This window comes from Channa argus, chromosome 23 (genome assembly GCF_033026475.1).
Source record: "Channa argus isolate prfri chromosome 23, Channa argus male v1.0, whole genome shotgun sequence".
Classification (NCBI taxonomy): domain Eukaryota; kingdom Metazoa; phylum Chordata; class Actinopteri; order Anabantiformes; family Channidae; genus Channa; species Channa argus.
In genome coordinates, this window is record NC_090219.1 from 6,569,650 (window position 1) to 6,641,738 (window position 72,089).

A 72,089-nucleotide genomic window follows, 5' to 3' on the forward strand; every position below is an offset into this window, starting at 1 on the left:
TGCCCTCCTCCACAACTCGGAATAGTAAATGGAAGTTTGTTGGGCATGTCAAACAGTTTAGGAGAGTCTTTTCCTATTGTCCATGCACAATTTCCTTATTGCGATCTCCCCGTCCACAAACTCTGCCTTTCTATCTCTCTCTCTCTTATGCTTTGTGAGCATGTATGGTTCCTTCTGTCTGAAATGGCCCTCTGAAGGGCTTTAGCTGGGTGTCTCAGCAACAGATGTGATTTATGCCCCAGTGGAAGTCATCTCTCTATGGACTGTATCGGACTATGAATGTCAGTTACTAGGTGTGCCAGTTTCCATCCATCACTGGAAAAACAGTCTGACAGTAGGCCTGAGTTCATTCACAGATTCTCACTTGCCCATTGAAAATGTCAAGCATAACCTAATCTGTAGACTTACTTTAAATCTAAAATAAAACTTAGAAATGTGAAGAAGTAATCACTTTAACGCAAATATTTCTATTGTATTTCACAATTTTAATTCTGCCATAAAAATGAAATAATGATGTTGGGGACAAGGAATGATCCAACCCAGACTATGCACAAACCTCATACTCTATATTTACCACACCTTGTGATCCCCTGTGTTGCTTCTTTCTTCTTTAAGATCTTAACAGCAGGGCTCCAGTATCCAGAGATAGAACGAGTGCCGCCTTCAATGCCTCCCCAACCCCACCCCCTTTTTTGTTTGGAAATAAAGGAAGCCACCACTTGTGTCTCTAAACTTAGACTGAAATATATATTTCATTTACATGTATTTTTACACACATCTGCAGTACAGAACCGTGACAGGGTAGGGTTATTCTAGCCCTTTTCATTGGTTTAGAGATTTCCCCCTACAGAGAGCTTTGACCCTGAGCCCTGGGCTATTTCTAAGTCTTAGTGTTATTATAAATCAGATTTTATTTCTCTTGCATCAAGCAGCTTCCTTACACCTAGATCAGTGAATATGGCACCACTCCCCAGTGCCACTGCCTGTCCTGAGGCAACTCCTAAGGGCTACGATTCTCCAAACCGACGTCCAAGTACTAGCGTCTAAAAGGACCAACTGCTGCGTCAGGTCACGTTGGATTTATTTGGGCCAACAAGTGCCACTAGAACAAACTGCAGAGAAGAGAGGCAACAAGCATGTAGCCCTCACATTCTGCGGTTGCAGAAGGGAGAGTGCCAGGCTTGGGAAACAAGTATGTAAAAACTGTAAAAAAAAACGCAGCATAAGCATTTCTACAAACCCTCTCACTCACCACTACTACTAATTGAGTCTGACGTCTGATCAGAAGTTACAACACTACAAGTTGTACTGGCATTGTTAATATCATGGTTTCTTCTTGTGTACTAATTGGGTCAGCTGAAAAGCCAGTCAGTGATCTTACCAACAGTGATTTAACATGCTGCACAGGCTGAAAACCTGCCATTGGGGGTCCAGGCCAATGGACACTTCCTAGCAGCTCAGTGCTGGCTAAAGGCCGGTGGTCGGCTTGCTGTGTCCCAGCTCTAACACATGTATAAACAAGACTGACATTATAACATTCCAATTATTCTACACAACACACCCACTTGCCCTAAATTAACCCTATGTGCCGCACCTAATAATTCCTCTTGTGCAGGCATTTTGGTAAAACTACAATAAAAATAAAAAACCCTTTACAATAAAATAAAAATTTAACTGCTAACTAATAGTTAACTAATACATTCAATAATCATTTACTAATGGTGTTCACGTAAACTAAAGTTTAACACATTAGTTAATAGTTTATAATAACATTATTAGCATTATTCAATACAGTAATATATACAAAGCCACTCCAACGTCTTTATCTTCATGTACAGTTGACATTGTCTAACTTACAGAGACATTATTCTGCATGTTATACTGTATAATTATTACCCAATCATAACTATTCATTTAATAAAATAATTTCCTTAAGTACAATTATATAAATGCATCAGAGTGATCAATGAGCATTACATAACAATGATTAACAATTTATTGATTCTCTTTGAGCATTATTGTGAAGTTGCAGAACAAAAAACTTTCTCCATAAAGTGTGTATGCATTTGGTGTTTCATCTGTTACCAGAAAGACATAAGATTGAAAAGTACAAGGACAATCATCACCCTTACATATTAAAAATTAAACAATTTCTCTTAATGAATTGTCTTAACTGTAATCCCATTACATGCCTGTTAATTAACATCATCCATATAGTAATGGTACTATATGTAATGATAGAAAGTATGTTAACACAATAAGTTTTATTAAGTTACTTAATGCTTATTACCTAGATTTTACCTAATGCTTATTGCTCAGTAATGTTAATAAGCTTGTTAAGCTTGTAACAAGCTCTGAATAATAAAGGCATATGGCATCATCTTAAATCCACTGTAAACATGTTTGCTCTGTATTTACTTCACAGTAATTATTGAAAACATTACCATGTGCGGACTGAAGATTTTCACTCTAATAGGCTACTCTGTCTGGCTGGACTGACCTCTGGCCTCATCCGTCAGGGGTCTGGTTGATGGAATAAACAGACAGAACATAAATGGTTTCCTCTATGATTATTTTGATTTGGAGACACTTGAAATCCATCTAAAATGATGTGCACACAGGATAGAAAATCTGACCTTTTGCAAGTGCCTCAACAGCTGTCATATGAACATATTGCACATAGTATCTCAGCTGAACCAAAGAACATAAAACATAATGTACTGCCTGTACCTGTCATTTGGTGTAACAAACACCTTAAATTTAAGCTGCTTTTATTTTTTTCACTGTATAAGTTTCATCCAGGCTCAGTTTTAGACAGCACAATATCCCTTACACCACTACTTGCACCATATATTACAGTGCTTTAAAAAAACAACTGAGGCCCTACTGATATTTTCTCTTCTCGTTTGCATCTCATACCTGATTATTTAAAACATGCATTTGGTGTTTATTTAGATTGCCTACATTATGTTAGTTTAAGACGATCATAAACTATTTATGAGATAAACAGACAGAGACGATATCAGGAGGTAGTAAAACAATTCGTTTTACAGCACTGTACAGGTACTATATAGTTCCAGTTTTAAGATCAGATCGGCTTCTTGCACAGGTGTGTAAGCATAAACAGATAACGAGTATGTATGAAGCCCACTGGCACATTCTCCATTTAGGTCCACCTCTGTCTATTGTGTATCTATTCATACTGTTCACTTCTCAATCACTGTTTGTCCTTTATCGTTTAGTGCGTGAAAGTTCTCCCTGAGGCTGCAGTGTAAAAATATAGTCTGTCAAGGGAGCCAGTCCAGTGTTGGTCACATCCAATTTCTCTGTCTGTGCCTCTATTTGTCTGTGTTGCCCTCTCTCTATCACTCGGGCATATACTCAGGCAACTAACACCCTTTGCATCTTAACACATAATTAGTCAGACAGACGTCAGTAAAAATGTTTTCTAAAAACTCACCCACTAGAAGACAATTATGTGAATTAGTGAAAAAGTGCTGGAAATGGAACTGTATCAACTGGCTGAGTTGTAATGCGAATAAAAATATTGACCGTCCATTAATTTTGGACAACAAAAGTAAATAAGGCATTTAGAGGATTCTGTATACTTATGGGTCATTATTTAAGATAATTTTTTGGGTTTCATTTATTGACTCATTCAATTGATGTGATTTTCTGTGTGATTATGTTGGCGTCTAAAGAGTAAAGAGCCCAGTCATGACTGCAACAGAGGGGAGCTTACAAGTATTGGCAGGAATTCAACAGATACATCATTGACTTTCTTCTTATGTATGACATCTCTTCCCTACAGCAGTATGATAATAGATATGTATGTCAAAGTGGTTTAAACTACAATTAAATAACAACTGGAGCAATACACAAGATGGTGAATTGGATCTTTCCTTGTTGTACCAATACAAAAATTCTGCATATGTTGCAATGGGCACTAAAAGATGTTGGTCTCACCCTGTGATTAGTGGACGACTGGCTCGACCTCCCCAACTGCAGCGGCCCCTAAAATCAATTTAATTTGGGTGCAAAATATAGTCATTTAAATTAAAACAGCACAATCATACAATCACAGGAATGATGCAAGCCCACACACACATATTATAATTGTACTTTAACATGTAATTTTATACCATTTCCCAGGGGGCTAAGAATCCAAACTAGAAGGCATTGATTATTGTAACTTATTATTTTACCAAATGCATTCTTTGACTTGCTCTGCTGAAGTTTAACTGTGTGTGTGTGTGTGTGTTTCCAATGACAGTCAGCTAATTTGCTATGTCTTACACCATTTTTCCCCCTTTAGTAACACTTTATTGAAAAAAGTAAATGGATGAAGAGGGGGGAATTTAACATAATAGATGGCAGAAGCTACAGAGGAAAATGGTTATTTCCAAATGGCATATACATGATGTATTTGAAGTCTTAGTCTGGCAGACAATAATGCATTCATCAGCATAGAACCGTTTAGTGTTTGGAATTCAAGGAACTCTGATTGAAGAATATCAGAACCGTGACTTGCTTAAAGTACAAGCCATAGAGGCAAAACCACTAAAAGAACTGTATTTTTATTTTACTATTTAGTTTGAACACAACCAACATATTGTAGGGAAGGCAAAGGATCACACACTGGGACCACATGGACCACACACTGAAAACAGAAGGCCCCGACTGAGAGCAGTGCAGCTCTTGCTCTCAAGCCAAACTTCCACTGCCAGTGTGTCTGAAATATCAACAACCCAAACCAGCGAGAAGTAATCAAGCCTCACTAGCTTGAGAGGTACAAATTGTTCCAAATAGCATCCTAACTGTTTAGCTATATACAAGCCAGCTCTGTGATACTTTTTCAGCCCTTTTGTTGCCCTCAGTGCATCTGTGTAAACAGCTTAAATCCTGTATTTTCTAAATCCTGCATTAGTGTTGGGAAGCATAAATAGACTTTCCAAGGGAAGGATTTGCTGATGGGTAAATATAATCTCAGTATAAATCTGAACTCTGCATCCCACTGCAATAGTGTAACTACGTGGGGAAAAACAGTGTTATCACATTGTTGAAGTTGATAAAAATTTGACACTGTTTATTTATTGCTGACATGTACAATCCAAAACACCTTCGAAGAATTTGCTAATTCAACAGAGATGTTGACTGTAGTTAAAATGTACATATGTTAGTACTGTAATACTATCACAATGTACAAACAGGCACTAGTGAAAGGATAAATAATAGATCACCCTGTTTCTTACCATATTTATTTTGACATTGTCTACTTTTTTAATAAAAAAAATTTGTTTCTAAAGGTTTCTGAACAATGTTCAACCTAATCAAACAGATTAGAATTACTATTTTTATTTTTACATTTTTAAGTTTTGCAGCATTCTCATTTGTCATTTAATATCAACAAACAAGTAAAGGGATGTGGAGACTTTGGTGGATTGTAGCAGACAGTAGAAGACTTTAGCAGAGCGGGGATGTGAATTGCACTCGTTCAAGATTTGGTCAAAAAAAAAAAAACAAAGCATTAGATACATTTATTTTTTACCTGATTGTCACCAAAGTTGATGTCTGCAGGCTTGCACCGTTTAATGGCAATCTATTTTAGAGATGTTTCATAGAGGTGGGCAGAGGCTGACAAAGCCAGCAAACGTATGCAGTGACAGAACAAGAACAGTCTGTCACTTTTGTACAATATGTAAGTGTATATGTCTACAATGTGTTTATTCCAAGAATAACCAAGAAACACTAAAGAGAAGGCTTTGTGACTAATGCCTTACTAGCCACTTAAAATGTTCAGCTTTCATAAAGGTGTCGATAATCTATCATCTTTGCTTAGTTTGATTTCATGAAAATGAAGTAAATTCACGAAGAACATACAATAAAAACCGCCTTAAAATTACAGCTGTGTCTCTCAGAGTGTAAAATAGGCAGAGATTCATGTTGATGTGTCTTAATTTTGCTAGTATGTGTGTGTAGATACTGTCAACAGCTGGGTAAAAAAACTAAGATCAAACAGGGAGATTAACAGTGGCTGTGAGTGTACGTCAAAGACCAGCATTCACATTTAGAAAATGTGTTTGCATATACATAGAAGTGTGTCTGAGTGTGTTTGCAGACTAGAGAAGGAATTTCACAGTAGTCAAGGACACTTAAAGGCAAACATGCAGGCAAGCATGAATACGCCCTAAATGAAGCTGTGCACATTTTTACTCAAAAACACGGGCAAATGTGTGCACACCACTGAAAAAGTGACATGTTCTCTTAAAAACACCTCACTCCAAAGTAACCTTCCACCAGTTTCTGACCAGAAATCAGTCACCTGGATTGAACAACCAGAGTTAAACTGGTAACCTGTAGGATTAAACATTTTAGTGACTACATAAAAAGTCATAAAAAACACATTACAAACACTGAAGGTACATACTGTAGTGTTTTTATTTTTCCCAGTTCTTCAGGTGACTTCTTGAATATAGTCTGTAATAATCACAGGAACAGATTCTACAGCAGCTTTTAACATTTCTCAGAAAAAGGAAGAATACTGGAAGGTTTCTGATGCCTATTAACTCTGTCCATTGAAAGCTGTGTACATTGGATACTGTTCAAAAGATTAAATTGGAGGACAAGAGTCCATTAGTGTGCACACAGTCAGAGAAAAACACAGTTGTCTCTGCACTCTTCCTGGACTAAACTGTTGGTGTTATTAAAACCTCTGCACAGCCGCTTGCATGAGGGTAGCTTTGTTTCATGTACAAGTAAATTTGAGCCACTTCTATTGATTGAATCAAAGACTTTAATGGTAACAAAAACAAATTCATTAATTCCTCAGGCATTTTGAGTTATGGTGTGACTGTAGCCAATTCTGCCAAATAAATGTGAAGACTGGACAGTGCTGCAAATTTCATATGGCTTGTGAAACTGTGTAATACATCTGAGAATTACCTAAATGAATATATTCTACACGGTGAGCAAATGCTTTGTCAAGACTTCGGTCTGCGTGAAATATCCCAGTTGCATGACTAGCTTCTAACAATTCTTAAAAAAAAAAAACAGGTTGGTTTGGATTTATAAAATAACCCAGTCTCCTAAAAAGGAGAACCTGTCACTAGAAACACATAGGGATACAGTTTACTATCAGGAGACACCCCCACCAGATTTAAAGACTATGGAAATTTTAGCTTCTTTTTAGGAGGGCCTTGATGGGCTTCTTTGCTGAGGGCCCTATAGAGTCCAGGACTACCACTGTAAAGAGAGTTGGGAGTCAGGAGGTGGTTTTGATCATATAAAGACCGTCTAATCACAGACACAACTGAAACTGTGTGTTTGTTTGTTTTTTTGTATTAAGTCACACAAACATATTTTCCTAATCTCAACCAACTAGTCTTAAGTCTGTAAAAGTGATCACACAGACTTAGAAGAAACTGGACGTGTTCCTGCAAGACCAGATATTTAAAAGTTAAATAACATACCAAAATGTAATTCATTTCCATTCAACTTTATTTATATAGTGCCAATTCACAACAGTCATCTCATGGCACTTGACATAATAAAGTCAAGACTATACAAATATGCAGAGGAAACCCAACAATTCCCCCTTGAGCAAGCCATAGGCAACAGTGAAGAGAGGAAAAACTCCTTTTAAGGGAAGAAACCTCCAGCAGAACCAGGCTCAGGGTGGGCGCCCATGTACCTTGACTGGTTGCGGTGAGTGGAAAGTGAGAAAGAAAAGTCATGCAGTTGCATTTATGTTTACATGTATTTATATAAGGAAGTGGCTCATTAGCTAGTTATTATCCAGAGCCACAAATGTAGCAAAGTGACCCTTGTGTCACTTTAAGTTTTCATTGTCTTCCAATTACAGTGGACAGCATAGTCTCACATAGTGATATATTGTATAATCACTTTATTTCCTAATAAAACAATGTAACTGAGCCAATACTGTACAGAACATTCTGGTGAAATCTGTGAGAGAAGTGATTTTTTTTTTATATATATTTTTTGCTCACATCATTAAGGAAAAACTCACCATTCCACACCACATCACAAAATTGGACCCATCCTCCTCCTGTCCTCTTGTACAGAGCACATTTTTATGCAGAGACACATTTTAGATGTCTGCCCCCAGGAGCAGCCAGCAAAGAAGCACGTACAGAAGAATCAAAAGAGAAGACATGTGGACTATGAATCAGAAAGAGCAGTCACCTTCATGCTGATACTTTTAGCTTTACAATTTGCCATCTCTCTACAGATACAAAATGGGAAAGGATACACACAGGGACAGTTAAAATGTTTAACCAGATGTTTAAGCTGCTGTAGGTACAGTATATGACCTGTTGTACTCCTCACAGCTACTGTACAGCGATGCTCTGAATCTGGAACTTTTTCACCTTCCACAGAGGTGAAAAGATTTATCTGCAGGGTTCAACACATTTTCCACTATTAATCCATGCTCTGTGTCAGTCAAAAGCATATTAATAAAGCATGTAATGCTGCCTTCATATGCTTTTCTTCAATGAAAAAGTCCAACTTGTAAACAGTGGCCTAGTCTGATGCTAAAGTAGTTTGTTTTAGCTATTAAAGACCCACAAATCTGCTTTGTGCCTATGCTGCAAAAAATTGCAGAAATTGCACTCTGGGCATGAAATTAATGTTTAAATTAGAAAAATCAATAATTGAAAACACCAATCTGTGACTGACAACTACAAGATTGAAGAGTAGGTGTAAACATAGAATACGAAATCTCATAAGAAAACCACTCCACATACGCATCACTTTTGCTCCCCGCTTTCAAACATCACATCTTTTTTTTCTCCCTTAACCTGACTGCTGGCGATTAAAGTTTATCAAGTAGCACATGATGAAGTGAAAAGGTGAAATGACAAAAGCTTCTCTTGTGGTATGATGTCAGATTAATGCATTAGAGGGTGAACTTTGGGCTTTGTGCTTTTGCAAAATTGCACTTTTTTTAGTTTAATGGGGTGAGCACGTTACACTTGTGCAAGATAAAAGTGTATGAAATGCAGCCAACTTGCTACTGCTGAAGTACACACCCTGAATTTCTAAATTTCAGAATTATACATAGGCACTGCATGAGAAAAGTGATAAGAAAGAGCTGTATACATGATAAACAGTAACACTACCATACAGGATAATGGCCTTTAGAAATCAGAAGAGCTTCACCTGGTGATTTATTATATCAGATAATAATAAATATTGGTAGCATTTTCAATCTATTTACCCACTCTGGTATAAAGTAACACTTGTCATATATATGATAGCTAGCATTGATTATAACTTTAATATCCTGCATATTAAGTAGACCTGCTTATTTAATACACTTTTCAAGTGTTATCCTATAGTTATGTCTAGTGTTCATATGTTCTCTTTATGTTGTTTCTAACAGCAGCCACAAATGACCAGAAATAAGGCATTTTCTCTTTGCTACCAAATAGTCAACAAAGGACCCTAATACCCACTGAATTTGTTTGGTTACTTTTCTGCTTTAAACGTAATTGTTTAATTAACACGTGAAGTTAATTTCTAGACTCTTAAGGAATTCAGCCCCATTATGAAAGAATGCTGTAAGACCCTAACCAAGACATCTCACAGCTGAATACCCCCAATGACATCTGTGAAAGCGGGAAAAATACTGCAACAACAGTGGTAATTAAGACAAGAACCAAAAATGAAGTAGACTATAGATCAATGATGTCAGGGTGGATAAAATATTTGACTTCATCACAAGAATGCAGTGTTCATTTTCTGTCAACTGTGAATTTTTTTGTTTGTTTACTCGCTTAATTTTTTTCTTTATGGCAATTGTTCCGCTCCTTCTATCTCTAAACTATTTGTACTTAATTAATTCCCAATCCTGTACATTTAATGCAACCAAAATTTTAGCCAGTGCCCAGGGTAAATGAATACTGTTATTTTTAAAAAAAAATCTAAATTAAACTATAATAAGAAGGTGTATATTTATAAACCAGCTGCAAGAAACATCAGTAGCCTTTATTGAGAAAACACTTTTTTAAAATATTTGGTTTCTCTGGCTTTATTTTCAATGACAGATCTAATTTCCAAGGAGGATACTAGTTTTCTACAAATCTGTGTAGCCATGTTCTGCCATTCTTCATAGATAATTCTTTTCAGCTGCTCTTGGCTGGAGGGCTTTTGTTGCTCTACCTTCCACTTTAAAACACTACAAAGCTGTTTTATTGGATTCAAGTCAGGAAGAATACTGGTGCTGTCCATAGTTCTGTTTTTTAAAAAGTCTTTTGTGATTTTTGCAGTGTGTTTCTTTTGCCAAGCTACTTTGGATTAAGTATTTATATATACAAAGTTGCCTTCATAGAGCCATCTATAAATGTCATTTCTCCAAAACAGTTGCACTCATTAACCCATATTAGCCCACCCCCACCCCTATTTCTTACGACTATCAGTCACTGTGGTAGTCCTGGTCAGTCCACGCCAAATATGCTATCATGCTGCCAAGAGTCATCAGGTCTCTTTTTAGATTCTTTGACAAAGTTTTGGAAAGCTCTTGTGCCCTCTCCCATTTTTATGAAACCACACTCACTTTTCTTCACTTTTATCTTCCTTACTGTGTAGTGATGTTGGATTAGTATGAAAGAGGAGGGGCTCCACTTACAGATTTCTTTCCTGACTTAAAACTCAGAATTTAGAACTCAAATATAAAGGTTGTAGTGCTTCTAATCCCCTTTCATACATTAGATAACAACCCAAGCTAAAACTGACAAAGCTATAGTGGTTAACCTCAAACCTTTGTTAAATGTATTCGTCTCTGGAGGCAGTACCCAGTACTTTAAGAGTTAGCACAGTGCCAGACAAATAAAGACCTACACTTAAGAGTATTTATCTCCATTGTCAAGGTAAAGGAATTCCCACCTGTTTCAGAGTCCAACTACTTTAAAGGAAAAAAAAGACTTGTTTAAAATTGACACCACTCTGTTGGAGTCTTAACCCTTATTTAATGGCTTGAGAATGAGCGTAATAAATCAGCCATGATGTAAACAGTTTCACCATAGCAATTTGAGCCAGGCCTCCCAGTGACATCAATTGCTAGATGATTAGCTCGCTGTACACGCCGCCTAATCTTCAAGCAGCTCAGGCAGGGTGATAATACAACCTAATAGCAGCGAGGAAACTTGAGGTGGAGGTACTTCAAAGAGCCCCCCCCCCCCCCCCCCCCCCCCCTGTCGAAATCTCTTCTGCCCATGTACAAAGACTTTGGTGCACCTCTCATCAGTCAAACACGACACAACTTGCTAAAGCGCTAATCTGCCTGATAGTGGCTAACCTACAAGGAGGTTCGGGCCACACAGGGACATTTAAAGAGGGTCGACCCAAGATCCCACTGCCTAAGTAATGGTGTGAGATTAGACCTGTGTGATAAAGGTCTTTATCACATGAACTGGCTGCAAACTATGTGTAGAGCATTCACCTCCCTCAGATGAAGTCCTCTAATGATTCCCTCCTTGCAGCCATAATTAAACCCGTTACCCATTGTCTTGATTCATTAGCTCCACACCTCGGTTTGCCAACCTTGATCAATTACGTGACCACCTATCTCAGCCAAGCTCTTTTGTTAACACTCTCACGTAGCTTTGTCGTGTTAGTGACAGCTCAGGAGCAGGGGTGTGTGTGTGTGTGAGAAAGTGAGTGACTGAGTGTAGGAGGCATTATCATTCCACACTGTGATTAGGGAAACCTTAATGGACATCTCAACCATGACAACACTAAGATGAGACAAGTGTTTAGTACACGTCTAGACTAAGTCAGTGTGATGTCAGCAAAGGCACAAACTTGAATCTTTTTTGATTTGAATAAATGTATGCAACTCTGATACACATTTATGTGGTTCTTTTTTTCACACGGCTGTTTTCAAATGGGAAATTAAGCAGGGAGGGGTTGGTTTATGGAAAACAGAATACAGTGTGGGTGGTAGATCACTAGGTTGCACAACAGATCACATGACAGCACTTGCACACAAGTGACTGATCATCCTCAGCTTGAGGGAAACAAGATTTTGTGCTTTAACGTTTTTGACCTACAAATTTTACAACCCCCCCCCAAAAAAACACCACACAACAGTATTGTGTGTTTTATGATCATTAACGTTAACTTGATTGTCATTCTCTAGTACATATTAATTTCTAACCCTTGTCTACGCTCCTTCCTCCCTCCTAAAATGATGTTCCTTTGCAACTAAAATGGAACCTTGATTATGTTCTATAAGAAACATAATAGCTAAATATATAATGTTCCAATGAAAACTGTTTGTTTAATTAAAGATGTGTTTGCCAAACACTAAAATTCAATCAAAAAGAAAAGGATTAAAACATATCTTAAGCATGGCAAATATTCCAGAAGCTTTCCACCAAGGAAATACTTGGCCTCCTTTCTTTTGAAATTACATTTAAACAATAGGTTATTTCATTTGATAGGCAACCTTGTTATCAGCAGTTGTTGTTTGCAGTTTGCCGATTCAATGTTGTGACAACTATCTGTGAAGTACTGTTATCCGTTTAAGAAGCTTTTTTTATTTTCTGTGGTTCCTCCGCAGGTTTATGTACATTTACATGAGATGGTGTTTGGAGATAATAAGATCCTCTGAGACTCTGTGTCGCATTGACTCTACAAATATGTGTATCGTGCCTGTATTTGGATGTGACTGAGTTATGACTGGTTTTACAGATGCCTACTGTAATTACCTCCATGAGCTGTGCGTCACTGTTTCGACTGCAACTGCTGCTGTGTTAATAAGCAGCCAAACTACAATAACTAACTTGCTACTATTTATAGAACACCCGCATCCATGTGTCGTATTACCTATCTTTTACTCACCCTCTGTGTAACAAGGTGCTTTTTGTAGGTTTCTGATTGATTCTGAAAAAGATCATCGTATTATAATGCTGTGCTCAAAATAATTGTGCGTGTTGAATTAAAAAAATTAAATTAACCTAAAAATTATAAACACTTAATTTATTTTTTCAGTTTTTGGTTGCTGTAATTGTTCCTCCTGATGAAATGTGTAAAATATCTTGTGGGTTGTAATTGTATAAACACTTTGCTGATTCTGGTTAGTGATGAAATATTTTACTTTAAAAGGGAAGGATAGAATACATTTTTTTTTAAATGGTCTGTTCTGCATACTAAGTATAACATCTGTACTTTTTCCTTTAGCAAATATGTTAAATGCAGGGCTTTCATTTTGTTATAGCTGGATGTCCTTGACTAAAAGATCTGAGGACTTCTTTCACCACTGTGTAATAGTGATTTGTTTTGGAAGGCTGCAATGAATGCACTTGTGCTGATAGGAGCACTGGTGTGTATTGTATTTCGGATACGCAATGCACAATTTGATGATTTTTCCAGGAAACCAAAGTTCAGCTAAGTCTAATTACAAGAGTGACAAAAAGCAGTTTCAATCTACACATACAGTAAGCATGTAAATGTTTTAGAATTGGGTTCCCACATTGAACCCACTCAAGCCAGATATAAGGACATCTGGCTTCTGGTCCCAACTGTGTCTTTTGGACAGCTCGATAAACACCCACAAACCCCTTTTGTTGTAGCCCGCCGAAACCCTGAGCAGATTTTCAAGCTTTTCTGCAGTCACAATCTCCACACGCCCTCCGAGAAACATATTTACCAAGTAGATATGAGTGTGAGGACTGCTGTCATTTTCTGATTATCAAATCTGATGAGACAGCTTCTGGTTTGGGAGCAAACAGCGGGGATTACTCTGGTAGATTCGGGCGTTTGCTGTGGTCGTTTTGCTGAGCCATTTGGAGATAGGAAGAACCGAAAATGGCACCGAGATCTAATATTTATGTAGGTTATTTATCAGAGAATTTGGGGCTATTTCTTTGACAGTTGACAGCAAACATTGTGGGAAATTTAGCAATAAGGATTTACACAAATTTACACAAAACAACTAGAGAAAGAAGGAGGAAGTACTGAACCTTGAACAGGTTAATGGTAATTTTATCCCAAATGAACCTGACATTAAAACATACTGGGGGAGCTATGATATCCAACTCTGATTGGCAGGCAGTGACAGCTTCTCTGACTCATATGATCTAAACCTGTGAGTGGAGGCAAGAAAACGTGTGAAATCAAATGCTGCAAACCTGCCAAAATCAAAAGGATTTACATGGTTGCTCAAGGGGAAGTGTCAATCATGTTCGTGTCCTCTAGTGATACATTTGCTAAAAATAATACATCGCCGCTTGTATGCATTTAGAAAAAAAATTAACACTCTATATGGTCACATTTAAACTTTTGTTGCATGAAGTTAGTGCTATTACAATTTAGATTATATGTTTTTAAACTTTCAATGCATTGTGAGTTTAATTGATGTATAATTTTTAAGGTATGTGGTTGCAGTGGAAATAAAGCCACAAGTTTTATTGGGTTTTTTTGTTTGTTTTTTTTTTTGTTTATGTGGTGGTTTTAAAGCAACTGAAAGACACTATTGAATTTTGGAGGCAGATTTCCATATTAGATCTTTAAAGTTGCCGAACTCGTGATGTGCTCTTCCTGTTCTTACGTCAAGGGATTTTATAGCCTCATGAGGCTGTTTAATCAGGGTTAACTCTGTCTGGAACTGAATTAAAGGGCAGGCCTTCTCCCTGAGCTCACACATACACACCCTCTGTGTATACAAATGCACAAGTGCCTCACAATCCCCCTACCTCAATGCCTCCAAATGCACACATGCGGATGAGCGCACACACAATCGGAGGGTCATAAAGTGTTCTCACTCAATTTCGCTCTCTCACTCTGGACAGAGTGATAGAGGGTGGTGCAGGGAGTGATCAATATGTTTGTGCTATAAATAGCCAGTAGCGCAGTGTGGTGCTAAGGAGGAGGGATGCAGGGGTAATATATTTGATGAGGGGAAACCCAGTGGTGCTCAACATGGAAATGTTGCAGTGCATTCACAAAAGCTGGGGACAGGAGTATTACAGATATTTGTTACCTGGCCGGGGCTTTCGAATTGCGTTTGAAATATAGCAATGCAGTGCAGCATAAAAATGGATGTCATCTGTATCTTGGAAGTATGGAAATGATATTTTTGAGGAGAAAAGATTGTTTGATTTAACATAAAAGCAACATCTCCAACACAATGAATAGCAATGAGAAATGTTACAGTATTGAAATGCAGCGCAGGTGAACAACAGGTCATTCTGCTAGTGACAATATATGGAGTGATACCCCTGGTTTGGAAGGCTTTTTGTGCATGAGAAAGGGAACACATTCACAGCTAGATGTACTAAGTTCCGTGCCATTTTTCATTTACTTCTTTTCTATGCCCTAGACTGCTCAGTTTTGCCTAAAGTCTCAGTCTTTAAACAGAACCTTAAGCAAACACTAGACTGAAAATTGCTTCCAAAAGGCATTTGTCCAACTGGACACAGTGGCTGCCTTCTTGTGTCACATGGCCTGAATCCACACTGAAAAGTTCTTCTTTCTCCCACCAGTATATACCACTACCAGGCATCTAAAATGTATTACTGCAGTCTTTTGAGTTTTTCAGTGGTGGATGTTGCACATATAATCCATTCCAAATGATCAAAAATCCCAAACTGATTTTGAGTTTCATGCTAAGGGTAGCTTGATTTCCAAATAGTGCATATTGTGCCTTAATCAAAATAACATAAAAAGACAGCTGAAGGGAATACATATCAAAGTTAAGGTTTGTACAAGAGCTGTTACCTGCAACATGTTGGTCAAATGTGTTTTGGAAGTACTGTCCTACTGAAAGAAGACTGCAACCAGCACATACAGGAAGTAATAACAAAGTCTGTACCATTATCATCTAAAACTCTGGTCCACAAACAACAGGGTCAAACTCCCCTTTCCTCCTGGAGAAACTAAATACACTTGATGTACTAACAAATTATCAGTGTCAGATGTCTTAGTGAAACACATTTTCTACTAGCAAGGCTCTTCAAGGTATTCAAAAGTTTCTAAGAAGGCTTAAATCCCCAGAAAACTGTGGTTCTTTCTTCTGTTCTCTAATCTCAGACTGACACCTTGATGTTGACCTGTGGGTGTGAAACCACCTGTCGCAGACCAACGGTCATATATAATCTGAATGTTTTAACAACAGCTCAGTCTGGTGTATCAACTCCTGTTTCCAATTCAAACACTCTTGGTGTCCCTTGCTGGTTCAATGCATTAATGTCTTTACGTATCCGTTGGCAGTATGTGTACCTACTTTTCTCATTCACACCTCATTTATTGATGGGAACGGTATGAAATTACGGTGACCTCTTGGTATTTAGAAAATACCAGAGGACAAGGCTCGGGTTGTTCCTCCTATAATTTTCTCTTATTTTCCAGGAATAATAACACACAAGTGACACAAGTCAGCCCTGCACCATAATGAGTTCATAAATAATTAGCAACACGATCATTGTCATGCGCTGTTTTCTGATCAATTATCAGAAGGTACTGTACAAACCTGTTTGAAACATTTTGGGTACAGGTGCAAACCTGCACATGGCATCGATCACCAATTTTCAACAAAATGACAAAGAAAGACTGCTATTAAGTCAACTGCACTTATTATGCAAATCTGCTTCATCTGAACTGTAATCACAACAGACAAGGCCCCTTAGGGAGTGATGACAGATGTCAGCCTTTGATTATAAATGTCAGCTCTGAGAATAACGCTGTCCCGATTGCCCAGCCACATTCAGGCCTTGATTTTCCATCCAGACACAGGCCAACATTTATTTTCTCATTAGTGATGTGTAATCACTGTGGTAAACTGCGCTGTCACCGTTTGATATTTCAAAATGATTTTTGATTGATGATCCCTGTTACGAACGTGTTGAAGGAAATTGTCAAATTGAGGTTTCTGTAATTAAAGGCAACTTAACCAATCAGATATTTGTGTGGAAAGTTAGTTTTGAAAGCTTGAAGAGATTATGAGGATGTGAAGGACAAATGTTAATGCACATTTTTGATTTTTAAATTACCAAGTAATATCTGCATGCAACAAAATGAAAGTAGTCATTATGTAATACTAATTTAATCTAAATCAAGCACAGTAAGGTAGAGTTATACCAGCTCTGACTAATGATGCTCCTTTCCTTGCAGTTCATGACACCAGGGACCCCTGGTGATATGTCAAAATATGAACTACCTGACCAAAGATTCAGGTTTAAGATTTTGCACAATAGTTTCTAATAGCCTATTGCGATTTGCAATTTCTATCTATGAGCCAGTGGCAATGTGGTGTGTGTGTACGTGTGTGTGTGTATTGCTGCCAAAGTAGCATCCTGTTGGTCAGGGCTCGAACTTGTGTGTCCTCTTGGTCCAGTCTTTGGAGTGATTCGAATACTCTTGCACTTTGACATAGTAAAGGTACAGTAATTGTATGACATCATCTGAGATGAGACATCAATGTAATTAATATAAATAATGCACTTAAAATAATGAAATAAAAATCAAGGAATGACAAATAGCCTACACGTAAAAACATTTGCACCAGATGGGCTCTGGTATGGAGATATGCTCTGATCATGCAGTATCTCTGTGAAGCTCCAGCACCAGAGTGTCTGTGACATCAGAGTACATATCCAATATGCTAATATAAGGAAAACAATAAAAAAAATGTCCTAAATAAGGATATTAGCTTTACATAAGTGCATTATTATGAACGAATGACTGTTGGTGCATAATTATGGGTGAACCACCTTAAAATCAGCTTCACCTTACATGCATGACTTTGGATTGCAGGAAGAAACGGCAGTGCTCAGTGAAAACCTACGCAGGCACAGGGAGAACACGCTGCTGTTGTACTGCACATGTATAATTGTAAAAACATGTACCGTTGCTGCACTAGTTGGAATTCATTCAAACACCGTGTGCATACAAACTTAGATCCAGTATCCAATGTAATATTTTAGTTTAACGTCTGAAGTTACCTGGCTAAGTGAGTAATAATGTTTACTCTTGTTGTCCTATTAATAATTAGTTTTTTTCCTGCTTTATGAATGACCTATGAACAACCGGGAACTTTTTCCATTAAACTCAGTTGAGCTTTGCTGGTACTATTCTATGAATACTAATACTAATTAATAAAGATTAATTATCTTTATTATTGAATAAAGACACCCGAAAACCATTAATACTGAATTGTCAGTTGCAAAATGCATTTTCAAACTGCATCATGACATTGCATATTGAAATGCCAATTGCAAAATGAATTGCCCTTTGAATAAATACTGCAAAAAAACCATAGCAATATGAAATTTAATTAAATTAGATTTCATTCAAAATCTTTATATAAATATTTTCAAACTGTATTGAGGATTGAATTGTCACTTTGAATATTGAATTGCCAACTTAAATATAATTTGCTGTTTCAGTTATGAGTCCGACGCGCTTCCATATTCCTTCGACCAAAGGAACAGAACTACAAGTGTGACAGTGATAATAGACATGGCACTTGTATGGCCTAAATTCTATTCACTTTTGAAAATGGGATACGACTCCTGTACGAGTGGAGTCGTATCCCATTTAACAAAGCTTCTCCTCTCACTTGGGTACTGGTTCGTTCATAAAAACAAAACCTGCAGGCCATTCTTTACTATTCAGGCCATGTGTAGATAAGTTCTGGGTGATCACACTAATCCTTGCCCTCTGGAAATTGATGCTGTATTCAATAATAATAATAATACAGTGCATTCACATAACACACACAAAAAAAAAGATTTTAAAGTTATAGCTGATAATTAACCGTTCTATTGATTTACCAGTCACACTAACATTGAGGTTTTATATTTTGAATCAAAAGGTATATTAAAACTTGTTGAAGAGTATTTCGCTCACGTACTATTTACACAATAATGTAATTATCCTTCACGTCAGTCTCTTGAATAGAAGTTAAGTTGTCAATCACAATATAATAAACAACTTTGCAGAAATATTTTATATTCTCTGGAATGTTGCTCATTGACTCACTGATCGATACACAGAGAAACACTGATGCCAGGAGGTGCAATAATGGCCTTTAGTCTATGTGACATAATTAAAATTCAGAATCAAAAAAAAATTATTCAAGTATTGAATAGTTAGGGCTGGTATATTTTTATTGAATGCTTCTTATACAGTGAACCTTTGCTAAATAATTTGGATATTTCAACTAGTGCAAATGCATGTATGGTGCATGTAGGTGATGTTCTGCACTTCATATCGTGTTGGTACAATATTATAAAGATGAAATATAAGCGTAGATGTCTTGTGTATTTACTTACTAATGCTGTCGTCCACGTTTTTAACTGATGTGAGGAGGAGTTTTTAAAGCTTGTTTCAGAGGTGGATTACATTCCTGGGTCTTAATCCCATGTCTCCGGCCCATAGTGTCAGTTGTATTTAGGATTTCACAAGGGGAATCTAGGAATGTTTTATTGAGCAGTCGCCGGCAGCTCTCTTCAGTCATGTAACGCAGCCATTTCAGATTGATGATTTGTGTAGATCTCTTGTTTTAAACAGCTTAAGTAGACACCCTGCTGGTTTATTTCTCCCTCGGGTTGTTTTGCAGGAGAATATGTTGCATTAATTTGGTTCGAAGGGGGGAAAGAAGTGGGTTTCACAGGCAATTTTATCACATTTACATTCTGCTATAAAATAGAGCTTGATTTCAGTTTGGGTTGGCAAAACAGAAAATTATCATGCTGCGGTGCTCATCTAGTATATACACTATATTCATCAGTATGCACTCAGATGAAAATAAGATGCAGGATTCTCATTTCCAAACATTCTTAAAATACTTTCCTTTCTGACAATGTCCTACTATATATACTGTATTTACAGTATGTATTCCATAGATGTGGGGTGTGTGTGTGGGGTGTGTGTGTATATATATATATATATATATATATATATATATATATATATATATATATATATATATATATATATATATATATATATATATATATATATATATATATATATATATATATATATATATATATATATATATATATATATTTTTTTTTTTTTTTTTTTTTTTTTTTTTTTTTACAGGAACAACATATAAGATCACTGTTCAGAGGGGTGCAGTCCTAGGGACAGCTAATATACTGTGCAGGATCTTCAGGCTCTCAGACTGCCCCTAAGAAGTATTTATATATATATAAATTATTAGGAATGAGAGATTTGTTTTTATTTCTTTGTGTTCTTCTTCATATTTTTTATTCCTTATAGATGGTGGCTATCCTGCTTAAATAATAAGGTCAAAGCGAATAAGATATTTTAAAGGGATTTTATTCATGGGTTGGATTCTATGCAGAATGGCAAGATGTCCCTTAGATGACAGGCAAATGTGTACATTTCACATGACTGTAATAATTTGAGTAATTTTGAAAAACACAGTTAAAAAAAGTCACTTGCTAGCTTGAATAGAGAACAGTCAGAGGCACCCAAGGGAGCCCTACTACCTGCGAGGGTAACGTGACAGACAGGGGATAGTTAGCACAATAGCATATAAATAATTGCTCTTCCAAAAAAAAAAAAAAAATTAGTTTACTATTTCCTAAAAGCCATTATGTGAATACATTTTCATCAGTCTTCTTTAGGATTTTTCAAATTTCAAATTCCACACAATGAACATTTTATATTCATTGGTGCTACTGACTGAATACTGATAGACCCCTGTTATTCAGTCTTGGGACAAAGTGCCGATAGTGCTTTAATGTGTCGTTCATTTGTCATGGTCAATGTACAATGGTGCCATTTTCTGCAGTGCTGATAAGGGAGCTTGTCACTCCAAGGTAGATGATTTGAACAAGCATGTTAGTTTAGGAAATCTGTATTGAAAAAATTAATTAATATTAAGCACTCTGTGCTCCAACTAAAAGAGGATTGTCCTTGAGCTTCGGTCCCCTCCTTGTGTTCAAGTAGAGCAGCTTATTGGACAGTAGTGCAGGTCTGCAGGACTCCTAAGCGGCTCTAATCAATCTCACTCCAACAATTATTCCTACATGCTTCCATCTTCAATACAAATAATTCGGTCACTAAGAATTAAATGCAAAAAATATAGAATGTTGATTAGAGACATCGATAGAAAAGAAACCGACTTTGTTTTGTTCTATACCATAGCCCAAAGCTAGTTATCATCACCAGTTCTGTGCTTTTGCAGCCTTTTTCCTTTAGGCACTCACTCTGTGAATCAAAACATGGTATTGAGCACTGCCAATCAGAGGTTATATAACAGTAGCATCCAGCCAAGAGCCCTGTCAATCATAAGTAATGTGTTAAAACAAGCTTTAATGCTGGCTCAGGGCTTTTTGGACCCAAACTTGGTTATTTATTTCAGACACTGAAATGTAAAATGTCAAAGAGGATCAAATGAAACCCTGAAAGTCGTGTTTGGAAATTAGAACCAAGGTTAAAGACTTATTTGCATCAGTGAAGTCAACTGAATTTTGAATTCACTCCATTTCAAATATACAGTAGTCGTCGTGTGTACTTCTTTCTATATTGTAGAAGGTAACAGTATTTTGGGATGTATTAGTGGAAACACTGTGCAGTATTAGAGCCCTGCGGTGAATCTCCCAGTGGTAAACTGTGATGCTCACAAACGTCCTTTCTTTGTCCCCTGAGAAGTAAATTTTTTACTTTGTCATTACTGATGCCAGAAGTTTTTCTAAACCCCACAACATCCAGGATCAATTTAGGACAAAGCACCACTGAAACTGGAGAAGCCACACTCAAATGTGTTTTACTCTACAACCCCAGGTCACGATGTGTAAAACATAAATAAAAACAAAATGCAAAAAATTGCAATAAATCTCATCAACCCATATTTTATTCACAATAGATCATAAACAACATATCAGGTGTTGAAACTGAGACAATTTACCATTTCATGGAAAATATTAGCTCATTTTGAATTTGATCGCAGCTACACATCTCAAAAAAGTTGGAACAGGGGTGACAAAAAAAGAAAAAAACAAATGGAGGAGAATTTGACAACTACAGATGTAGCCATTGAAAGTGTCATGGCTTTGTGTGCAGTATGTCCGTGGTATCCTACTGTTGGATTTCCATCAGGAATGTAGTGTGTTTAGTTCAGAAAAAGGCTCATTAAATCCAACCCGCTGTTCATCTTTTCAGCAACCAGGAGTTGCAAAGTGTCGTCCTCTTCCCCAGTTCAAAGTAATGAATCCTACTGTCTGTGGATGCATTAACAACTTTTTGGTTGTTAAAGTTTTAAACAACCAATAAGTTTTAAATTTGATCTATCACACAACTGCTGTCATAACCCTGTATTTATGTTGAATTTTTCAGATGATGTGATGGACACAAGATTTCCTATAAATTGTGTCTCTGTCCCTTTAATGTGGGTCGTGATGAGATTACATTAGTGTTTCAGACATGTTTAATCACCCTGTCTTCTAAAATGTCCCTAAGCAACTAAACTCCAAAATTATTCTGAAGGGAGCATTTGATATTTGGATTATAGCCCACTGCAACACGTCTTAATAAATGAGTCGATACATTTATCCAAAGACATGTGAACACTTGTCCATCACTCTCCCAGAGTGGCGAGCTGGTAAAGTGCAGCGCTTTAATGTCAGATTTGTGAGTTCAATTCCAACATTTTTCCACGAATGAACCATAACCAGCGATCAGAGTAGTTTCATTATTTCTTAAAAGAAGTTCTCCTTGTTGTAAGCACAGGTCTACAGATCACCAGTGCTGGACAAACTACACAGATGCTTGTGGCAGAAATTATGCGCACTGTAACAGATTGTGTGTAAATAATGTTAAACATTATGTGAATTACTTGGATTAGTTTTTATTCATCATGCGCGGCGGACATGTTTTACTGTGCATGGTTTTGGCAGCAGATCACCTGGAGCAGCTTCTCCTGTCTCGTCTCAACATAGACTGCAGTTACTTTTCCACTCAATGACAAATGATTTATAAAAAAATACGTATGCAGTTATTTTCCTTCTAGTTTAATATTAGAATTCACTTTAATGGTGAATGGGCTCCTTTCTTGCTCCTTTTGTCACTGTGCTGTTTGCTTCGTCAGTCTGTCAGCTGGGATTTATTTTAATTATTATAATTATTCCATTGTACAGAAGATCATGGCTTAGTAACTAACCAGGCACAGGAGAGGTGGGGGAGTCCCCACCTGTCAATGTCCACAGCATTTTCCAAGTGAGAAGGATGTGAACACTGATTTAATGACTTTAGAAATCCTGTCCTGCCGAAGTGTCGGACATATTTAATAACGCTGCTCCATTCTTGTGTTGCAAACTGGAAACTATTCAACAGAGAAAGTTACTAAAAGTGAAAATCTATTGGAAATTTGGACAAGAAGCAGATTTACTGAGTTTCTGCTTGTAAGAATATTATCTTACAACCATCGTGTTACGTGTTTCAGCAAGACAATGTTAAACCACATATCGCATCCATCACAACAGCATGGCTTTGTAGAAGAAGAGTCTGGGTGCAGAATTGGCCTGCCTGCAGTCCAGACCTTTCACTAATAAAAAGATTTGGCGCATCACAAAATGAAAAAAAACATCAAAAAAGGCCCAGGACTGTTGAGCAGCTAGAATCTTCCATCAGACAACAATGGGACAACATTCCTCCCCTGAAACAACAGCAAATGGTCGCCTCACTTCCCAGATGTTTACAGACAGTTGTTAAAAGAAGAGGGGATGCTACACAATGGTAAACATCACCCTGTTCCAACTTTTTTGAGATGTCGCTGCCATTTAATTCAAAATTAGCAAATATTTTTCCATAAAATGTTCGGCATCTGATATGTTATGTTCTATTGTGAATAAAATAGGGGTTGATGATGTTTTTTTGTTTTACACACTTGACCAAACAAGGTACAATGAATAAATGTATAAAAACATACATTTCATTTAAAAGAAAAGTAGGAAAAAGACTAATAAAGATGCAAACTGGACTATAATCCACTGCAGGTACAGATCACTGTATATCATGCCTCAGAAATTATTGTCTTTAATTAAAAGCAATGGCAAAAAGGGAGCTCTTTATTTTGGATTTGAAAGCACTGTACACTCCCTTCAATCTAAGCTTTCGTGGCAGGTTATTCAATATTTGAGCTACATATAAGCTAAAGGCAGCTTCACCATGTTTAGATTTAAGCATCAGAGCAAACAGCAATCCAGAACTGGCCATCTGCCGAAGAAGAAAGTTAACCCTATACTATACTTTTCTGATGGAAAAATGAAAATACATCATACATTTTGTAATTCAAAGAGCTTTTTTTTTGTTTCTCTCACACACAGTATGATGAATTAAATTAATTTAAAATAAAAATTTACGTTAATTGTAAAATAAACAGGAGAAACAATCTAGACAAAGAAAAAAATCTACCATTTTCTTTTTCTCTAGTTTTTCCTATGGTTGAAGATACCTTCATATTAACAAACCCACAGTGGTGCTTAGCTTTTTATTTGCACTTAGAACTACTTGAAAAGGGAAAGCTAGCCAGCTATCGCTTGCATCCCTTTCTGCTACTTGAACACCTTCTGAGCCACTGGCAGCTTAGACAGTCCACGTGTCGTTTGGTCCACACAAGCAAAGGATGTAATGCCAGCATTAGCTGTGTATCTCTCATGGGCCCAGGTGTGGTGACACATGCTATCAGAACCGAGAGCGTGACAAGAAATACTGTAAGGTGAAGCTGAAATTACAAACACTGTTACAGCCGAAAATATATTCACATTTCTTCCCTTTATATTATGGTAAATTTGTTCAAATGATATACAAGATTAAAGCAAATGCTGATTTCTCAGCAAAACATGATTTCATTTTAGTTTGACGGGTCATCCTGGGTCAGGATGTAGTTATTGGCTTCAGAGAAGTAACTGATTCTCTTGTGAACAGGCAGCCTATTAAAGCCATAAAAGCAGCTTTTTTTCATTAAGTGTCCAATTTCTTGAAGACATAACTTGCGTTTTGCTAAAAATTATTTTAACAAGCCAATTTGACAATGTGAGGTGAGAGAAAGCTTCTTGGAAGGAATGACATCTGTAATCACACTTATTGTTTCCTATTGTAGACAAGAGATATATACATGCACACTATATACTGCACCAATCATCCAAAGAGCACTTGAGAAGGGATGGAAAGACAGCTTAAAAGCCTTATATCACCTAATGCCTTGTATGCCTGTATACAGCACCTCATCTTACTTTGAGCTCTAATATCAGAGACACGGCACTCTAAAAACACACAGTTACTGCGGCAGCTACTCTTAAAGTGGGCAGGTTTCCCACACTACAGATAAGGAGAACAAAGTGCTTGCCCCCAGGTGAACTGATTAAAATGAAACCTATATTTTAAAGCAAAAAAAAAAAAACTGGGTGCAAACTTTTGAAAACAACTTTTTTTTTTCCTTATCTTAAAATCTGAATTATTTAGCAATGCTATTTATTTACTTTTTCCCTTTAGAACATTCGTTTCTTTTTGGCATGGCTGCGGGAGCTGCTCTTACTTTCCCTTTCATGAGCAGTGCTGACAACATCTGGTCTGCTAGCCATTTTTTTCATACTCCTTTTGGGAGGGTCACTGTGGCAGCAGGTCTAAAGAGCAGGCCACATGTCGCCTTTTCCGGCTCCTCCTGAGGGAGTCCCCGTTGTTCTCAAGCCAGCTGTGAGACGACATAATCTCTGAAAAATCTTGGGTTGGCCTTGGGTTCTGTGCCCAGTGGGATATGTCAGCTACAAGTCTTGCCGCAAACTCTTTGTGGGGCAGAAATGCATAACATGTCAACTAGCTGGCACTGATCCAAAGTAGCACTAGCTCTTATCAAAGAACACCCTTGGACTTCTAAGTATCTCATGCAACAGACTAAAACGTATGTCCTTAATAGTGGAATCTGAGTGGAATCAAAGTAGTTATTTTACTTGACCTGTGGTTCTCACCAGTAGCTAACAGTTTAAGAGGTTGTGACTTTAAGATCCTGAATGCCATTTTGGAGAGATTAATTTTAAAAAAATGCATTTGAATTGGTTGTTTAATTGGAGCAATATAGACCGTGATGTATTAACAGGTAGTAAAATGAGGATTAGGACAAAGAGGATGAAGGACAGGCAGGCAGGGACATACCACTGCCAAAAAGGGGATGAATAATGTATAAATCTGTTATGTCTTTAACCCTTAAGAAGTCCTTTAAAAAAAGTCACATTTCCAAAAACTGATGTCAAAAAACTCAAATATTAATATTTTTTCCACTTTAAATGACTCAATCTTTTAAAACTGCCTCAGCTTGAAATATACATATGAAATATTAATTAGATTTTGTTTTTTAAGCCTTTAAAGGCCATTATGGTTACTCCTCACTTGTTTTTTTAATTTAGTTTTTTTTCTGAAAAAAGAAAAAAACTAACATAATTTTCATAAAATAAATTTGAAGGAGATTATAAATATTATTAGCAGCAAAATAGATTTTTATACATTGTTTTTTTTTCTTGATATGATTTTGTTTTTCCCCCTTTAAACAACTCAATCATTAAAAACCACTTCAGCTTGAAATATACATATCAAAGGCTTTTAACCATTCAAAAGCTATTATGTTTTCATAACACCCCAATTTTTTTATCAAAACAAAGTGTGGCCTACTAAGAGTAAAACACTTATGAATTTGGGCACACACACACACACACACACACACACACACCATCAGTCTGACATCAGTATAACATACTCATTTCAGTAGCAAGGCACGCTTTCAGAAAATAGTAAAAAGTGGGATTTTTTTCTGCATGCTTTGAAAAGGAAAAAGTACCAGGAGTCAAAAATTAAATCTTAATCTAAAGAAATGCATTAGTTTAAGTTAAGATAAATGTGGCCTAAAAAATGGCATTTTCAATGGGACCTTATTGATCAAATGTTGATCGTTTTTTGTATGGCTTTCTTTCTAATTTAGCGTATTTAATACTACATTAATGTTATCAGCATGTGTGCGGCTTGTCATGTGCTACATAGGTGTTGCAGTTTAACTCACATGGAGGTTAAAGTTGATCACTCTTCAGTGTGATGCTGTAGATTCCCTTAATTTGCCAAAAGCTTGTCATTATGTTGTGGAGATCACTTGTGGGAAATATCCATGCAGAATAAAATTGCATTGAAATGGATGAGTGAATTACAAACCCATCTCCTCAATAGCAGCAATAACCCTGATGATAGCTGGACCACTTCACCAACTGTCGACTTTGTGACAGACAGTTAAAATAAAAGATTTGGCTTCAATGAGTGGGGGATTAGTGTTGTGCTCATATTGCTTTATTTTCTGGTTGTTTAGGACTTGCTTGCTATTCCTTTTTCCTGACCTTTATTTTCTTTTTTTAAATTTTGCTTTTAATGTGAAATTTATATTAACTGGTTTGCTACACCTGTAACCAGGATTTAATGTTGGTTCCAATGTCCTCAGTGGTTTATAATGTCTGATACTGTGTTTCTTCTCACCTATTTAAGACTGATAATTAAGGACTTAAGTCCCTAATCCCTGCTCTCTGCTGGTGCGACTTCCTCTCTGAATTGTGGCGATGAACAGCAAAGTGATGAACACAAAGAACAGCAGACATATCACTGAGTCTGTTTCATTGTAAATGCCAATACTTATATTTGCAAGAGGAACGAAACAAATGGATTGCAGTGCAGTATGGCAAACTGGGGACCTATGATTCTTTCATGCATCATTTTAAGTGACGCACTGCTCAATACATTTATTCCCTATTGGGAAATCAATACACTCAGGGAAAAAAAAACAAAAAAACAGTTGACTTGAGGTAAAAGGGAAAATGTATCCAAAATAATTGTTTGGTATACAGAAACACCTGAGGTTCTTGAAGGAAAAACTTTCTTCAGTTTTTTTTTTACACTTCAGTCTTTTTCAGTTTCTGCTTTCTTTGTAATATGCTGGATAGCTATAGGCTACTACGTGGCCAGGTTTGCAAGGGTGTATTAATGAAAAAAGCACCTGCACCAAAAACCATTTATCAGATCACAGTGTGGTTAGCTGACATGGGGAATGGAATGTGCAGGCCTTATGTGTGGGTGGATGTGTTTATGCGTCACTGTGTGTGTGTGTGTGTGTTGCCTAAGTGTTGCCGGTGTGACACATTCGTCACTGGGGACATAAATGAGCTCAGCTTAAGCTGCAGAAGGGTAAACTGGGAAAGGAAAGGGTGTTAAGTGTGGGGGGGGGAAGAGAGAGTGAGATGAAGACAAAGGAAAGGGAGGGGGGAAAAGAGGGAAAGGTACTCATGTTAAAGTAGGAGTGAAGCGATAGGAGTACGTGCATGTACATGCGTGTGTGTGTGTGTAAGTGCTCAGTGGGGCTTAGTTAAAGACTCAGTGGAGAGGAGCGTCTAGTACGGGCTTCAAGAAGCTGCTATCACCTTCTGCATCACTTCGCTTGAAGGTCACGCTATCCCAGGACGCAGCTTTACTTTGGCTCAGGCGCCTCTCGGTGTGAAGAGTGAAATCAGCCCCAGTGCTGTTACAGTGGATGTTTTCACAAACTTTGCAATGACACAAGCTCAAAACTGAACGCAAGAAGTAAAAAAAGACATTTCAGACATTTTCAGACAAAGTATAGAAAGAGCATGGCTTTGACTAGGATGGAGGAGGGAATATACAAAAATGAGTACACATCTAGTCAATGTCAAAAAAGTCTTTATTACAAATCATATGTATTTAATACAGTTTAATTTCTTTTAAGCCAAAATGCAAGATGAATGAAGCAGGTTATATTAAATGCATACTATTAAAGTAACTGTTAATAATAAATATAATTACAAATGGTATTTTTTTTTTCAGTTTTCAGTTTTTGCTTTTATTATACATTCAGAATAATGACGCTGCCGGTGCTCTGCTTTTCTGTTGTTTGCAATCAGAGCTGCAGGTTCCACTGTTGGCGCAATAAATCCACAAACGATTATGCCTGTATAGGTCGTGGGATGTTACTCTAACATATGACAAACTGTACCATTTGAAAAAGGGGGCCCCATGTAGGGAGACCGGCGTCTTTTTAAAATTGCACCGTTTTGATGCCAGTGAACAAAATGGTGCCTGCCATCTTTTACAGTGGTGTGAAAATGCAAGCTGATGTAACACAATTTAGTGTTACCTCAACAGTCAGTAATACGGGATTACATCACATTAGCTGTAGTGGTCCAGTCATCTGGAAGCACCTCCAAACCACCCAGAGTCTCAGCTCATCCCTGAAAACTACACAACATTCTTCCTTTTTCAACTTCCACCATTTCGTCCTCTGCTCTGCCTTTGTCTTCATCTTCCTCACCACCAGAGTCATTTTACACACCACCATCCTGTGTTGTCTGGCTACACTCTCCCCTACCAATACTTTGCAGTCACTGATCTCTTTCAAAATACAATGTCAGCATAAGATGTAGTTTACCTGAGTGCTTCTATCTCGGCTCTTATATGTCACCCTATGTTCCTGCCTGTTCTGGAAGAAAGTGTTCCCTATAGCCATTTCCTTTCTTTTCACGAAGTCTACCACCATCTGTCCTTCTGCATTGCTGTCCTGAAGACCAAACCTGCCAATCAGATTCTGATCACCTATCTCACCTTCACCAACATGTCCATTGGAACCTGCACCAATCATCACTCTCTCACCTCTGGGGATGCTCTGCATCACTTCATCTAACTCACTCCAGAATTTCTCATTCTCTTCTAACTCGCATCCTACCTGTGGGGCATAGCCACTACCACTAGCTGCAAGTAATGCAATATCTGCCAAAATGGCAGGTAATGACAGTACAGTGTCTAACTCTTTTTAAACTAAACGGGTACTAGGGATTTGGAAATAGTTAGATGTAATATATGATGATACCAGCTCTAAATTTGGATTCATGATTGTAAAAGGGAAAAAAAAGTATATTTGCATAATACTACAAATCTTACAGATTTATTCAAGCATGCAGTTGCTATAAAAACCTGATGATGATTATGATCATGGCAGTCTGTGATGCACAATATCAAATGCTGGTCAATTGTTCTCTTACCCTATCAACCATCTGAGCCATTACAGTCAGAATAGCCATTACTAACTATGAGCTCTATAACAGCACCAGTAATTCTGTGGCACAGTCCTCTGTCCAAGCTGTTCATCCCTCAATATTTCAGTTGTGCCATTTCAATAAAAGCCTTTTTTTTATTTTAAAATTTTTGCATTTGCTTGATGAAAAGGGCAATCTGGCAACAGTGTTGTAGCTTCAAAGTCAAATAAGGCTTTTAAGTGTGTGTTGCAAATATACTGGGCCTTTTTCCATTTGTTACAATGACAAAAAACGAATACGTTTCGCCAGTATCTCCTCGTAATTTAAAAAAAAAAAAAAGCCCTTTTGTTTTTTGAGAACAGCACATCTGAGAAAAGTATTTATAATAAAGTTGTGATTCTTTCCTATCTTATATCTTAGCCTTACTGGAGATGCGATCTATCTCCAACATTTGTGCTGTAGTCTTATCTGTTTTTCAGATGACATGTCAGATGTTCAGCTTGTAGAACTAGAAAAATTATGGTCCCTGCTCTTACCATTAAAAACTCAGTGCTCTACTTCCTGTCAAACCTCAGGGTATAGGGTGCAGGCATGTTCAAAAAAGGAAGTTAAAAACTAAAAAAACACTCATATGAAGGAGGAAAAAAATCCTCACCATGGGTCTGCTCATCATAGGAAGTGCAGCCTCAGCAGCCGCCTGTGCAAAACCCTCTGATTATGCAGAGAGCAAAGAATGCTGGGAGCGCAAACAGCTGGCCTGGCCTCACTGAGGATCATGGAGAGTCTTCTGATCTTTCTAATATATTCGGTAATTACTGATATGCGTTGCGCGTGTGTGTGTGTGTGTGTGTGTGCGTGTGTGTACTGATGGCAAATGTGGCTGCAAATGAATTCCTAAATTGGCTTTCACATTCTCACTCTTTGGATCCCAATATATTTGGAAATTATCTAAAGAAAGAAAAATGCAAAATCCACAAAAAAGAAAAAAAAACAGACCAGCACACAATGCAATTTGTACAATACTTCTACAATTTCATGCTTGGACAGTGTGTCCGGCTTGGAGTACTTTAGGTAAAGTAGACTTCGGATACTGGCCCTGAGTGGGTTGGACCCAGGAAGCAGATAAACACACACATTGGGTAAAAGTCCTGAAATAAAAAAGCCTTTGCAATGATTACATTTTATTTAAATCATCTTGTCGTGCTAAGAATTGTAAGCTGCTTATCTTTGAATATGTTTTATCTGAAGATGCAGCTCCTCCACTTCAGTTGAGCATTTCACTGCATAAACACGCTGCCCTCTGGTTCACTGTGTATAATTTGAGCTCCCATCGAATCCCGCTGTGTAAAGTTCGCCCACTGTTACAGTTTTCTAATAGTCAACAGAGGAGGTTGAGGGTTAAGGTTTTCCTTCAGAATAAGTAATGACACCCTCTGGTTAATAGCATTACCAGTTCTCATTTAACTCCACATCTTCAGGGTCTTTGACAGTTTCTGACACCTAATGTGAGGAAACCTTGTATTAAATTGAATTAACATTTAACTCTTACTTGTTTTAAACATGGGGTTCACAGTTAGGACTAGACCCCATTTAAAATGAAGATGCAGAATCTAGGCAATGTTATGTTCACAGTAACTGTACCTGTACATCATTTTGGGGTCCCACAGGTTCCAATGGGCCTCCAGCCCACCCATAAGCATGAAAAGGATACGAGGTTAAAGATAACGGATGAATGGATGGAGTTTTGTATGTTTCTGGTCATTAGTGTCTTATTGTTTATTTGATGTACATTTGTGGACATTTAACATTTGGTTAGTTTGTTGGTTGATTTGTGTCTCCAATCATTTTACACTTCTTTCAGATAATTTAAGAGTTAATTTTTGAGTTGTTTCCATTTTCTGGTGGTGGCGTGCGTCTCTTTTAGGCCATTCTATGTAATTGTTACTTAGTTATTTCAAATAAGAAATGTGCACAGAGCCTATAACAGCTATGGCCCATGGGCCATCTGATGTTCCAGGCCCCTGGGCTTGTACTCAGTAGGTCTTTTCAGTAATTCATCCACGCCCGCGACCAGACCAGACATGTATCCATAGACTGAAATTAGTTAAATGCAAAGAGGCTATATAGTTAATCACTATAATATTCATCCAGTAAGTTGTTTAAGCAGGGCTTGTAGAATGACTTGTCTGAGTGTACTGCATTCAGATGTGCTAAATGCTTATTCATCAATTTCATGATTTGTTATGCAGAGTGACACAGAGAAGTGATTTTGCACTAAATACAGTTGAAACCAGATGTTTACATACACGATGTATGTACGATGTTAAAAAAGACACACAACCATTTTTTTGTCACTGTCTGACATTAAAGCAGGCTAAACGTTTTCTTTTTCAGGTCAGTTAGAATTCTTTTTTTTTTTCTTTTTCTATTTGCTAAATGCCAGAAGGATGAAAGAGAGAAGTTTTTAGAGATGGTTTTGTTACTTTCTTCAAATTCAGAAGTTTACATACACTAAGATCCCTGTGTCTTTAAAAAATTTGGAAAAGCCCAGATGATGATGTCAAACACTTTATTAAATACATTAAAATTTAACAGTTAATTGTTTTTAACATAGTTTACTATTGGGACTAGACCCTGTTTAAATTAAGATGCAGGATGTAGGCAATGTTATTTTCACAGTAACTGGCTTTGGAAGCTTCTGATTCGAGTTAATTGGAGGCACACCCATGGATGGATTTTTTGGGCACAACTCAAACACTCTTCTTCCTTCTGTGACATCATTGGAAAATAAAAAGAAATCAGCCAAGATACCAGGAAGAAAATTGTGGACCTCCACAAGTCTGATCAAAGCTTGGGTACAATTTCCAGATGCCTGAAGGTGCCACATCATCTGTTCAAACTATTATACGCTAGTATAAACATCATGGCAATGTCCAGTCATCATACCGCTCGGGAAGAAGACAGGTTCTGCCTCCCAGAGATGAAGGTGCTTTGGTGCAAAATATGTGTATCAACCTGAGTACAAAGCAAAACAGCTTGTGAAGATGTTGGGTGATGCTGGTAAGAGAGTGTCATTATCCACAGTGAAATGAGTCCTGTACAGACATGGGCTGAAAGGCCACTCTGCGAGGAAAAAAAACAGAAAAAAGCCAGATTACAGTTTGCAAATGCACAAAGGACAAAGGGACAAAGACCTTAACTTTTGGAGCCATGTCCTGTGGTCCGATGAAACTAAAATTGTTTGGCCATAATGACCATTTGGAGATAAAAGGGGGAAGCTTGCAAGCCTAAGAACACCAATCTCAAGTGTGAAGTATGGGGGTGGCAGCACAATGTTGAGGGGGTGTTTTGCTGCAGGAGGGACTGGCGCACTTCACAAAACAGATTGCACCATGAGGAAAGAACATTATGTACAAATATTGAAGCAACATCTCCAGACATCAGCCAGGAAGTTGAGGCTTGGGCGCAATTGCGTCTTCGAAATGGACAATGACCCTAAGAAAAATTAGTTACAAAGTGGATTATGGACAACAAAGTCAATGTTTTTGAGTGGCCATCACAAAGCCCTGATCTCAGTTTCATAGAAAATTCGTGGGCAGAGCTGAAAAGGCATGTGGGAGCAAGGCGGCCTACAAATCTGACTCACTTACACCAGTTCTGTCAAGAGGAGGGGGCAAAAATTTCAGCAAACTATTGTGAGAAGCTTGTGGAAGGATACGCAAAACCTCTGAGTGTGTCTAAACCGCTGACTTCGAAGAATGTAATTTAAAAAATTCTCTCTGTCCTTATTCTGGCATTTAGCAAATGAAAAAATATTGTCAATAATTCTAACTGAGCTAAAACAGGAAGTTTAGTCTGATTTTATGTCAGTGAGAAAAAAAATGGTTATGTGTCTTTTTAAACAGCCTATGTAAACATCTGGTTTCAAGTGTATACACCTGGTCACAGATGGGTACCCAGCGCCCTACCCCTCCTATACAGAACCCCCATGCTGCTCATGTGTCACTGTAGTCACTGTGTGCATCGTGTGGACATTAAGTATCTTTTATCGGTGTGTGTGACTTTATAAAGGGATTTATCTATGATTAAAAACAATCAGTAGTTTTTTCCCCCAGTATATAACATTAAATATTTCCCACTCCACCCTCCCCACCCCCAACCAAAAAAAAAAAAAATCACTTTACCTGAATCATCATCATCCACATCCTCTGAGGGCACATAAGCAATTATACAGTATGTGTAGATAAATGTGATAAATCTCATATTTATTGAACGAAAATTCCCACTCTCCCCCTTCGGCTCATTGTTGTGAAGATAATGGGACTTTTTCCACTGAAGAAAATTGTCAACATAATTAAGCTCTCCATTTCATGAGTAAAAATACTAATAAATAAATTCACAAACCCTGAGATTTATTTATTTATTTATTTTAAGAATGTCACCTAAAGATGAGGACACTTCATTTAGTTAGAAGTTGGGTTTGAAAGCACAGTGGCAGTTGGCCTTTAGCACTAATCTGGCCTTCATTCAGTGTCATCAATCAAAAAGCAGAAATGATTCCCATCAAGTCCACAAAGACGCCAGCAAAGGGCGTGAGGGTGCGCATGCAGGAGGAGAGATAAAAATGACAGCTGCTTATCGATCCCAAACAACGACCACACAAAAAAACGAAGTAGCTCTAGGTTAGATTTACTCCAAGAGGCGGCCAGAAGAAATTTAATTTAATTACTATTATTATGTTTAACTGTATGGAGATCATGAAAGGTAACTTGTTGGCAATTAGCTGCTGCTTTTTACTGCTGATGTGTGCTGTAATGGACTAGAGCTAAACCCTGTTTGCTTTGTAAATAATGTTTTTATAGAGAGAAAATAACTGGAGAATCATTTAAAATGAAAAAGTTACCAGTAGAAGAAAAAGCTTCAATTAAATATTTTCCTCCTTTATACTGCATCAAAATTTACAGCACGGAAACAACCATTGGGACAGTGTTATTTTATTTATTTATTTATTTTGTATGCCCCATATGCAGCTGCATCATCATTTAATCTTCTGCTGCTCTTACAGTATCACTTCCACATCTTATATAATGATTCTGTAAAATTTTGCAACAATGCATGTAAATTTCAAAATCTTATATAAAAAAAATAAGTGTTTTTATACTCACTCACAACAAACTAAGCATTGTTGTCCTTTTTTTGATGGATAGGAAATGCTTTAGTATAGTAGTATACAAACCGTGGAACTGGATTTATTCAGCGGCTTATGAAAAGATTTCTATTAGAGTTATAAAGTGACACATTATTCTGTAGATAGTACTAGTTTCCATCAAGACTTAGACACAAGACTTAGATATTTGACCAGAAAAGGCTGGTCAGACAAATACTTTTTAAAAATATCTGAAAAAAAGATGAAATAAGTGTAGTGACATCAACATGCATTAAATTGGATAACATGGTTTACCTTCTACTATAATTATTGCATTATTTAATGTGTGATGTGGCAAAAAGAGAGGGATCACATTGTTTTACTGGGTTTTATTATTAACTTCAGTATGGTGATCAGGCATATTAGACATACTCTGTGATTAGCCTTTTAACGTTGTATTGTTTTCTGTCTAGTAGTTTAATATACAAAAAGTCCCATTTTTGTTTACCCACACTTTATCTGTTGATGCTTTTCATTGTGGTGCATTTCAATGACTAGCAATTAGCTGAAACAGCCCTAGGGAAAATGCTAGAAACCTTTTACAGTATATTCAAGAACATTGTTGTACACACAGACTCATTTTGACGTTATCTCTTACAACTTTTTGTGGACTCTGAAGACAGTACTCTCTTTTGTTAATTTACTTCCAGTAAGCTACAAGGGATGTAATAATAAGGATTCTGTATCTGAGACTGTTCTGTCAAGTACACCTCTAGTGCTCATTTTGTACCAGCAGCTAAAAGACCTACAGTATAAATTCATGGAAATTATGGCTTTTCTATTAACCCCAACCATCCTTGTTTAGTGGCTAAACCTAAATCTCATGTCTTTTTGTCTTATCCTAACCAGATTCCTATGTTTTCAGAGTTGTTATATAGCATTTTTGAATAAAGTTAGGGGGGAAAAATGTATTACACCAGCTGCCATTTTGGTAGCTGGTTCCACAAAGTTTCAGTTTTAACAAATACCTCTCTACATGGAGACACTCTTTCAAAAAATGGCCCCGTTGGTCATATAAAGGGGAAGGGACAATTACTTTTATATAGGTGTAAAGGTTGGAGGACTTTATTGGGGAGTTGATGTTACTTAGGTGTCAAGAATTGCTTTCACCTTTAAAATAAAAAGCAAAGGATGGCCAGCAGTAACCAAAGTCAAAGTCATTGAAATTGTTTTACTGTTTTTTTGTTATTAATTCTTAGTCTATTTCCAGCATCGGTGACATTACAGAAAAAACGTTCTTACCAATCAATCGTAGGTATTGCCTCCTCCAGCAACTAAATTATTGTGTATAAAGTTGTGTACCTGCAAAATGCAACACTATTTTGGACAATATGTAGTGTGATTTAACTACAACTTCTGTTTGTTTACTTCCAGGCTATTACAAATGGACATTTGGTAAATGTATTTAATATATTCTGCATTCTTATTTGCCTATGTACATAGGCCCTTCACATGAAAATAGTTCCTCTATTTTCTGGTTTGCACCACTATTTAAGATTAGAACACCATAAAACAATGACCCCACATGCATAATGACTAACAGAATGCATGCAAAATAGGTCGTGGTGTCAAATGCAGATCATTTTAATGCCAATTTGGATGCTCTAGTTAAAAAATTATTTGAGTTCATTTCAAATGTATGTCAGCAAGAACCAATGATGAAAATTAACAACGTAGGCCCAGATATCTAATTTGGTGTTGCAATAAACAACAGGTGGAACAAGCCTTAGACTGAAATAAATCTGAGACAAGTTCAGATATTTGAGCTTCCAGGGGCGCACAGCACTTTTTCTTATCTTATGTTTGAACGGCTCCACAGTTGAAAATTACTCGTAAAAGTAAGTTCCAGCCATTGCTCATTCTGGTATTGTTGCTTTGTTTTTATGGGTCCAAGTGCAGTTTTACTTTGGTCAAGTGATAACACACCGGGCAGGGAGAGGATACATCTGTCTGGCGTTTGGCTGTGAAACACAGAGTCAGCTAAAAGGTTTGAGCTCCGTCAGCACCCTATGGTGCCTTTATAGTTTAATAGAGAGAGCCGACATAGGCTGACAGAGAGGGCTGCTGTAGCAACCTTATAAAACACTCATGCACTCTGTTTATAGTTCATAGCAGTGTGGTATTAAAATAACCCAGCAGAGCCAAGAGACTTAATGTGGAAGTTTGATTTCAACTGTTTTTTTTTGTTTTTTTCTTTTTGACAGAATGATTGACATAATCCTAGCGCTAGTTTGATATGTGCCATTGCCATTTTTAGAACCAAACCACATGCTGAAACAACAATCCTGCCAGCCACAATTTCACATTAAAGATTCTGTTTTTAGGTTTCCTTTCAGCCTTTATCTCTTGGAATTACAATGACGGGTTAAACTGAGTCATGCAAACATTACAGCAAGCTTATCTGGTTCCCCCCGCATGTGTACTCATGCTCACACACAAAGCAATACCCTAGTTTTTTTCCAACCATACGTCCGCGTGAATTCGCAAGTTTATTTATTTATTTTGCCAGTGGCACAGTTTCAGTAAGACGCCACAGGCCGCCCACATGACGTATTCCCCTTCCCAGACATTTGTATTCTGTTGATTTATGCAGTAAGTCATCCCATGTATCTTCACTGGAGCTTGTGTTTTATGTTCAGCTGGAAATATGAGGAGGAATTCAAATGACTCAACCAGCTGGTGCAGTTATTGTCATGGAGTCACAATGGCATGAGTTGAATCTCAGTTAATTTGGTTAATTTCATGCTGTTGCGACTCGTTTTGTCTCTCACTGCTGTAATGTGTACTCACATTTATGCAAACGGGGCATGGAGAAATTGCCTGCTTGTGGCACTGCCTTATCAGCCTTTCTGGTCTGTCATTGTGATTGCTAATGAATTCTCTAGAGGTCTGGCAACTATCAAACTGACTTGGATGGAATTTGCAGAAATAGTATTAATGGAGTGTTACACACGACTTCTGACTTCCAATCTTGGAGTAACCCAAAGCTGTACTTGGCTACTGATTAGTAGAAATGGTTGCCATAGCACATTGCTAAAGCCATGGTCTATAATTCACTCATCATTTTATTAAAACCAAAACCTCAAACATCTGCTGCTTGGTGTTTCCTAAAGAGGTGATTGACACATTAAGGCATGTTAAATGCAAAACAGCTCCACAAAGCCGCCACACAATGTCTGCTCAAATCACTGGAGACATATTATTTAGTTAAATCATACTGGAGCAGACAGCATAGATGGCTACTCACGTATTTCATGGGTAAACAAGCAAATTTAACTTGACAGGTACATGAAAAATTATATATGGGCTAAAGGTGCAGTGGTGGAGGGGGTCTGCATCTGAGGGAATTTATTTTATATAGTATTCTTATAAACCTGCCAGTGCAATTCACTGTATCTTGTAAAGCTAGGCTAACTGCTCAATGAGCCTTCACATTGGAACTATGGTCCTCTGCACACAGTGACAGTGCTAAGTTGCTGATATTTAGCAGTGTTGCTTGCAGTGGTCAGAAACTTAATTTAGCAAGCTAGCATCCTAATTAGCACTCATAGGCCATGACATGCCATGCCAACAATTAGTCACCAGTTAATGCCTGGTTGTTGGCATGTGTGTTTCGCCTTTGTCGTAGTTGGTATATCCACTTTGTTACTGTTAGAATCTGGAGTCACTTGAAATACCTTGTCATGTTTTGAATCCAACAACCATTGCATTTCCAGTATCAAAATATATCATCGTAGTAGCAGAATTATCTCAACTCTTGTCTATTAATAGTCTGAACGTCTGACACAAGTGGCACCCCAGGAAGGATACTTTAAGATAAGACTAATATTTGTATATCAGATACTTCAGAAATGATTGAAACATGACTGTGGATTAGATACAAGTTATATCTATTCGCTGCATTTGTCTTGGTGTTACTACTCTTTTGCCACTGCACACTCAGCTGCACTTTCTCCTTAGATTAGGGCTGCAGTTCCCCATTAGTTCATCATCACAGAACTGTAGTCAAGCTATTCAAACCATGACTGAACAACAGGCTTAATCAGTCTGAAAAATGTGACAACTCAAATTAAAGTTTGAAGACCTGTTCCTCATTATTAAAATGACTGTGTTCTTATCATCCAAAAGGACGTCAGTAAAGACTTCATGCTGCACAGAGTGACTGATCAAGGACTTTAATGAGGATTCCAAAGAGATTTTTTTTTTCTTTTTCAAAAGGGAATGTGATCTTTAGTCACTACATCATCAGTCAAAACCATTATGTCTGCAAAACCCTAAATCTACCAAGGAAGTGATTGCAGATTGTGACTTTTTGATGAGACAGACTTTAAGTGTCTCGTTCCTTTCAACACTGTCCCCGTCTAATCTTATGACTCACACCGATTAGCCACAACATTAGGTACACCTGTACAATCTAATGCAGCCTTGCCACAATTTCTACTTTTACCAGGTTATATTTTAACAGTTTGCAGGTTTAAAAGAGAGGTCATAACTCTAGCATTTGTTTATTATAGAGCTCATTGTGGGTGATGTAGTGGTACCAGATTGCATTATATTAAGAGGGGTTGCCAATATTTTGGCTATGCTAAGACTGAAAAATTCTAATCTTGTAAAAGTAGAAATTGGTGCTGCTGTGTTGGATTGCATTACAAATGTACTTAATGCTGTGGCTGATTCTATAGACAGGTAAATGAGTTATTTAATACAATGGAGTGTATTAAAGCTTACTCTCGTTGCTATAGCCATGTGTCAGAGCACCACGTGGCTACTACTCTACCCTTGCTGGAAATGGGAAGGATTTTATCGTTGCTCTATCTTGTGTTGCTTAGCTCCATCTGAAAGGGGTTATTACAGTGTTTAAGTGGCCTTTTTAAAAGGTTATTAAATGGATGTCAGTCTCAACACTTCAGTGTGAAAACATCTATAACAGGCCAAGGGCGCAGGTTTATTTTGGCTGTCAAGATGTTTAAGTAGGTTTCTGTGAAAGGTTAAAGCCAGCAGGTCATGATACACAGGCTGATGGATGTTGGCTGCTTTCAAAGGAAGTGACCAAACTAGAGATAGGAGACACATGGACGAAGACGGTGAATCTGCAGGTCAAAGTCGTAAATCTTATCTTTTAAAGAACGAGGACCAGCAGACAGGGAGCTGGTCAAAAGCAGGGCGAGATGGAAGGTCAAGCCTGTTGGACATGGTGAATTTTAAATACATGCAACATGAATGAAGTTTTAGTCAAAAGGGGGTGGAATTCAGGGCGCACTGACTTTGGACACGGGGACCAACTCCAATGAGAAACACCAGTTGATCATTATAATTAGGCTTGATTTTTTTTGTACCAGAAAGCTGAAAGAGATTATTTTAAAGTATTACCACTTGCAGTTTGGCCATTCTGGTCAGGAACAAAAGGGGAAGGGACAAAAATAAATCAATTCATCTTTAGTGCAAATCCATCAAGAGTTGAACCAAGAATTCTCAGAAGTCAGAGTTGAAAAGAACAACAAAAGAGTGAATGGACTGAAGTGTAAGAATACCTGGAACTCTTTAGGACACCTTTAGGACCATTAAACATGATTGGCTTTAAGAGTGCCAGTCAGCAAGTACAATGCAGTAGACAAAAAGAGTGCAAAAGTCTCTCCTTAGGCTGCAAAATTCAATAGCCTTTAAGTGTTAAGCCAATACCAAGTGGCAGATTGCTACCAAATCGAAATGTGCTCAGGCTGGCACTAATGCTTTCCAATTTGGAAGAGTGGAGGGGTCTATCTAAATCTGGGATGAAATGTGGATAGAAAATTAAATTCTAATTTATCTGCAGGATTACAGAAAGACTGTGTTTCCTTAGGATCCATGTCATTGTTAATCAAACTGTTCAACCTTTTGGGAAGCATAAAGGTAGTATCTTGTAACCTGGCTAGTACAACAGACTCAACCATGTGTAACAGTTTATGTCCAGCAAGTGTCTTGTTTTTGCCTCAGCATGTAGAAAAACCATAACAGAAAATGCCTAAAGATTGTTCATATTGTCCCTATAATTAATCAATGTTCAATATAATGTCTAAGTAGATTTTTCTACCACATGACTTCTAACAGTGTGTGAAATCTTAGATTCTCTTTGCAAATGACGCTTATATACTCCAATACTCATTTCAAAGCCTGTGAAAACTCAAGTGCAAATATGTTTGTCTATGAAATATTTAAAGTTAAATAAGCAACAATTAAAGTTTAAGAAAAAGAAAAATCTTTTTGGTAGTTTAGCAGGGTTGCTAAACTTTGACTGCTGCCAACTTCAAACTGGTGAGAAAAGCAATAAAACAAAATCACAAATACATGAAACTCTTGTGGACATCTTAAAACTTTGGCCGAACATTGAGTTTCCATGGGAACCAACAGTCAGTCGGCCTTTCCTTGACTTTTTTTTTTTTACTCTCTGGGGCTACAATAAATGTCTCAAAAATGGTCCCACTCTGAAAGTATTACTATGTAAAATAGGCCCAAATAGAGTTGTTCGTGTTTCATGGGGGAAAAAAATGAGTGTGGTATAAACCTTTTTCTACATCCTGTATTACAGGCATTGTTCTGTTAGACTTGTGACAAGCACGCAGCACAGGGCTTTACTTTCCTTGCTCCTATTCTTTGTTGGTAATATTAAACTGAATTGAATGTTCTGCCTTGCCAGTTCACACTCACACACTACTAAATATGATTTGCATTCTCATTTCACAGATGAAACTACAGCTCATGACGGGAATAGACACAGACGGTGGAGGTTTTGAAGGTTCTAGACTGGAGAGTCGTCACGGTGGCTTTGCACTGCGTCCTGTAAGTCCTCGTTATTACCCAGCCAGCCAGGGGTATTTGTATCCATCGCTTGTGTACACAGAAATTCCAAAGTTTATGATGAAACTGCTTAAGAAATCCAGGTGCACAGGTGAAATGCTTTACACCAACTTGGCAGTGACACAAGAATTTTCTCTGGTTGTGATCAGCTTAACGTGAGGACAATGTGTTTCACTTGCAGACTAACTTTCTCAGGCAAAAGAAAAGAAACACATTTGCCACTTGTGTGCTAGACATGGTGAGGTTGTCTTGTTTGTGTCTAAATCCACAGCAGCGTGAGTGTGTGGGTTTCTGTTTGAACACCAAGTGCTGATAAGAGGGTTAAACCACACCAAGACTGTGAGGTAATAAAAACAGACTCTTACAGCAAAGGCGAACAGCTTTCTCTTTTAACAAAAGCTTTATTCTCTTTTATGAAATGCTACAAGACACTATGTGACTCAGTGGCATCATAGAGAAAAGAAGCTAAAGCTCAAGCACATTACATTCCTCCTACACGGTACATGTTGTCATGAACTGTATGTCCATACGTATGGATCAAAGTAAGTAAGACAGGACTTGCATAAAGCCGGTTTATTTAAAGGTGACATATGCTCATCGTTGGAATTATGGTATGTCTATGTATGTTATAATGCTGCTCTGAATGCTATGGGTTGGCAGTACAAAAAATATGTCAAAAAACGAATGAGCATGTGTTATTAATAGGCTACATCAATATTTTAGTTACCGCCAAAATATTTTGCCAAACATTCATTTTTTCTGATCTTCAGTTGGTTATTAATTTATCAATCTAGGCCTGATGCAAAATCAGACTATGAGTTTTGTTCATTTAAAAAAGTAAAATACATGAAGTGGTGAACATTCTCTCGATTCTTTAATGCTTTTTAAGAACAAGCCTTGCTAGATTGCATTATTTGGCAGTTAAAACCTTTATGACATTCTTGATTTTTGTCTTTTGAAGAGATTGAATTAAAAATTGTTCTCTTCTTGAGTTAACTTATTATCTTGAGTGGTTTAAGTTAACAGACTTATTTGCACTTTTTCAAGGCCATATGTGTGCGAATTTGAGCAAGAACATTGACCTAATTAGGATTTTTTAAGGCAGCAGAAAAACTTAGTTAATGAAGCTTGAAATAATTGATAGTTTGGTGTTTCTGTTATTATCCCAAACTATATTAAACTAACTTAAACTATCTGCTGAGAGAACACCTCTTATACAATGTAATAAGATGGCGCATTTTCACAATACTCGTTGAGTATTTTTTAATTTAAATGTAAAGTGATAGATATTAGAAAATATTCCAACAAAAATATTTTAAAAAATTTCGTTCAGTTACTGTAGATCTGTCACATTTTTTGTACCATATGAATGACCCACTTGTGTTTGGTCAGTTTTTTCTCCTGGCAACACAGTAAGGGAGACCAGCAACGAAGCAAGTAATCACTAGGTGTGTGACTTGCTTTAGCCTAGTAGTAGCCTGAAGACAACACAGCTGCCAGTGGCATCAGAAGGGTCTCAAGGTACCAACAGGGAGACATTTCAAGATGTCACTTTTAGCCCTGAGAGCACCAGCACCAGCTGGTAAAACTTCAGTACTAGAGAAAATCTTTACCTCAGTGTTGAACATGATCCAAACGGAGTAAATTTACATTTTATTTCGTGTGAATAAAATGCTTAACTTGTACGGGAGGTAAATTTTTATTCATAGGTTGGGTCCTGGTTAAAAATACTGTTTTATATAATTACATTTTTGTCAGGTAAAAACTTGTTTTAATGCATGCACATTGGTTATTTATAGTTTGTTAGTGATGCAATGTCTTTATTACAGCATTAAATCTATGGATTTAATGATTATTTTTTTTGTCTACACCTGGCCTTTATGCAGCACTTCTTCACCTTTGCGATATTTTTTAGTACCTGTTTTTTTCTCATTGGCCAGTTTCTGGAATCCTGCCATTAGGCTGAGCAGAGTGGTGGGCCATAAATGTAATGATTGGGTGGGCAGAACCGTGTATGTTGGGAGCATGCAGACCCAAAATAAGGTCTTTTTGTGGACTGATGGCATTTATGCATAGGAGTGTTGGAAACTCTTTCGGTAGGGTCCTAAAGAAGCCTTGGGAAGGGTTAGGGTTCCCAAGGGTTCTCACTTAATTTCTTTCCAAAACCACTTCAGTGACTTCATTACCTGTAGTTGTCGGTGCATAGTTGTGCCATTATATTAATTAAAATATTTGTATAAAATATATATCTTTGCTTGCATTGTTTTGCCATCTAGAATTTATACGCCAACGTATGCCTGCAAAAAATGGAGAATAAATCTTTAATCTCTTAGATTTTCACACTTTTGCCGGGTACTTTAATTAGATCATGTTTTTATTAGGTTTTAAAGTGAAACTTTATTTTAAATGTTAATATCCATAAATTGTTAAGGATCTCTGATCAAACAGAAAAACAGCTTCCAAAGAAGTCTTAAAATAAAATGGCAAAATATAATGGCTGAAATGATAAATAAATGCTATAAGGTCATTTCTTTTCTGTTTTCTCATCCATTTCTCATTCTCATTATTTTGTTGTTGCTGAAAAATGTCAGTATGCCAGTGATGCAAATTGCAAAGCAACTATGAAGAAGACAGAGTGGATATGGAGCATGAGCAGGGAAAGAAAGATATAAAATGCAAACAAAAAAAAGGGAAAGAAAAAGGAGGCTAAGAACAGCATGTGTTCTATCTCCCCAGCTGATATGTGGTGAGAGCTACATGGAAAGCCACTGCTAAGCTCCCTGAGATTGCCACCATCACCCACCGGGGAAGTGGAGTAATTACAGAGAGCTTTTGGCCCCATTTGCCTACAGTAATAAGCCTAAAAGCCCCAGCAGCTCAGACATTAGATAAAGGAGAGTCACTGAGTGTGCTAAGAACTAGTTAGTTTTAGTCATTCACATGAAATGTTCAATGTCATTCATCATTGTGGATTTAAATATATCTTCTTGATTTTTGTCACTATTTGTTGACATGTGTAGTGTAGTCTGAGTTGGCGTCTTGCCTTTGGCGTGCAGATGTATCTGTACGGTAGCTTAAGCCTTGTAGTGTTTGTGTAGCAGTATAAAGATTCTGGAGCGTCCATCTGGCAGTGTCAGAAGTACACCTGAAAGTTATTTAAAGTACTCAGTCTGTAGAGCAATTCCTGCTTTGTATGCAGACAATAATGGCTCTAAATATATTTCTGTTCGTCTGTCCATGTCCTGAGAAGCATCTTTAGCTTTAAACGCCGTGAGGACATTTTCCTTGTCCTCACTTCTGCATGAGACATGATGTTCTGTAATTAATATGCAGTTATTAGATCCCATCTGTGCACCATAAATACAGATGGGCTATGCGCTAATATTTGACAGTGCCAATTAAGTAATGCTAACATGGTAACAAGGAGCAGGTCAGGCAGACGCATCACTCGGCTGAATATAGCAAACCATGAAATAACAAGCCTGACACTTGATGCTCGGCTGTCTTCTTCATATCGAACGTCCCTCGGGTGAGATCCCGAACTGCAGGTAGCTCCCGATGGCCCAGGCCATGCAGGTTAAAAAGTGTTTTCTCTTGTAAGGTGGGAAAGTGCTATATACAGAAAGTGCAGTCCATTTAACTCATTAGCCAGTTCGACCAGGCTAGTGCTGCTCATTCCCAATAGCTCCTGGAACCTCACTCTGTATTCTCTCAGTTGTTGAGTTCATTCCTCCTCTGTGGTTAAAGAGGTAAAAATTAACTCTAATAAGAATTAAACTAAAAGTCAGTGAGAAAAAGTGTAGTTTAGTCATTAATAGCATTTGATTTAAAACCTGTCTGCTCTGTTGTGGAAGTATTTTTTTTTTCTTTTTTAGTAGTTGGAACTCTGGCTCGCTCTCACATCAAAGCTTAAAATTAAGACATCAACCAACTGACTGGTGCAAATCCAGTCAGTTGCACCAATGTTGCACTCTGTATGCAAAATTTGTACTTATTTTTTATTTATTTTTGGCTCCAATAACTGTCATTGCATTAGAATATTATTAGATTTTATTCAAGAAATCTCCTCATTGCCTTTGGAAATTCTTTGTATAGAAATGTAACTTGTAGCAGAGAGAGTTTAGCCATGAGATTCTATTGTTACTTTTTGAATAAAGGTGTGGTATCAGTGAATTTGCTGTGTGTGTTGTTTACCAGTGTTTGTGTGGCTGATTGACTTTTAATTAGAATTTTAAATATCATGGGTGGCATCCCACTTTGCATTTTGAGTTGTGTTACTGCCTGTGGCTCGAAAATAGATTAATTTTTCCGTCCTCTGTGTTTCATTGTGTCACTTGACATGACACAGCATCCTTTTTTTAATTAGTTACTTCTCTCTGGTTACCAGTGGTTACTACTTTCATTTTTTTCAGAAATCTATTCATTATTGTGAGACTTTTTCATCAATACATCTTAGCAAAAAATCTAACAAATACTACATTATGCATCGGTTACCACTTGAGATGCAGCCCCAGTGGACTGCTTTTATGTAAAAGCAATGTGCCACTAATATGTGTGTGTGTGTGTGCACACACGTGAAAAAGTAATGTGATCCCGTTGGCTTCACACAGATTTTTGCTTTTGTCATTAATCTGTGTTGGAAAAATCTTTCAAGAATGTAACAGATTCAAAGCTCCAGCCAAAATGTTGGATGAAAAATCAATACAGTAGCAGAATATTTGCAAAAGGCCATGGCCTTATTGATCTATCCATCCTAAACACTTCCCAAAGCCAAGGTGAGGTGGGAAGTGGACAAAATATCGGCCTTGAAACGATTCTTGTGCAAATAATGTTTAGGAAGTGATTCACTGTGTGCCCTCTGCACTGTTGATTAAGAGAGTCTGCTTTTAAAACTGACCTTCTTTTCAGAACAGTACACTGATGAAATGTTTTCCACCTTTTTTCTCAAAGTGAATAGAACCCTGCGGGCCATTATATTGGAAAAAGGTGTGTGTTATCCTGTGGCTGTTCATAGTTTAGCTCAAGCATTAACATGTGAACCTGCCAAACTTTGTAATACAAAGGATCTTTATTCTTCAGGGTATTAAAATGAGGAACCAGAATAACTAGGTCTTCCGGAGTGATTAAATGGAGTAAAGGACTCATCCTATAATAGATAGTACAGATAGAGTTTTAGTGGTACTTTACGTATGCAAATGTTTATGGAAGTATCAATGTTCATATTGAAGCTTATGGCTGCGGCCAGTTATTAACGCACAAAGGAATTATCACATTAACTTTATTACAAGGACCAGGCAGAAACTGTCTGTTATCTTTTCTCTTCTTCTTTAAGTGACACATTGGATTGGATTGGGTAAAGATACTAACACATCCACAGGCAGCGCCTCAGAGCTAGGACCAGGGCTCAGTAGGTCGAGTAATTGTACTGTTGCCCCAAAGAAGTTTCAAAATTGTATTTTCTAAAGTTTCTTGGTTTGTTCCTCCTCTGATTACCATGCTTAATAAATTGGGCCTTCTAAACCTTGTCCAGGTCCTTTATAGAAGTCTGTTTAACTTTTTAACAACTCAACAAGAATTAAGTGCTGTTTTTTTACATCCCAAACGTTATCATGTGGTGTTGGTTCTTTTTATTCCTGGTTGTGAAATATTGAAGCTTAGCCAAATCCACTGCATTTTAACACGTGGTGTCCATATCAGAGGATTGCGACAGCTTTTCCTTTGACACTTGTGGAAAAGTGAACAAAGAGCCCTTGCAATGATGTAAAATAAAATAAGAAGGCGCCTGCATTCAAAGGCCCATGGACTGGCTCAGTAAATATTTAAACAAAAACAAAGTGACGTCGTGCAGTTGATGGAGACTTTGTCAGCATCTTCTGAAAGAAACTGCTGGTGTTATTATGGACCAAAAACAATTGCCCTTTTGATGGCTATGAGTGCTTTATTGAGTTGCAGAAACCAAGTTGCTTGAATGTGCAGCAAAGGTGGGAAGTCAATTCATATTGGCAGAAAATTAGATCAGGGTAACAAATAGTTTGGACAGTTTGGGTGTTTGATTATAGCAGAGAGAATCGTAACACATTTACAAATTCCTGTTAGAGTGCATGGGTGGACAATATTGACTGTGTCTGTGATATTGGCCGGATGTGTGCAACACTGCGTGAACTTTTCAACTTATCAAGGGTGCCCGAGTGCTGTCCTTTCACCAGTCTAAAAGCAGCTTATGAAACGAACAAGTGAAATTTTTAACCACCTATAAATACTCCCAAGAAGGAAGTATGATGGGAGACACCGAAAGCATGAGATTGTGGTTAATTTAAGCATGTGCTTCCATAGACTAACTCAAGAGCCTTGCAATTTATGCACACAAGTAAATACAATGCTTAATTGACAATATTGGCACATGTCGTTGCCTCCGATGTATGTACCTTAGATTCAGAAAATAAGCAGTTTGTCCAAGCATCTGACATGAAGAAGCAGCAGTGAGAAGGCAGTGCAGGAGATTTACTGTAGTTTATCCACAAAGACTGTTCTTAGGGGACAGAAGACCTAAACAGTCAACCAGACATCTTGAAATTGCTTTTTTGCTGCAAGATTTCCACCAAGAGAACAGGGGGATCATCTGTTTATCTGATTCTAACAAGAAAAACACATGATGATAAACCTTAAACGGACCCCCACTCATACTCTGTGTGTCAGAGAAAGGGTTCTCGTGAGCCAGAACACATTGTCTAACCAGTGGTAATCAATCAAGACAGTGCAAAGGACCCCACAAGCTAAGGATGTGTGAAGTGCTTTGTGAAGATATGTAGGGCATACAAAGTTCCCCGGGCTGCTCTGGGACTTTTGTGCTTCTATGACAAAACTGGTTTGATAAACTCACATTTTACTACTTTTCTTCAGAGAAATAGTTTCATTTCAAACCTGGAGCTGTTTCATGAAGGTTTTGGCGTATTGATACTTATTAAGTTGGCTGTGTTTTCATCTCATTCAGAGCACTAAGTAAATTATTAATACATGTTCAACAAGTTGGACGTCAATATATAGAGACTTTTGCTATGAATACATAGAGTTCCTGTTAAGTGTTGAGTAACCTTTATCAACATGTGAAATACATAACTTGAATTACACTAAAAGGACGTTTTTCTGTTTTAGCGTTGATTTGTTTTTCATTGAGAAGCTGAACACAGTGACGAGCATGCTTTGTGTGCAAGAAGCAGTGGAAACCCTGGTGTGCCCAGCTTCTAAGATACTAGTGTACCACCAGCTTCTTTTGTTCTGAGAAGTCTTGTGAGACTCCCCTCATATACATTGGTGACCTTAGATTGTTAGACACATTGTCAGGGTCTACTGGGGAAATGTGGAACCTCTCCGTAAGTAATGTGTTGTGTGTTGTGCACAGCTGGAGCAGATGTAGAGGAATTTAAATGACTTGTGCATGCTTGATATCGTTGTGAATTCAGTGTGTCTGGGAATGGGTAAACTTACTGTATTGCACTGTATGTAGTCCAGACTTTATGCACTCACTCACTTGAAATTACTTGTTTGTGATGAGTAGAGCAACATTGTTAATGCTTTCCCAGACTTGGTCATGGTCAGTAAAATATTGTGGCTTTGCCTCAGTATTGCAAATTTGACTCAGGATTTGTTTAAGATATAAACATTTAACAAAGTCACTCTATAGCACTCAATAGACAACTAGTTGGACTGTGAAGCAATGATTTTGACTGTGGGGAATCCATTTTACTAAATGTTATGGCCATGCATGTGCATCCTTTTACTTAAGGTCTTCAATCTACAGCTCAAAGTAGAGTGCCAACAAATGCCGCAGTGTGCCAAAGGCAGGGATTAAGACTGCTACCTCATAACTATGGATGCAGTACACAAATGTAGTATTTCACTCACTCACATAAAGGCAGTGAAAAGAATCCAGGCAACAACTCATAAAAAACCAACACACGACAGACCTTTGCATCTGAATCATAAGCCTGTTAAAACCCTATGTCCACATGCATGTTGCAGCTTTCAGTTACAGATGTATCGACATTTGTCCATATAGTATACTGTATTTGTGAAAGTTCATTGTAAAAAGTATTTGTCAAGCTAAAGCAGTAATTAGTTCTGAGAACCCTAAACTCTTATTGCAAGAGAAATTGAGGGTTTACGTAATCTGTAGACCTTAGAACATCCATGTAAATGTAAGAAGTGTATTTTAATATTTTTTAGAGATGTCTGTGATATGTAAGTGTCCATAATCATTTGAACGAATTGATGTTTTTGACAAAAAGGTTTTCAATGTGACTGCATGTCAAGGAAAAATCAGAAAATCAATAGAGATGGTAGCACTTTTTTCTAAATTGTCCTGTTGCATAAGGGCACTTAAAACTAATTCAGGTAGAAATAAATGGTGCCTACATTTTCTTGTTTTGTTTTTTAAAATAATTTTATCAATTCACACATGAAAGAAAAGCACTTAACAAACCACCCATATACACAATGGTAAAATAAAATGAAAGATTCATCTATATACAACATTGGCCTTATTGCCATGGTTTTTCATTGCCATCATTTGTAGTGGTTATGATGACACTTTATTCTTCGATACAACTGGAGAGACCTGGGAATACAATGCTACAAGGAAGCCTCACACCACAGGACATTTAAACAGTAACAAGATGTAAACAGAAGTTCAGCAAGAGTGTAGATAGTTAAAGGTTTAGAGAACTTTGCTAACATTTCTTAGGAAAGATCAGTAATATTACTGTAATTCATGGTAACAATGTTTATGATTTCATCAGCTTTTTTGTTATCCAGACATGTAAGTCAAAGGAACAGAAATGAGTGTAGGTAACATTCCCAATGCTCTGTTGGGAATTTCTGTTGAATGTATGCAGCCTTCTCTTTTCAATGCTGCTAACATTCCCTCTCATTCATTTCTGTCATCATTGTATCAGACCAACCCACCAGGCAAATTACCTATGACTGCATTCACTAATGTATCACAGAGAGCAATCTAGGCATGTCATTATCATCAGTGTCTAGAGCATCTGGTTCAGATGTTATCATGCAGTTCAACTGCCCCTTTTCTGTTCTTATCACCCCATAATTCTACCTGTCAATTTCAAATAACTACCAAAGTACCACACACCGACACTAAGCTTACTGACCTGATAGTAGGTAGGAATTGGACCACTGCACAGAAACTACAGGCATGATAACCAATGAATGGCATGGTAACCATCAAGTTGGTTGGTCTAGACCCTCCTTTTTCTCCTCTTTCTCCTGTTTTCACTAGCCTTAGTGTTGCACTCTACAAGGCCTAATCAGAGAAATTATTTCTGTGGCCAATCAGTAAACTTTCTCGTGCACACTTTATACATCTCTTTATATTATAATGTTGACCCTATCTAGGGCAAGGGGAAAATATTTCCTTCAGTAGGATTCATCATCAATGAATTATGCATATCTGCTGGCTTGATGAAAAATTACACGATTGCTTCTTGTCACTTTGGATAAAATTTTAGCAAAGTTCAGAATAAAACTGATTTATTATAATAGTCGAATTTTTATTTTAACAATACATGTGAATATCTTAACAATAGAAGCATGACGCATGCTATGGACGAAATACATCAGCTCTCTGTCACCATTCCCCACACCCCTGTGCTCATTTATGTAATCATGCACTCTGAAAGTTTATTAATAGCAACACTTAGGTCCCACACATATATTATTAAAATAGTTTTGTTCTGCTCTCCTGATTGATTGTGTCATTGGTAAAAAGCAACCTCCATCATATTGGGAAGAGTACCATTAATTTCGCCTCCAATATGCATTTGTTTCAAACTAAGAACCTGTGCTGGCTGTGTGCAAGCGACATTGGCAGTCTTCTGCAGTCACTGCCAATCCCTCCCTTTTCCCAAAGCCTGCAGTAGCATTTAGTCATCACCATGAGTGTTTTGTTGTTAGCACTTAGTCTGAGAACATTTACCTGCTTATCTTATTACCCAGGTGTCAGCTGAAAAGCATGTTGGTAATTGAGGGGTGTAACATGCCAGTTGAGGTGTTTCTCATTCGTTTTGGTTAATTGCATTGTTCTCACTGGATGGGGAGACTCCTTATAAAGAAGAGAACATGACAGGACTGTAATCACAGCTCAATTCAAACGTGTAGCTTGGATGAAAGCATGAAGAAGTATGATTGCCAATTAAAGAAGTTGTCAAATGAAGGAATTAATTAATAACAACAGTAGCTAAAACTGTCGATATTTTGTCAAGTTTCTATTGCCTTAAATCAGTTGTTACTTTAAAAAAGAATTGGTCTCCATAATACATCAAAATATGTATGTAAGTATTAAGTATGATTAAGCTCACTGTCTGAAATGTTTCATCTGACATTGAAATCAAAGACAGCAGTTTGAGTAAAAAACAATTAAGTTGATGTTTGTGATCTTTCAGAGGAGGTGATGTGATTAGCTCATCAGAGACACATCTTTTTAATGAGGCTCAATTTGCAGTTTTGAAAGCCCTGTCAATCACATGGGCATTTGCAGTAACTTTTTTTTTACATTATAATCATCATCATGCATTATAACAAAAATCTCAGCCTAAACAAAATGTGTATGTATATACTAATATACAAATCTGGCCATGTTACACCAGTAGTTGGGGTATGCTTTGTGAGAGTCCGAAGTCTGTGTCATCATTTTGGATCTGACCCCAGATCAAGGAAAGAGACGGAATAGGATATAGTTGAGTTGAGACTCTCTCCAACCAATGAGCAAATCAGCAACAAGGAGGTACATGCTACTGTAGTGTAGGGTTTAAAAGAATCGAAAGGCATGAACCAATGACTGATGCATCAAGATGTTGATGATGGAAGCATGGTGGTTTGCATGCAAAGGCAGGGTATGTACCTCAAAATGGCATCACTACATTTTGGTGACATTAACCATGAACTTGTCAAGAGTAATGGTCATCAATAGTCATGTTGATGGACAGTCATGTTGATGGGCAGTCTAGTTGACTGTATCCAAAAATGAACAGATCTGGTAAAACTTTGCATTAGTTTGTTTTTTTTAAAGAATTTGAGTTTTTTGGAGTGAAAAGTATAGAAGCTACACTCACTGACAGGAGAGAAACATGCATTTGAACAGGAAAACCAATGTAATGTATGGGAAAGAAAGTTTTTTTAGGTTAAGAAGTTGTTTTATTGCCCTGAATCATTCATGGAAGGCATGTGTGGAAGGGTTCCAAAGAACTCTGTTCAAAAGCTTCTGTGAAGTCTCTGATTTAATCAGCAGAGAATTGTTCAACCCCAGCAATGTTCAAAGATTTCAGCAGGTTATTGAACCACATTCACTTTAATGTAGTTCTCTTTTGCTTCCCAAAAAACTGCCCAGGTGTTATTTTAACATTTTACCTGTTGCATTAAAAATAAATAAAAAAAAATAAAAAAATTGGCCTCTACAGGTTTCACCTAAACCCAAGCAAACTTCTTGATCCAAATGTCAGCTTCTAGTCAGTTCATGTAAGGGAGCGCAAATGGCAGATGCTTTGGGACTACAAATGACAGGCTTCAGAGAGGAGAAGTCAACCATGAGTTGGCGGGTCACTGAATGAAACAGCAAATGAGATGACAGCGATGCCCTCACAACAAGAGAACAAGCCTAGGAAGAGAGAGAAGGTTGGGGGGGGGGGGGGGGGGGGGTAAGGATGGGGGAGGAACACAGTGGTGAAGTGCACACACACAGAGAAAACACGATGCTTCTCTGCGTCACGGTGTGATGGACGGCGCCCACCAACTAATAAATCAGAGGCTGTGAAAAGGCAGGATGCTGAGAAGGGTATTCGGAGCGACACTACCCCGCACTCTGGGTTTGGCGAGAGAGCAGAGACGTGTCGGGAATGTGGGAGAAGATGCTCACACACAGAGAAAGAAGAGCGAGACGCGCTTGGCCTAATTTAGCCTGGCTGATGAAAAATGGACAGGAAAGTGCTTACTTGGCTTGCCCTTCCCTCCACTCCACCGCTGCTCCTCCTCATTTCCTCCTCCGTCTCAGCCCAAATCTTTGCATCCCTCATTTATACCCTCCATGCCCTTTTCACTCCTTCTGTTTCTCCTTGATTTCCACACTATGATCTCTGTTGTCTCCCAACAATCCAACTTCCTCACATAAAAATATACCATATAAAAACCAAACTAATCTCTTTCAATCGAAGTAGTAGGGAAAAAAAAACTTCTTTAAGTCACAGATATGTACAAATCTGTATCTAAAGCCAAAACAAGGTTTCAGCAGCTAAGCTATCCAAACCTAAAATGTAATTATCCTCCTTGTGACTCCTTTGATAGTTGCAATGAAAGGATCATAACAAAAGGAGTGAACTTTGTATTTAATATGCTGCAATATTGGAAGAAATTATCTAAATATGGCTAATTTCGAAGGCTAATGCCTTGTAATCTCTACGGAAAACATTCAAATACCTTTTTGCACCGAGAGAGGAATTTAGATTTTGGCCCCTATCCCTAACATCTTAAAGGCCAGTGTAGATGGGAGCAATGATTACTGCATTAAATCCTGTTTCAAGTGTTCTTGGAGGCACCTGACTTTTAATAGTGATGTTAAAAACTGTGAATCTGTCCTTGATCCTTTGACATACTTAATTTAATGGGACTTTAATGAAATATTGTAGTTTTTTCCCATTTATCTGACCGCTGTAATTGGAACAAAAAATTTAAGTTCATGAAATATAGAAATGTATTCTAGTTTTGTCAAATCTTTTTCATTGTCTAGTTCCTTTTGCAACGGTTCTGATATCTATAGGATATTTGCCTGCTAAAAACATTAATTATGCAGCTTAAAAATAATAATACTAAATGATAGGCTATACCCATCGAGAGATTGAGTTTATTTAAATGTTATTTTAACCTGTACATTTAATTTTTTGTAAATACAATAGGTACTGTATGCCATGATGTTACAAATGTGCAAATTAGCATATGACTCAATCTAGTGAGTTATTAAGTTATATAACCTTTTCAATTTGGTTTTAACTACTTTACATTGAAAATAGTTGTGAACCCCTTTACAGTGTGACTTTTTAGAGGAGTCCATCCTTTGGGTTGGGAATCACTGGACAAAATTTCGTAATTACTATATAAAATAGGTGAATAACTTCCACCTCCACAAGTATGTGATGGCTTTCAGTAGGGATGAGACGCTTGTCATAACAACTGTAATGTTTGTTTATATGGTCACGCATAGGACCAAATGCTTTAGTTGTGGAAAAACTGTCCAGTGACACAATCTATGAAGGATCTGACAAGATTGGGACTTTAAGAACCAGGCCTATGTGTAAACATTCCTTTGTAATGACGCAAAGGGTTTAAGGTATATCTTTGTGCATTTTAAAAGCTTTGAGCATCTGGGCTAAAATAGTCTCTCATTATATTGCCCTACACTTATGCTGTCATACAACCTCCTCCTCACCTCTCTAGCCATTCACCTCTTCTCAGTGGACAGGCTGCCTGTGGAGGTGTTAATCTAATTACTGCTGCATCAGTCTGATCTTTCTCTTACTCTCTCTGATCTCGCGTCACCCAACCATCATTAGTGTCTGGTCCAACTGTTAGCTTGGGGAACCCAGTGGCTGAGGTGCCATTATTTATATCAGTCACAACTACATTATGGTAATATTTGAGTAAAGAGTTCCTTTCCCTGGGTAACCCATGTGTAACACTTTACTTCTAATTAAATTAAATCAGTCTCTTTTAGTCTTTTTATGTACACATCAATATCTATTGCAATTCAAAATGAACTTTGTTAATGATGGCAGGCCTCTCCTTCCCTGTTCTTGAGCTGCCATGCTGATCTGTGAGCACATTAATATGTCATCATTTTTTGTCAAACCTCTGAAATTTTTTCCACATCATCTTAGAAACAATAATCATTAAAACCACAGAAATCTGAGGAAGTCTGCATCTCTTTTGAAAAACTATGGTTTATAATATGTATTTTGAGTTTTGGGCATTTGTATGTCCATTGGGTAAATATTTTATGCAATATTCTAATTGCAAATTTTTAATATTGACAAACTAATAATGGAGCATCTTTGAAAAACAAACCAAGACTCTGACTAAAGTATAGTAATATTTATACTTAGGAAGAGTGGGGAATCCTTTTCATGTGAAATGGTAATACACCGGAATGTCTAGATCATGTTGTACATAAGGGTCAGTTTCCCTCCATATGTTACTGCTAGGGAATACAGTACTTACAATAGAAAGTGTATGGTGTGAAAGAACAGACAAGAAAAATAGTTGCTGGCCATGGACTTATGTTTGAGCTCCGTGTTTGTATAAATGGACACAAGTGTTTCAGTATTTGCCAAATGGTGTTAGAATATTTTACACTTGTAATATCTCACATTAAAACAAGCGTTTGCAGCCATGTTAATGCTTCTTTCAGTATAAATGTAAGCATAGGTTATATTTCATATCACGATGTTAACTTGCTAATGTGCAAACGTTAAGCATGAATCATTTTTACTATGTTCACAATTAGAGTGTAGCATGTTACCATGCTCATTAGCACAGGTTATATGTGAAATTAAGGGGAATGACATAAACCAAATGTTATGGGCGTGAATGTCAATTTGTGTAGCTAGAGGAAAAGTCCTAGTCCTCACCACAGGAACCTAGAATGCATGTAACAAAATGTACTGTCAATCAATCTAGGAATTGTGGAGATATTTCACTGAAATGTCAACCTGCTGGTGGCACTAGAAGAAATGTCAGGGAATCACCATAGGTTTTAATACTTATGTGCCAAATTATGTAGAAAATGTCTATTATTATTAGATTTTTATTATGTCAATAGATAGATAGATAGATAGATAGAGAAACTATGGAGTATAATGAACCACCCTGGAAGGACAAACCCTGCACATGGTATGTGGTGGCTGATATCAAATAATCCTACCAGTAGCTGGATGAAGCTGGACTGAAAGACAGGACAGAGATGCTAATCCTGGCAGCCCAGCAACAGACTCCAAGAACAACATTAATAGAGGATGGGGTCTACCATAACCGGCATGACTCCTGGGGTCGGCTGTGCAAAAACACCCCTGAGACAATCCTGCACATAACATCAGGATGCAAGAAGGCATCATTTTAAAAAAGGATATCTTCCCCCACTTAATCCGATACAACAAAAAACTTGACGTATGAATTGAAATAGACTTAGAAGACAACTCATTTCGTCTTCTGTTCTTGTCAATGGCTTCAAACTTTCCCAACGTATTGTTTCAAAGTTTCCAAAAATGTCCTCGTATACCCAGGCAGGTTGACATACACTGAACGATAATCACTTCCATTACAGAACAAGAAAAAGCAAACAAAACTGAAAATATTTCTTATAGGATCACTGCCAGAAATACCCAGAATGCACTGCTTTATTTGCACTGTTTGAACTGCAAGGTCTATGCCAGGAAAGCAAATACTTGCAGTTATGCTACTCAAGCCTCCCAGGGTGATTCATTTTTTTTTACCTGCAACAACAGAAACCCATCATGATGGTGTTGATTGCTTGACTGTGTGTGTGTGTGTGTCCGTGTGTTTGTGTACATGGGAAGCACAGTGCACACCGTGGGCAGCTTGCAATGATTTCACAGTGAGCCATTACTTTTGTGCCTGTGATGTATGAAAACAGGAATTCATTCTCTGTTTTTTCACAGACACTCAGATGCCCACACACAAACACACACACGCATACAGAGGATCTCACGCGGAGTGTCCCGGTCGTCCATCTCAAGTTGACACCCCAGAACAGTGATGTTTTCCCTTGGTGGCAATGGCATGGGGTATATTTTCACTGACTGATAGCGTTCACTGTGCTCGCCATTCTCCTCAATTCCTATCACTTCATCAACCTCTCGCTCCCTCTCTTTCTATCCATCCCCATCAAGCTTGATCTCTCTTTCTTCAATTCCTGAAGTTGTTTCATTCTATTTCGTAATGAAATGTTATTAAAGATACATTGCTGAAGGTGAGGTTTTTGTTTCAGGTTCGATGTCAAGGAAGTTTCTCCACAGTCAACACTTCCTGACTCTGATGCTGTTACTATGCGATCATTGTTGCTATTGCACTTTTCACCTACACATATCAACCACAGCTGAAGTGATTGTGTCCGTAGAATGAGTTTTGGCAGCCCACCCTAATACACTGTCTCTTAAATTTCTTGTTTGGAGGCTTCTTTATTTATTTTATTATTTTTTTTGTTCCCACCAAACAACAAGCAGACAAGCAGCTAATTATGAGAGACAGAACTGCAGTTGTACATTTTTAACAATACAAGGGAATGCGATATTTGTCTGTTTGTCTCAGGATGTTTGCTTTGTTTAGGACAAAACAAACTATGTGTGCAACCACAAATAAACTGTCAACTGGTGGGCAGCAGTGCAGCTGAAAGCAACATCCATAGAAGTATTTAGAAAGATTTTTTAAATTACTTACTTTAGCACAGCACACAAACCCAGAAAATGGTACAAAATGTTAAATTAATTCTCAAACATGTGACCAATTATTCCAGACTGTTGGTCACATATCGAAAAGCACTTCATAGAAGACCAAGGTCAAATCGTAGTTACATACATGCCACATAATGTCTCACATTATACAATCACAGTTTAATATTGTTGCAGTTGGCAAGTGTGTATGTTACATACTGCATTTTGGTGTTAGGGTTATAGTATTAAATCACTAACCAGGACAAGGTGCTAGCAAAAAAATATCTATTCAAATATGATTCAGTATCGTTGCATGGAACTTTAAGTGGTGTTTAAAGCTTTCTAAATGATGCCAGGAAGAAAATGATGGTGCTGAAATACTGAATCCTTTATTTATATGTTATGTTGCCATAAAAGTAGCTATAAAAGTGAATGGTAAAAATGCTGCGAAATCGCTCCAAAAATGCACTTAATATAGAGAGATGGTAACTAATAGTCCAAGAGTGGATTTTGTTCCTTAACAAGAGATCCTGTTTATACAGCTCCTTAAAGTAGACATCCAAGATAATTGGGCAGCAGTAATGGTGTCTGCTGAGCTCATCTTTTATCTCACTGGTTCACCATCAAGGCTACTGGGTGTAATCCTTTTTTGCTCAGAGAGGCTTCCTTAACCAAGCACTGTGAAAGCAGCTTTACCTATTTATGTTTATTTATTTCTGAAGACTAACACAACATGACAGCATTAATTATGCAGTGAACTACCAACATATTGTACAGTGAAATACTGTAAGGGGACATACTGTAAACAGTACAACAGTTAGCCCAAGCTAACATCCTGACTTTGAGCATATGTATATGAATGTGACTCATGTGTCTCAATTCAAGGTCTGGATCCTTCTAAGACACGGTCGTCATACACTGCATGGCCCACAAAAGCCGGTCGCAGTTAGCTGCATGCAGCCACTAGCATCACAAACATTGCAGTCAACTGTGTTTTAAGGCTCCTTGAGTCTTTTATTTAGTTATTTATTTATTTACATTTGGATTGTTGTACTATTTGGGCTTTAGGTCTACTATGTTCAGGTCATGATGGATATGATTTATTACTTGTGTTGAGCTTGATTTGTATTATAAATCTGCCATGGGTCAAACTTTCTGGTCGTACGCCTGACCTTAATAAATTTCCAGCACCTCCTCTAAACCATTAGGGGGATGCCTGTCCATTACTGTTTGACAGGCTTTATTTGAGGCTCAACATATTTAAGATGGAATTTTGTGGTGACTCACCCCTCCTTTTCTTTTGCCAAGCTAACAGTCTCTCTCCAAAGCCAAAGCTTTGTCCCAGGAGAGGTCGTCTGTACAGTCTGCGAGCATGAATGAAAAAAATGAGAAATAAATAGCAGGACAAGTGGGAGACGGTGTTATTTACACGCATATTTGCCAACTTGTGAATACTCACAATGAAGACCATACAATACTTTATATGTTCATGTTTTCTCCGCAGCCCCTCCAATCCTGCATCTCCTCCTATTTCCTCTTTTTTTTTTTTTTACCTTTTTACAAATGTACAGTACAGACGGCATTCTCCTCCGCTCACCCTCTTGACAAGAACCCATTACAATGTGTGGGAGCTGTTTGTACACATAGCAGCTGGCATTGTGCTTGAGTATTTAATAATGTGTATTCATTACTGTTCACTCCATTTTCCATTATAGTGAGAAATCATAAAGATGTCCCTCTTTGAGACGAATGAATAAACACGCAAATAAAAACCAGAAAGACCAAGAGACACTTTCTTTGTTTTCCTATACTATTACTTAAATGAACCTCAAATAATTATTTCATTTATAGCAACATAGCAAGCATCGATCTGTTGTTGGGTGAATTAAGAGAATGAAAACCGAATAGGTGCTAAAGAGTTTTATTAGCATTATAATGTAAACACAGACATTTATAGATTCCAGGTTTTGGAAATGTATACATTTTTTAAAATTTCTGACAAGGACACAGAATGCTAATTGTGTGTATGTGCTTATACTTGAGTGTGTTTATTCTTGGTTCTCTATTATAATGACGACCAAATGTTCTCAGACAAAAGATGGAAAATGAGCAAGCTGTGTACTGGTGTCCAGCCAGACGGACACTGGAGCTTGGACTGACACACTAATCTCATCATTGTTTCCAAATGCAAAATGGCTTTTCAAAGGCGTTTTATCTTCGGAGCCCAGTATCTTTGTCTGAGTCAATATAATGTTGGATCACTATAAACAAAATGTCTCTTGTGTCTCCAGTCTGCCAGCTAGTTAGTCAGTTGGATACTGAAGACTTGTTAGAATCATTACCCCCATACTGCTCTTTTGAAGGACTGTACAACAGTTCCATAAAAACACTATTTAACCTTTGCATGATTTGTCCAAAGTATTTTAGTGTAAAATCTTTGACTTACAAATAAATGCAATTGAAAATGGAATTTAGTCTGTATGTCCATACTGTAGATAGCAAAGATTCAAGCTTGTGATTATTATTATTTTTTGCCTCTGCAAACAATAAAGATGCAGTTTACATCCCCTTATGGTTTGAATATGAGTCTGTCCGGACTCGTATTGTAATCAGCTTATTCATGAATCAAGTTGACATTTGTGCCAGATGTAATAACGTTCTCTTCAAGCTTTGCAGTGATATTGTGATTGTATATTTTGATGGGGGGTCACAGTGACCTTGACTTTTATGCACCAAAATGTAATCAATTTATCTTGTAGTTCAAGGGGATGTTTATAGCGAATGCCTAAAGAGGTATTAATTTATACTGAAATTACATTTTTTTTTATTGTTGTCTTACATTGAAATCTCTAAACTGCAATCCCTTTATGCTTTGAAGGGTGTGAATAGTATACTGCTATTAGCTTTTAGAAAATGTAGTGTATCCTATTGGATATATGCATGGATGGATATACAGTCATGCTAAATGTAAAAAAAATCTAAAAGTCTGTGCAAAAAAATATACTGTAGGCCAGGGAGTTACGTGTGATGCTTTCTGGAGCGTTATGCTCTTTTTTTCCCCCTCAAAATCCTAACAACATCCAAAAAAGGATTAAATTACAAATTAAATTAGAATACAAAAAGGTCTTATTCCCTTCACTCAAATATGCAGTGGTGTGCATTGTTGCTGCATAGTCATTCTTAGCAGGATGATACACAAACAGTACATACACACCACAGGGAGAAGTAGTTGCCAGCAAGCTGTGTCTAGCAGAGCTGCCCAAGGATCTGGAGGTGATGAATGCAAGGCTGAGAAGTGAATAAGTGGGCTGTGGGATAATGGCTCAGATTCAAGACATATTTGACTGTTGCAGGGGTAATCCGCTGCTCCTATTCCCCCTGCCTGAAGGTGATAATGGCTTTGCGCTGTTGCCGAGCTGCACATGCAACTGGGACGAGACACTGGCACTGTGTCACGTCAAAAGGCCTTGGCAAAAAAAGATGCCATTATGTGACTTTGTACAGTGTCTGTCTCTTAAAGCAGACATGCACTTGGTGTGTCTGTTCTCATTTGTCTTAATTTCCTAGCGTCTCGATCTGCAGAGTCATTATAAATCTGAGTAAAAGGCAGAAACGTTGAATCAAGCTGTGGAATTTGCAGTATGTCTGCTCACTCCACTCTCAAGAATGGTTTTTATTGTACTGTAGGTGGTAAAGGTCAAATTGTATTTAAGAGCTCAGTCTTTAATCGAAATGTAAAAACATTGTAGAAACCAAAGCAGTGGGATGAAGAATCCTTCATTTAATAAAAGAATTGATGGATGGAAGTCAGCACAAAGATGAAAGTCAAATATCGATTTTTTTTCCTTCAAAAATGTTCCCTAATGTCTGGTTTAAAGTGTATTTAATTTCTGTCATATGTTTGAAATATTGATATCCAAGAAATTGCAGACGCTGAATCATAGCTTTGCTAAATAAAAGGAACAAAGACCTCAGCCCAATATTGTATAATCTCAATCAGATTATACATTGTATAATCTGTATAATGTATGAATTGTATAATCTAAATCAAACACTTACTATACGTTTGGATGTGTGTATATAGGATTTCCAGGCATTTTGTAACCGCTGATCCCTCTGGGGGAAATCTCAAGCTTAATGCTTCATGTTGTTATAGGCACCCCACAGAGTTTTGTTTTAATAGAGGGGTCTTTTTTTAAATTTTTTCTATTTTGTGTTCTGGCAAAGGTTAGCATTTGCTTGAGGGTTGTTTGTGGATATTTGCATAGCTGTTGTTTTATGTGTATGGATTCTGAATATAGTGTTCATGTGTACTTTTCCATTTCAAGTCTGCCCCCTCAACAGGAGTTGGGTAAACCAGTCATTTTACCTCTGCAAGCCTCTTTAACCACAGCACCTTCAACATGTGCTTTAGACCCTGCAGTTATACTGTAGAAAAAGTGTTTTGCTAAGCAACACTGGACATAATCACACTGTAGCTGTGTCTTGTAGAAGACTCCACGGGGCACCTTTAACTCCCATTAACCCACACTGCAGCGTGTGTCAGGTGACAGCCGGTCAGTGGAGCCTGAAAGCTTAAACGCTGAGTGATCCTCAAATCGCAGCAACTCGGGAAGATGGGGATTGGGAGGAGAAGGAGTGGGGGATTCCCATGGGATCACTTGTGTCACTGAAGCAGCCTAACTAGCCACTCGCCACTCTCTACCTTCCATTTACCTCTTTCTGTTTCTGTTGGGTTGACCTGTGCCGTCATGCACAGCTATAATCAGAGCCAGGAGGAGTCCCTTTCATCTGGCAGATCCCACACATGGACACACACACACACACACACACACACACACACACACACAAATATCCCAGAATCACGAGGAGTCCTGTCATCAATAATGACCTTAATGCTCGTGGGTGTTAGAAATGACAAGCAGGCCTTGAATCATGATTCATCACTGGCACTCTCATCAGTGCGCATGCTCAGAGTTACCAGTTCGACACACACACACACACACAGCCTGCTGTTGCTCCCGATGATCATTAGTGAGAACTGGCTCATCTAATGACGGCTATCCCTGTGCTGTTCTCTCCTGCTGTACACTCTTTCATTACCCAATATGAATACCTCACTTGTTATGTCTGTCTCTCTCCCTCACTCTCTCTCTCCCCCTTTCATACTGCCACACATATGCTGCTCTCTTACTTACACACACACACACGCACACACTCACACACACGTGGTTGCTGCTCTCCTTCTGCGCATCTCTCACAATCTCCAACATGACTCCTTGTCTCTGCCTGTGGCCCCGATCTATGAGTTATTGATGGAATCCTTCCAGACACAAATGCATACACACACACCAACACACACTTTGACCACTCAACCACCCAATCACACAGAGCAAGACCTCAGTGACTAATACTGGCTGATCTTCAGTGACCAATAAAAAGAGCCTGGAGACTGACAGGTTGCTCGGCAGCTCTGATTTATTGAGTAGGGTCTGTAGTCTCTCCCTCTCTTCTCTCACCTTAATTACTTTTCCTATTTTCCCCTCAAGTTTTCACTCTTGTTTCTGATTCCCCCCCTACCTTTCTACTTCTCTCTCTCTTTCTCTCTCGCTTCCTCCCTTTATCTTTATGAAGAGGGGAAGAGAGGCTGTGGTCATTTACAACCCACTGATGTCTGAGTGGTTGGTTTCTATTAATAAAATTAGCTGAGACATGAAGGAGGAGAAAGAGGGAGGGATGGACTAATATTAGAGGAAAACAAAGTGAGGAAAGGAGGGAAATAGAGAGGGAGATGGATAAAGACAGATGATAACAAAGTAATCTTGGGAGGATTGCGACGATCATGATAATAGATGCTGCAGATCCCACAGATACTGTGACAGGAGGAGGCTTAAATACTGGAAAACAGAATATTACTTCTGCAGCATCTGTGTATAAGGCTGTGAACATGGCCCTGATGCACTGATATGAAAGACCTGCTTGGATATAAATGTAAAAAATATAGAATTTCACTGTGTCCACTGACTTTATGCATTGTTTCCCCGAAGTCATTCTGTTTGTATGTAATGACAGGGAATAACTCACTTAAAGACAGAGGTTTTGCCAGGTTTTAGCCCAGGTCATGCATTCAATGGATGTATGTATATTTATGCCGTCTTGCTAACAGTCTAATAATTACTATAGCAAAAACATAAAGAGTCTTTAAATGTGCACAGGTCTGCAAATTCCCAACATAGAGATGTTATGTAGATGTTGTCATTACAGAACACAATATAGACAGTAAGACTGTGTATACCTGCTTCTGTACACACCCACATATAACACCTGCTGTAGTCTTTCACCAAGCACTCACATGGGTCATACGAGGGGAAAACTTTTACTATTTCTTTTCTGTGGACACAGTGGCTTTTACAAACTGAGCTTAATTGAGGTTCGCTGGAAATAAATTGTACTGTGTGCAGATCGATATCAGATCAGTTCTGATCTCTTTTGGAATGATCTTGACTTTAGTAAATACTGACATTTTTGTAATTTAGTTGCATGTTGACATGCATAAGATAACCATCTTATAAGAAAACAAGTTGCATAAGCTCTTGCCATTTTTCAAAATCTCTTATTAAATTTTCTGTTTGGCTTTTCTGATGTATCATCAAAGAGTTCTGTGGTAGATGCCACCCTTGAAACCATGCCTGTCAAGTTGACAAGTGATCTTATGTTTTGGCCTTTTCAAATAACTGCACACTGAAAGCAATGCTTGCATTTTTTACAACAATTTAACAAAGAATAAATTACTAGAATATACTTTGATTTAAATGTCTTTCATGATCACATGATCTACTGTATATGCAGTGTGGCAGCGGAGAACAGGATGACATACTTTATATGAATGCTTGTGTCTGGGAAAAACTTCACTAAGTGTGTTAATAGACTACAATTTAAAGACAATGCCCTTATTTAAATCCCATTAGTTTGATGGAAGGAATCACTCTGTAGTGCAGATAAATGTCCAATGTTCTGAATGCATATTTGAGTTTGCACTTTGAAGCTGCATGCCACCACACACAGTCGATGTTCAGACAAATGCCCTGTGTCTTCAGTGCATGTGTGAGAGCGCTTTGAAGCTGAATTCCTCTTGAAAGACAAAGCCTCACTCCCAACACAGCGTGTCACTTTTTCACGTTCTCACCCGTTTGTGTTTGAAAAGATGATGGAGTAGCTCTCAAGTCCATAAGAATAGCCAGTCTGTTTCAACTTTCTCTTTTCTCTGTTGCAATCCTTTGGAGTCCTTTGCACAGAACGATGGACAGCATTACCCTTTTGTTTTCTTTACATTTTCATGGTCAGAGCAAACAAAAATACTCTGCAGACATTTTCTCTCGCCTGAACACACTCTAGTTACACTTCCCAAGAAGACAGAAAAGACCGAGATACATTGAAAAAAGGCCATAGCTTCTTAAATTATTTTATTTTAAATTATTTCTTGTTTGAAAGAGTTAAAGAGTTCAGTTAAAAAAAAAAACTAAATGACCACAAAGAAATTCACAAGAACCATAAAACTAGACACTGTACCTTAAAAGTAATACAAAAACTTAGAACTATCCAAAAGAAGTAAATGACAACAAGCGAAAAATATACAGAAAAGGAAATGACCAAAATCACATGCTAAACCAACAAGTTAAAAATGTTACATTTTTAAAGACAGATTTGAAATGGCCCAAAAGAAAAGGGGCAGGGAGCCCAAGTTCTGTCTGCTCCCAGGCTCCCATTTTCTCACAATCCATCCATGTCTGTATGCATTTGTAAGCTAAACAAGCTCTGGCTTAAGTAACATTAAGTTGTTGTTCTCTCACCTGTTCAGCCCTTCCAATTAGTCCAGCTGCCCCTTTGGATGTCCCCGCCTGTGTTAATCACCTGACCCAGTCACCTGCATGACTGCCCCGCATTAGCAATTAGCTGGCTTATCCTGTTGTTTTTCTTAGTGGTTACTTATTCTGCTTTTGGCTCCGAACCGGAGAGAATGCAGAGGTTTTTTCACCTGTTGTATGTGACATTAAGCAAACAGTCATTTCCAACCATCCCCTGACAGTTTTGCAAAACCTGTTTATTTATTGTCGTGCCTAAGTCTAATACATGTGTCAAAACCCAACCGAACCCCTGTGTTTACGCAGTTAATCCAACTCAACAAATAGTTTGAGAGTAGCTGCCATTTTGATGACATTGCAGGACAAGGTAACAAGTATTTTGCTGCCAAAGGGGGGAAATTTTAACAGGTCACAGTTGGCCTGGGGGAGAGGGCACTCTTTCAAAGAAATGCTTCTGTGAGTCCTGTGACAGGGCGGGGACAAACGAGGCATATGTGTGTTTAGGTTGTGGGACTTTAGGCTTAGCTTGTTTTTTTTCTGCTCATCCCACTGGGGCCATCACATCAGATCGTGGGGTCTGCCCATGGATTTGCCACAGGTTGGATGCCCCTCCTGTTCCAACCCTCCCCAATTTTGGGGGAGCTTGGGACTGGCACTAAGTGTGTGCTTGGGTTGTGCCACTTTACCAGCTGGGTTTTGATAGTTTAGGACTTATGTGTCTTGTCCAGGGACACTTGCATATGAACAGAGGAATTCAGGCCTGGAACCACCAGCCAACTATTTTACCAACTGAGCCACTGCTACCCCGCTGAACAATTATTGATTATTGTGAGAATAAATTACACAACCATTTGCTTTGTAATTTGCTGTGTATGTTGTCATACTGAGAGGATTGAGTTTTGCTGCATGTCCTTTCTCTGATGATGTGCTTGTCAGCGACATGACACCCTGGTGACATTGCTGCACAAAGGTTTGCCCCAACCACATGACAAACCTAAACTGTAAGTGAAAAAAAAATTAATCCCATTAGGGCTAAATGTAAATCATAAATTAGGAATGTAAACAGCTGAGCTCGTGTTTAATCACTGTCTAATGGCAAGGCTTCATCAGGCTAAGTAGTAGGCTAAGGGTTGTTTTTTCCCCTATGATAACGTCTTGTGATTAGCCAGCTTTCCTCAGATTAATTACACAAGTGCATACTTGCCATAACAGCACATTAAGTATGAATCTTTTCTGTAAATATTAGCAATCTCTTGTAAAAACCACCCAGTTCGAGCTTTACATTACTTAACTATACTAAAGCTCAGCCACCACTTTCTCCAAACTGTGCTGGACACCTGTGACCTACGGGTTTGCATGAATAATGCTACTTTGGCAAAGGCTGCTGCCATGAAATGTCCTGTGAAAAAGAATAATGTATAGTATTTCTCATTCTCTCACTCCACAGGGTTTTGCTCAAGCTGTGTCTGGATGTTTGTTTTTCTCCTGCCAGTCTGACCTTATCAGAGGTCAGAGACTCCCCATGTAGCACAGCTCTCATGACAACAGACTGACACTCTAGTTGAACTGGACACAAGAGTTAAACAGGAGGGGGCCTAACATTGCGTGTCTTGTGTTTATGTGTTGTGTCTGCTTATGTTGTGCACATGTCTGTGCACAAAAAGCCACAGTTTTCACCTTTTAGTCAAACATGTGAAGCAATCGTGTGTAAACAAATTTAAACGGTAGACAGAAATGAATTGAATTTGGTGGGGTCATTCACCCATTTAAATGAGGTAAAAAGCACTTGGGTGTTTTCATATTTTTACTAAACACTAATCTAATTTATTCTTGATTCTGGTCTGCAAGTAATTTAAATTGCACTGCTGTACTTTTTGCATAAAGTTAATTCGGTCCCTAACAACTGGGTCTATGAAAAATGACAGGCTTTATGCAAATCTGTTGCAGTGACTAATTATTATACCTTTGCATTTTGTGATTCATGGGAACACATTACAAGTACTCTCTGGTGTCTACTCAAATAAAAATCAAGAAAATGTTGCTGGGAGATTGGTTTGTCCTTTCTGCTCCTGCGTCCCACTTCATCCAATCATTACATGTTAGGGTCATCCCTATGTTACACTCACAGACATGTCCTCATTCTCTTAAGTGTGTTTCATTTCCTGTGGAATTATGCAAATTTTCAATTGGCTCATAAAAAACACAATTAGAAAACTTACAAATATGTTGGAAAAAAGTAATATTGAGTGACAGTTTTAAGCAAACGTTAATGTGAGACTTTAATCACTCCACTCTACACCCAGCCCTCCCTCTCCTTCCTGTGTTGCAGCATCGGTTCACTCTTTCTTTCTCTTTCCTTCTCTTTTTCTCATTTACTTGGTTAAAGATGGTATCAACATGCCTTCATATTGCACTTAAATCGGGGAAATAAAGACGTTTGGTTTTAAGATTGGAATATTTTACTTAAGCATTGGATGTTTTGAATGCAGTTTTTCTTAGCAGCATAGGTAAAGATGCCTAAATTATTCAAGTGTTTCAGTTTAAAATCAATGTCATTGTTGTTCATCCCCCATCCCCCTTTGTTTAGGATCTGAATAATGATCCAATCTGGAACCCAGCAACCATAATCCAATACAATTTCTAACTTTTTTGATCTGTTGCACCCCTGCAAATTATGGTTAGACAGCATTAACATCACTGAGCACCAGATGCCATCCAACATTATGGGGTTTAAACGATGATAGCTGCAATCAGCTTCAGCAACCTAAGAGTATTAGCAACACAAGAATTTTCTATGAAGGATAAATTGGACATTCCAATGTTAGTTTTTCATCTGCATTATACAAACTTCTGAAATTCAGTTGATAGTTGGTGATTCTGCATTCTCTAAAATGTCTAACTTTTAGAGAATGTCCAACTAACTATTAAACATTAATTATGTTCAATAACTACAATTCTCCCATAACCCGAACTATATCATTTGTTATAGTATTTTTATAGTAGAAAGAAATCATTTTGAAATGTCACTGAGCAAAGTTATACAGTCATCCAGAATCAATACTCTTGTCTGATGAAAAAGCTGCATTTTTTTTTTCTTTCTCGAGTTTGACTTCAGTAGAGTCCAACCTATTCACTGTCCTTTTCTGATAACAACATGAATGGCCACATGCAGGGACTCTTATTTGCAATTCTAAAAAATTGTTTGGTGTAAGTATTGAAATGGTTTTCTAAAACAGATGTCCTGTTTTGTAGCCATTGAGATGTATGAAAGCAAAGAACAAAATAAAGACATTGTCATGATTGTTTACTTTCACAAAGCTGCTGGGCATCAATTAGCCCCATTGCAAGCTGTGAGGCAGTGACCCTTTCGTCTGTCTGCTCGCCCTGAGCTGATGCGAGTCCAGACCTGCAATATGTTGGCAAAAAGACAGCCTGTGTGTGTTTGTATCTCTCTTTTCTGTATGGCTTTCGTCTTTTTTTTTTTGCATTGAGCTATTGGGTGAGGTTTCTTTCTTTCCATTAGTGTATGTATGCGCAAGTTACAGATATAAGGCCCTGTATGTGTTAACCTATGCAGTGTTTAAAGTAAAAAGACGAGAGCATCAGAGCGGTCTTCTGAAGCTATAAGAGGCAAATCTGAACCTGTTTCAACAGTGCCAACATAGTCCTCCAAAAGAGAGCTGCTTCATATTTCCTGTAATTAGCAGAGGTTGGGATTTGTTGAACACACTCATCCATAAAAATGGGCTAGTGTTGATATGACAAGATCAAAAAGCATGGAGAAGGTCCTCGACTCGAAAGAAGTCCCCCTTTGATGTTCCCAGATACAATGTATTCGCTACCAGCGTAATTGATTTAATGTAATTGTGTAACTCTTTTGATTATTTCAAATGTCAAGAGTCGCCATTATTGTTATGTAGCTAAATTAAAATGCTGAAAATGAGATGAAAGGTAATATGTCATTTCTGCTCTGTAAATCTGACCTACTTTTGTGCTACCAATTCTTGCACTGCAGTAATACAGAACACTCTTAATCTCTTAGATTAAAAACTCATTTGAGTAATTATGTGGCTGACCGTGCAGGTTAAGCCTGCCATTAGTTTCTCCAATTAGTACTTTCTCACAGTGTCATGATTGGTGAAATTGCACCTGGTGATCCCACTGTAATGGTTTCTTCATTGTGTTTGACCAGTTTACTGAAATAAACTGGCACTAAATTTGAACCTACAGCCTCCTAATTGCAGTTCAAGCTGATATACAGATTAGATGTTTAGCATTTCCCTCTTTTAGAACAAACAAGCGGAGCACACAAAGGAAGATGACACAGTAGATCATCAAAAACTGAACCACACTGATATCTTATGTTCACTAAAAGATGTCAAACAAAGAGGACCAGAGAGACGTAAAGGAAAGGATTCGTGAATCAAGAAAAAGACATAACAATAGCAATGGAGAATAGGGGGATTGAGTAAAGGGATGCAAACCTAAGAATGCTGAGAGCGTTGTGGTCTCCTGCCAAGCTGACGGCTTCAAATTGATGCTGAAACCCGCACTCAGTGAGAACTCATTTCATAGTCATCACAGCCAACACCTGTGGCTCCCAAGGGAGGGGTGACTCTGTGTCTGTGAGCGAGTGTGTGTGTGTGTGAGAGAGAGAGAGAGAGAGAGAGCAGGGAAAAAAAACAGAGCATAAATCTGTTTGGGATCTGACCTGAATTACAGCATGTTTGCTGGTAAACATCCGCCGTGCAGCTCCATTCAGCCTTGATACTGTGTTTAAAGCCTCAATCTAATGTGCTCTGTTGACTCACGGACACATCATGATTGGCTTTTGAGTAACTGCCACCATTTTTCTATTGGATTCTTCTACATGTTTATTTAGCGCCGATTCATCTTGTCTCTTAAGTTCCTGTAGGTCCAGTTAAAAGGCATCTGTTTGAAGTCTGCAGTGGCTTCTACTTGCTGCTTGAGCTTCATAACAGTTATACCTTGAGTCGACATGAATGACTCCTTAAATATTTAATGTACTTGGTAATTTCTAATAAGATATTCTTTATTTTATCGTCAGTCACATTAACAATAAATAGTCTGTTAATCATAAACAATATATTCATTCTGCTTATGACTTTAAAGACATGTTAAAGAATCAAGGAACCTCCGGTGATGCTCTCAAATTTAAGACATTCAAAATAACCAGTGTTTAAATAAAACCCTAAAAAGACTAAAAGTCAAATTCTTCATCAAAAACATAGCAATGTGTGTCTGCTGCAGTCATCCTCTCCCGGAACTGAAGCACAGACAAAAGTGACGTAGTGTCTCAAAGTGAGGGTAATAAGTGCTGTAGCATTTATTTCATTTTCATACCTGAAGTACTGTGCAAAGAGCAAGACAGAGTTGCAGCAGAGTGGGGAGAAAGTTTAAAGTTGCAAATTTAGCCTTGTAGTTCGCTACTCATGTGCTTGCTGAACGGTTGTGGGTCATAGGGATCACAGATCCACTGCAATTAGTTAAACCACTATTAACTAAAAATATTCTTGGATTGTAAATTAAACAACACAAAACTGGGGTTTCAAACTCCAGAGTGGCAAACTATAGAGTAAATACCAAACCATGCTTT